General features: G+C 32.4%; 4 protein-coding genes across 6 annotated transcripts in view; 3 read left to right on the top strand and 1 right to left on the bottom strand.

Moving 5' to 3' along the window:
• Positions 1–4839, top strand: part of LOC143044820 (monocarboxylate transporter 9-like) — a 10283-nt gene extending 5444 nt beyond the window's left edge. For both annotated transcript variants that reach the window (XM_076216999.1, XM_076217000.1), the window contains exons 2-3: positions 2539–3929; positions 4297–4839. In XM_076216999.1, the coding sequence (XP_076073114.1) occupies positions 2546–3929; positions 4297–4430 (1518 nt within the window). In that variant the 5' untranslated portion in view covers positions 2539–2545 and the 3' untranslated portion in view covers positions 4431–4839. The remainder of the gene's footprint in view (positions 1–2538; positions 3930–4296) is intronic.
• Positions 4840–9533: 4694 nt separating this feature from the next.
• On the top strand, positions 9534–12601 carry LOC143044819 (monocarboxylate transporter 7-like). Its single transcript, XM_076216997.1, has 2 exons — positions 9534–9597; positions 11341–12601. Exons 1-2 carry the CDS (start codon positions 9581–9583, stop codon positions 12503–12505), a joined length of 1182 nt encoding a protein of 393 aa, XP_076073112.1. The 5' UTR covers positions 9534–9580; the 3' UTR covers positions 12506–12601.
• A 19584-nt stretch (positions 12602–32185) lies between these two features.
• LOC143044818 (monocarboxylate transporter 9-like) lies at positions 32186–58232 on the bottom strand. Of its 2 annotated transcripts, none has more exons than XM_076216995.1 (3): positions 58111–58232; positions 46044–48036; positions 32186–41482 (listed from the first exon to the last, which is right to left on the bottom strand). In XM_076216995.1, exons 2-3 carry the CDS (start codon positions 47839–47841, stop codon positions 41247–41249), a joined length of 2034 nt encoding a protein of 677 aa, XP_076073110.1. In that variant the 5' UTR covers positions 47842–48036; positions 58111–58232; the 3' UTR covers positions 32186–41246. The 2 variants fall into 2 exon arrangements, with proteins under 2 accessions (XP_076073110.1, XP_076073111.1); XM_076216996.1 differs by lacking the exon at positions 58111–58232 and adding an exon at positions 50302–50411.
• Positions 58233–61207: 2975 nt separating this feature from the next.
• LOC143044823 (kelch-like protein 24) lies at positions 61208–66737 on the top strand. Its single transcript, XM_076217003.1, has 2 exons — positions 61208–61415; positions 64402–66737. Exon 2 carries the CDS (start codon positions 64417–64419, stop codon positions 66151–66153), a length of 1737 nt encoding a protein of 578 aa, XP_076073118.1. The 5' UTR covers positions 61208–61415; positions 64402–64416; the 3' UTR covers positions 66154–66737.
• The last annotated feature ends 5352 nt before the right edge of the window (positions 66738–72089 follow it).

Genomic DNA, 72089 nt, shown 5'->3' with positions numbered 1-72089 from the left:
GTTGTTCAATTCCAAAGTTCCTTTTATACTAGTATTTAGAAGTCTAGTATAATATGTGCATTTTCCGTATGTTTACCTTTTATTGATTGATGGTTGCTTTGAGTCCAGTAGCGTGCAGAGAGCCTGACGAGGCATCAGATTTAAGGGTGTCCTTAGGTGAGGTTAAGGATTGTATAAACATTTTTCCCTACAACACTGTGTTTCACCCTATATTACCTTTTTTCATAGAACACATCAATGGTTCATAATAAGGTCAGGGCCGTAACCAGGGGTTGAATTCAGGGGAGGCATGGGTTTGGGGCCGCCGATTGAGGCCCCTTAGATAGGGGGTTGGGGGCACAGCCCCGGCGGATTTTTTTCCACAATAAAATGGCTAAAAATTACCTGTTTTCCTTAAGACTCCTCAGTATTGCTTGAACCTGGGAGCAATTTTTATGCAAAAACAAACTGAGATTGCTGTTAGGGGTTAGCCAAGGCTGTGTCTTGAAAGCCGTACTTTGAACTATAATCATTAACATTAAATATATTGTGACCGCCGATTTTCTCTCTCTCTCAATAAAATGGCTTAAAATTACCCGTTTTCCTTCGATTTCCTTACTTTACGACTCATCAGGAAGACTTGAACATGGAAACAATTTGTTTTGCAAACGATTATTATCTGTTTTTAAAGATATTTTTGTTAAAAATCAAACTGGTAAGTTAAAAAAAATTATATAGGCCTAAAGCAAGATAATCAGTAGAACGCAAGATATTTTTTTTTTATCGAGGACCTTGAATTTCAATATCGTAGAAAGCTGAACAGACATGTATAGAACTACAACGAATGTGAGTGTTTTACTACTAAGGCATTTACCATAATGTTCTCGTACGATCGGGAGACGTAAGTTGTCTGACTAGACACGTTACAAAAATATCCAACAGCTGATTCAGCCGGTAACGAATTTCCGATACCATAAAAGATTCACAATACAAAGGGAACTGCCTCTGCTTAATTGAGCCCCTAAATAAATGTGATTAGTTTTATTTAAAATTGTGGAAAGCCAAGTTTATTATGCGTTCTCGTACAACATAGGAAATATTGAATAACAGATGGAAGGCCACATAACACAAAATACTGAAACAAATACTAAAATGGTTCACCGTTTCGATCAAAAATCCGGAAAATGACAGATACATCACATATCATGATATCACTGTTAACACTGTAAACATGTGTATTCAAGTTCTTCGTGTAGGACTACATATTGTTAATATTTCATTTAATAACATTTTTGGTGTAGAAAATTCAGGGGAGGCAGTTGCCTCGCCTGCCTCATAGGTAGTTACGGCCCTGAAGGTCATTACCAACATATAAGCAGTTGCTAGATTGTTTTACTTTTGAGACCAAAATAATACCAATTCCGAGACAAACTTTTCCCGCCATTTAAAAAATAATCATATATCTTAGAAAGGAGTTCCATATTTTAAAATAAACTATCAATGTGTTTAAGCTCATTTTGTTCCTTCAATATTATTCTTTTCTGACATAGAGTATCAATTTTAGATTATTTTTTTTATTTCATCAAAGTACATCTTTAACCGTCCCAAATCTAACTGGACGTGGCTGATTACTTATACATCCCGCACAGTCAAACGGATGCCCTACTTTAGCACGGGATTTACTGCCGGTCAGAAGAATAACAATGTGACCATATTTTTATTAACAAGTTATCATTAAGGACAAACGCTCGAAATTCAGTTTATAATATATGTTCTTGCAGTACACACAATTTTGTTCATCGTTTAATATGAGACGAGGGACATCTTATTAAACCAAGAGTTCCAAATGGTGAAGTTGAAATTATCCCTTCGTAAATTTTACGGACGCCATCACGAGTTGGTTGACCGTTATGGAATAACCGTTTCACAAATGATATCGGATATGTTCCTTAAATCGTAACTATAATCACCTTGCCTTTCATGAATGTGACCTATCGAATAAGACTATTTACCGGCTTTGTTATAACATAAGCAAAATGACGGGTGCCAATTGTGGAGCAGGATCTGCTCACCCTTCCGGAGCACCTGAGATAACCCCTAGTTTTTGGTGGGGTTCATGTTGCTTATTCTTCAGTTTTCTATGTTGTGTCATGTGTTCTATTGTTTTTCTGTTTGTCTTCTTCCATTTTTAGCCAGGCGTTGTCAGTTTATTTTTGATTTATGAGTTTGACTGTCCCTCCGGTATGTTTCGTCCCTCTTTTGCTACGAGTGACTAATCGTGTATATAAAAAAATCAACTTTATTCATTTTGTTTCGAAAACTTTTTCTGCTGTAACAGATGAATTTGGTGACGGAAATGAATGTTTATTGTACTTATTGTTCTCCGTGAAATTAAATACAAACCTTCAATTCAAACGAACTAGTGACCATGTATAGTTGAACAGAATTTAATCAAACAAATTGATAAAAAAAAAAAGAATCAGTACATCCATGCGACAGCAATTTCCATGCTTAAAATATATTTTAATTTTAAATATATCTTTTTCTGATTATATTTAGATTTTAAATGGGAGAAGAATGCAGCGATGATACAGAATCGGTGACTACATCAATACGGAATGGTAAGGTCAAACCTCCGGACGGCGGATGGGGTTGGGTGATTGTGTTTTCTGCATTTATGATCAACGTGATAACTGACGGATGTTCTTATTCGTTTGGAGTATTGTATGTATTTCTTCTGGACTATTTTCAAGAATCAAGGAGTACAACTGCATGGATCGGATCCGTATTTTGTGCTGTTCCTTTGCTTTGTGGGCCAATTGCAAGTGTCATTACAAACCGACTCGGTTTTAGAAAAGCGACTATAGTTGGTGGACTGATTACTGCCATGGGCTTCATATCAAGTGCCTTTGTCCATTCCGTAAGTGCTATGGCGGTGACATATGGTTGTATAGCCGGTCTGGGTATTTCTATGCCTTATTTGAACTCAATTGTTGTGGTTGCGATGTATTTTGAAAAGAAAAGGACTCTTGCAACAGGAATTTCAGAATGTGGCGCCGGCATTGGAACGTTGATTTTCGCTCCTTTATACGAATATCTCATTATGTCATATAGTTGGCGTGGTGCTGTCCTGATTATTGGTGCTATTTCTTTAAACATTGTAGTCTGTGGTGCTGTCTTTAAACCTCTTGACGGTCCTCAAGAATATAATGAAGTTCAAGATTCAGACTGTGATGATAGAACATTTACTGATCAAGGGGATCATGGTGCTGTTGAATTACTTCCAATCGACGGTGGTTTTGTAGTAACACAATTTCTTAAATCGCAAGATATTTATAAGTCAAATCCTAGTCTCGTTTTGGAGTCTAATTCAGTGTTGGGGGAGTCTGTTGCCACTTCACCGTCTATAGTTAGAGCAGCTGTTAGCTGTCATGATCTCCGTGAAACTACAAAGTCTCCATGCAAACGAATGAACAAACCCTTAATTGACATTTCTATCTTTACAAATGCACGTTTTGTTATGTTTACATTCTCCAGCATTATTCTGTATTTTTGGTATGACGTGCCTTACGTATTCACTGTTGACCGAGCTAAGAATTTTGGCATTACAGAAAAGAGAGCTTCGTATATGGTTGCTGTAATCGGAATCTCACACACTTTGGGAAATCTACTTTATGGTTTCCTTGGTGACAGGAAGCAAATAAATCGACGATATCTATATAGCGGAAGTTTGTTATTGACAGGTATAGTTTTAACTATAGTTCCAATATTTACAACGTTTCTTCCTTGCACAATACTTGCCGGACTTTTTGGACTCTTGTCTGCTTCTGCCGAGGCACTTACTTCCGTGATAATTGTAGACATTTTGGGAATAGATAAACTAACTGATGCCTATGGAGTTGTAATGTTTCTTCAGGGAGTGTCTAATTTAGTCGGGCCACCAGTAGCGGGTAAGTTTTTATAAAATTTTACGCAAGCGTAATTTAATTTCAATTTAATCCTTAGCTAGAGATGGATAACGCACGTATTGTGCGTGTTAAGTTGTTTAAAGGAAAAGGATGTCAACATTGAAAGTGAAACAAAGGTAAATAATTTGATTTACTGATTCGTCCAAAAAAAAAATCATTCTTATACAGGTAAAAACGAAGATTAACATATATTTTTAATCTATTATATGAAATTAAAAAGACCTAGTATAATCCAATTACACGAGTTCACTTTCTATTTAGACCTATAGTTTTGCTTATATCGTTATATAGTTTATATGATCATTTTACCCTTTTACTAGAGTAGTTATTATATATTTATTTATTTTAGGATGGTTATACGACACGTCTGGTAGCTATGACAAAACATTTTATTCCGCAGGCAGCTGTATCGGTATTTCCGGTATCATTGTGTTGCTTACATCTTTTATAAAACAGAAGAAAGAAACACGCCAAAATGATTAAAATATGTACGGAAAACAAGCATGAAATCAGTTGAAATGAGTACAAATTTATGAAAGACAAGAACCAAAGGAATTGAAAAAAAACAACCTAGCCGAAATAATTGAGCAATTTGATAGTACTATATATATGGTAATCAAGCTGCAACATAATTTGAAGTTCATATCCTTCTTAATTTATAAGGAGAGCAGAAAGAGAGAAAGAGAGAGAGCTGATAGTGTCTTCAGTATTTCTATTTTTATTTATTAATAATGAATTATTTTTTTTAATCGTTTAAACATTATGCTGCAATTATATGACAAAAGTTATGCAAATTCAGGAAAATGTATGTTTTTAATGTTTTAAACATTATGTAGCAATTATATGACTAATGTTATGCAAATTCAGTAAAATTTTATTTTTATTAGATGTATCATGATTCTTAGTCTTAATCCTTTCAGTTTCGAGGTGATTTTACTGTCTGGTTTGTAGCTTTTTATGATCAAAATCCAGAGCTAAAATTGAAAATATTTTTTTTCTATATTTTTGATATTTTTCTGATAAATTGACTAAAAAATTTTCAATACATTCTACAGATTCAGTTTCCATTCATCAACAACTTAGTCATGGATTTTCACGAAAATTGATAAGAATGATTTTTAGAACAACAAAAACCCAAGGTTTCCAGTAAAACAGATGCATCAAGATTCACAAATAAATTGAATCACAACAGAAACAATAGTTTTACCATAGTTCTATCGTTTCAAATTAAATTGAATGATTAAATCAAGAAACTGTAAACAATGAAATAGCAGGGAATAATTCTACACCATGCGTCAAACCAAATGAATAGTTTGTGACAATAAGTTATAGCGTGGTTGTGTATTATGTGTATATGTCTAAATAAAGGAAAACGTAGTAAGTCATAAATCGAGTGAGAGAAAAAATCTGGGGTTACAAACTAAAACCGAGGGAAACACATCAACTATAAGAAAACAAATAAACAACAGAAACACTGAAGTGCAACAAAAAACCAAACGACAATTTTACATACACAGAAACGAACTATAAGATAACAACTGCTATTTTCCTGACTTGTTACAGGACATTTAAGGGAAAATGGTGGGTCGAACCTGGTTTTATGGCTAGCCAAACCTCGCACTTTTATGGCAATGTTAAATATAACACTAAAAGGACAACATTGTATGACAGGACTAAAGTACAAATACTATACAATAATACTAAACTACTCATTATTGAATATTTTGTTACTCGCAGTTATCAACACTTCCGGTCACTTCAGCATTTTATCAGACACATTTCTCGACAGGGCAACACTTAAACGCAGGATTGCAGACAGTTCACTAATTTACTCTACATAACAACAGAAAAGTCCAAGCCTAAGTCAAAACACATGGTAAATGTAAATTATATGCAATTCATTCAATCATGCATGGTCAGCTTTACAATATGATTGATAGTACGAAAGTAAGCATCATATTTAGAATAAAACAATGAGTATAGCATTTCAGATAACAGGTACGCAAATTGGCAATCTCATGGATAGCTCTCAGAAACTAAGCATCTTCAGCTATTATAGGAAAGGAATGTCAATTTGACAAATAAAGACAACAGTAGTATACCGCTTTTCATAAATCGATTGAGTGAAAACAAGTTCGGGTTGCACACTAAAATCGAGCGAAACACATCAACTATAAGAGGAAAACAACGAAACAACAGAAACATGGAAGTACAAAAAAAAGCAAAAGACAATGCAACATACATAGAAACGAACTATTAACTTACAACTGCCATATTCCTGATCGACTATGTACAAGACATTTTAAGAAAAATGGTAGTTTGAACCTGGTTTGGTGTTTGCCAAATCTCGCGCTTTATGGCAATGTTAAATATACCACTAAAAGGACATTACATGGCATGACATGCCAGGAATACATAATTGAAGGTGAAAAACGGTTAACCCATTTGTTTGACTGACTCGATCCACTTAATATAAAATCTTATAAATGATGATAAATAAATTTCTTTAACCTTTAATGAGAAATCAAACAGACAGAGAAAAATCCAATTGCACGTATTCGTTATGTTTTTATATCTGATTCTTTGTTGTCGGCAGACTTCAGAGGTCATCTTGATGCTAATTAGATGACATGAAATGCAGATACATATTATCTGGTGCATGCATTGTAAATGTTAACAGTTTAAACATACATTTGAGTAAGTTAATGTAAGGATTTGAGTCAAATCGGTGCACATGAATTTGACAAAAAATGCCCCTGCCATTCAAGCATATTGAATATCTTCAAACATGGTTGACTTTAATTGCTTATATCTACTTCATTGCGTAAACCCCTGAGGGAAAATATCTTCAAAGCGATTAAAGTTTTTAATAAGTTTTTGTTTTTAACAAAAGTGGTTTGCCGTCTAAAGCTTTTTAGAGCACAAAGCACACAACTTAAAATTACCAATGCTTACTACCCTAAGCGTAACAAAAAATTGCAGAGCAGGTGTAAAGATAATAATAATTATCAATATCAAATTTGAATAAAAAACATCTATTTTACAGGTTCATGTATTGCATTTCTTGAACACAAATAATCATTAATTGATTACATTTCTTCACATTTGTATTTAAACTTTAGCCTAAAAACTAACTCTTTAAAAAAACAGCACCTTAGAATGGAACATCAAGTGGGTGACTTAGCATGTTGTCTTTCGGGAGAGAGGGGCAAAAATCCTTGGTTGCGGGCAATGATTCCTTTAGCAAGAATATATCTACCCACATTGAACTGTAGTTTCATTAAGTAAACAATCAATGTCAGTTTTTAATTCTTATATGAAAAAAACAATACATCTTTATTAAACAATTGTCTTATATTTAATGCCAATTGAAACAAGTATTTGGGTGTACGATTGCATTTTTTTTTTTTTTAAAGAAAGCAACTTGTTTGAACGTTGGTGGATAGTTGTGTCATCGATAATCAAGTAGCAACTTTACCTGACCATATAGGAAAATAGGTATTTAGTCGGATCTTAACACGTACTTGTGATTTGGTTAAAACCGGTCTTGTTCAAAATATACGAAGAAATGTCGAAATGTTCAGGACTTAATTAAATCCGTATTTCGGTAGGATGGTGCAAGCATACGATTTTTTATGCGTCTTACACTTTGAGAAGCGAATAATCTTCAACTACTTTATTCAAATATTGTGTAAAAACGTTAATTTTGAGCTATGAAAGTCAAGTGGCTCGAGTATTTTTCTGAGGAAGTTTTAAAAAATTGCAAAGAAATATTTTTACATTGGGTTAGCTTTCATTAGTCTTAACTATCTATAGATTAACAACTTTTGGTTATATTTATAATTTAGAATCATCATTGAAGGTGGGGGACGATTTCGCAGATAATTAATTATATTGATGTACCATTTGTATGCAAGAGTGACATTTCATTGTATTATGTGCCAATTCGAAAAAGTTATGCGAGTATTCTCTCCCCTTAACAGGTTCATTATTTTATAATTAAGTTTAGGTTTCTGATATAATTTTGAATAATTACAAAATGTATCATTTCAATATATTTCAGTTTTTGTTATTGGTGTATCAAAAACATTGATGTACGAATATAATTTCATAAATTTGAAACGTTTAAAATGATTACATACCAATATAAAGAACAGTTCATCATTTTTGAAAAAGACTATGAACGAAAATCGATTTATTCATTCACCACGTCTCAGTCATTACAGCTGAACGGACGTGCTGGGCCAGCTCTACTTTACCCGCTATCTTCGATGAGGGTTTACAGTTAGATATCAACGACTTACTACTTAAGATGACAGAAACCAATCCATGCCGTACAGATAGACGTAGCGGTTGGCGTACCCGCGTTAACATGCACTCCAAAACCATTGTATCATGGGGAGTGTTATGCCGATTAACGTCCGAGGGCTGTATCCTAGGCTGTTGGGTGATACGACCTTCATTTCACTGCCTCACGGCTTTGGTCCTGATAACGCTTCCTGTCATCTTTTGAACTACGTCCGAGATCATCTACCAGTACTCCATCATCGAGGCTAGCGGGCTGCCAAGCTGACCAAACTGGCCCTGAAAGCAGCCGTTAGTGAAGAAAAAACAACAAAATAGTCAAAAACCAAAAACAACTCACCAAAACCAAGATGGCGGCCTCCATATTGCGACCTCCACTACTTGTTCCTGACCCATGGCTCCAGAATATTTAAAGCTCACCAAACGCCTTCGGGCACCGAGCCGACCGTGCGAGGGCTGAAAGGCCAGTCAAGGTCGTTAAACACCACCACATATATCGATTTATTTACCTTCCCTTGGTGACAGATTGATTGGGAAATGAACCAGCGTAATATAATGGTAATCACAGAGAGGGACCAGCAAGCAATTTTTAATTGTAGCTTATTCAACGTTAAAACAATTTTCCACTATAAACGAATGTTACTTTATACAAATACAAGGACTTTGTTAGCTAAATCTACAAATTTTATTAGATATTATGATTTTTTATTGCAATAGATTAATATGCTAAATCAAGCATAGTTCATATTCTTTTATATGTTTTTTTTTTTTTTTTTAAATTTGATATACAATACAATATTAACAGATCAATTTATAAAAGAGCCATTCTTAAAGGTGTTATGAGAGACTGTACAAACACATATTAAAATACATTTATATTACATCTATAACATATATCTATATATCTTAGCATAAAACACCATACTATTAAAAATAATTATACAAATGAAAACAAACAAAATTATATACACTTATTACGAGTATAAAATACACTTTCTCTATAAAGTACTTCATGGCAGATTTTGGCTGTAAAATAGCAAACTCTATCATCATGAAACATAAATAAAAACTTTTCCTCATTACTTAAATTACTATTATATAACAACACAATTGAATTGAAATGTTATTTTAAAATGACACACATTTTTTAAGAACGATTAAATTATTTATCATATGATTTGACAGCATATATTGTATTACCATTTACATTTTTTTTATATGACAATACACTTTTCAATTAATTTGCTAAGTCATGTGACTTTAGGTCTTTTTTTAGCTTTGTAGTAACCATATTGAACCGTCATTTTGATCCAATACTTTTTACGGAAATGCATCAACCATTGGAGTAAGTTCCTTATATTTTGGTGTGTTTTTTTATTCAAGCTAAAACATTACAAATTTCACATAGAAGTAATAGTTAATAACTCCTAATACAGAATAACTTGTCTATTTATATTAAGAAAAACATATTTCCAATTCAAAAGTCTAAATATGTAATCAGGAAGTTTATATAATCCCTAGCAATATCTTCCTTGATTTTATAAAATCCCCAATTATTTCAAAAAATAATCATTTTTATAAAATCTCCAATTATTTCAAGGCTTTCTCAAAATCATTGAAATTTTGCGGTAACATATACATCCCTTTAGCAACATATTACATTAAAAATGACAAAGAAATGACCCTTCAAATATATTTGTGTTGTAACGTCAGTTTTGGCTAAAATTTTCAATAATTCATTACAGTTTTTAACATAATTTTCTTTGGTCACTACCCCTGATCCAGAAAGGCTTCATGACTAGGGATTCTATATCATCATTGACAATTTTTGGCTTCAGAATATTTTGGATCCAAAGGTTACGGACTATATGGTTTACTCAAGCTTTCAGGTCTGAAATAATTAACGAAATCATCATTGTTTTTGACAATATATCAAATATTTGAAAATATCACGACTAGAATATACTCTAACGAAGCGATTTGTTCAACCTAGTATTAAAGCAACTAAATAATTGCTATTTTGAAATATTATGAGAAAGTTAAATTCAAGGTTACAACCAGTGGCTTAAGGATCACATACCTTTTTTACCTCAGGAATAGATTACCTTAGCTGTATTTGGCAAAACTTATAGGAATTTTTGGTCTTCAATCTTCTTCAATTTCGTAATTTATTCGGCCTTTTAAATATTTTCTATTTGAGCGTCACTGATGAGTCTTTAGTAGACGAAACGCGCTTTTGGCTTAAGTGTAAAATTTTAGTCCTGGTATCTATGATGAGTTTATTTATACCAATTAGCTGATATTATTTTCAAATGATTACGAGGAAAACACAACAAACATCTTTCCTGAACTGTTCACTGACCATTTCTAAAATCATAGTATTCCTTAAACTATTATATTTCTTGAATACAGAATAATTATATACACACCTTTTCAACTTTTTTATCTTATGATTTGTTGATTAATCTCATCAAATTTAGAAATTTTGTATACCCATCAAATTGTAAAAACCCTATGTTTACTTTCATATAACTGGGAGTTCGATTGATTAATTATTGTTTGCTTAACATCCAGTGGCAAATATTAAATGTATGCTCAAGACGAGAACAAATTAACTATAAATAACCTTAGTGGTTGCACATCCCACACAGCAGAACTGACGCCCTACTCTTGCAAGGGGTCGGAAGCAGACAAAGTCACCATACTTCTATTCCAGTGATCTATGGCAACAAAATCTCGATATACACTTTATAATGTAATTATGTTCCTGTTGTACACCATGTACACCTTGTTACTGTCGACACAGAATTTTATTCATCAATTACACAGGTGGTGGCAGGGGACATTTTGCTAAGACAAACAAATCATATCAATCTACTTTATTCGTATTACATGTTTTTCAAAATCAAGTGAAATATAACCACTCTTTCTGTAGTAACGTAACTGCAATTGTAACGCATTTATTGTACACGTATAATAAATATGTAGTATACGGAACAAGTAAAGAAGACAAAATAAACCAATACATCCATTTCACACCCTAAATATGTTTCATTAATAAACCTATGATTTCTGTTTATACAAATAGATTTGAAATGACAGAAGAATGCAGCGATAAACCAGTCCCAGTATCAAAATCAATACGGCGTGGTAAGGTAGAAGCACCGGACGGCGGATGGGGTTGGGTTGTTGTATTTTCTGCTTTGATTATCAACGTGATTACACTTGGTTGCTCTTATTCGCTTGGGGAATTGCATGTCAGTCTATTGGATTATTTTCAAGAATCAAGGAGTAAAACTGCAAGGATCGGATCGATATTTGTTGCCGTTCCATTGTTATGTGGACCAATTGCAAGCTTTGTAACAAACCGAATTGGTTTTAGGAAAGCGACTATAATTGGTGGACTGATTACTGCCATAGGCTTGATATCAAGTACTTTTGTCAATTCCGTAGAGGCTATGGCGGTAACATATGGTTTTATAGCCGGTCTGGGTATTTCGATGCCTTATTTGAACTCGATTGTTGTGGTTGCGATGTATTTTGAAAAGAAAAGGACCCTAGCTACAGGAATTTCACGTTGTCGCGCCGTAATTGTAACTCAGATATTCGTTCCTTTATATCAATATCTCATTATGTCATATAGTTGGCGTGGTGCTGTCATGATTTTAGGTGCTATTTCTTTGAATATTGTAGTCTGTGGCGCTGCCTTCAAACCTCTTGAAGGTGCCAAAGAATATATAAAAGTTCAAGATTCAGACTGTGATGATAAAATATTTACTGAACAAGATCACGTGGACCATGCGATTGAATTAACTCCTATTGACGAGGATTTCCTAGTTTCAAAGTCTCTTAAATCGAAAGACAATTATAAGTCCAATCCTGTTAGCTGTCATGATTTCCGTGAAACTACGAAGACTCCATGTAAACAAATGAACAAACCGTTGTTTGACATTTCAATTTTCACAAATGTACGTTATGTTATGTTTGCACTCTCTGGCTTTATTCTGTATATTGGATATGACGTACCCTACTTATTATATGTAAACCGAGCTACAAGTATTGACAATACACAAGAAAGAGCTATGTTTATGGTTGACTTAATGATATATTTGCATACCTTTGGAATCTTGCTGTATGGTTTCCTTGGTGATAGAAAGCAGATAAATCGACGATATCTATATAGTGGAAGTTTGTTATTGACAGGTGCAGTTGTAGCTATAGTTCCGTTATTTACCACTTTTCTTCCATTATAATACTTGCTGGACTGTTTGGACTCTTTTCAGCTTCCACCGAAGTACTCACTTCTTTAATAATTGTAGATATTCTTGGGATAGATAAACTTTCTGATGCTTATGGAGTTGTAATGTTTCTTCAAGGAGTATCTTCTTTAGTCGGACCACCAGTAGTGGGTAAGCTTTAAAAAAAAATTGCTTCAAGCGTAATTTAATTTATTTCACTATTGTCTATATGACGCCGGTCTTCTTTTTTTCCTCGTGAGGAAATAATGTTTTTGGGAACAGAACAAGTTTCATGAGCCCTCCCTCTCTTTTCCAAAATCCGTTATCTCTTGGGTTTCATTTAATGTGAATTAATTTCACGTTTTTCTGTATAATGTCAACATCAATATACTAGAAATAACTTGTATCTGCTACTTATTATCAATTAAAAGTGGTCACTGATAATTAATATATCGAATGTAAACTTGGAATGGATAGTAAATAGCAAATTATAAGTTATTTCTATTTATGTTTACAAAATACAGAATAAAGTGTAAATAATTGCATATAATTGAAATAAATAGTAAACAAAATAATAACGAATAATAAGAAATTGTTGTCCCCCGGTACAGTCCCGTATCTATGGAAAAAAGATTACAACTGGCAATTAAAAAAAAAAGATACAGGTCAAAGACAAGACCAGACCAAAGTCAAATGGCTGGAATAAATATTTTTAGACAAACAGTAGTTCATAAAACACAAGATAGAATATCAAATATGAAATATGGCCCAACATTTATTTATATATATATATATATATATATATATATATATATATATATATATATATATATATATATATAATGTGAATAAGAGAGCCCAGGTGGTCGTGTGGTCTAGCGGGACGGCTGCAGTGCAGGCGATTTGGTGTCACGATATCTCAGTAGCATGGGTTCGAATCCCGGCGAGGGAAGAACCAAAAATTTGCGAAAGCAAATTTACAGATCTAACATTGTTGGGTTGATGTTTAGACGAGTTGTATATATATATATACATGAATTTGGTGAACTGATATGAACCGAAAGGGTAAACAGTTTGGACTGCATTAATCATAATTACCATCGGGTTCAATTTTTAGACGAATCAATATAGAAGTGTCAAGTTAGCTAGGTTGGGATTTTAAATGTAGACAACATACATATCCTGACTCTGTTGTGATCCTGATGAATTCATGACAATTCGCTGCACTGTCCAATCGCCAAACTTTTAAAAAAATCACCCAACTCTTCACTGCCGATTCGCCCCACTTATGAAAAAGGCCAAAATCCCGTTGAATATAGGTCTACCAACTCTCCCCACTTAGGACAAGGTTAAATACCGTGGAATATAGGTCTGCAAATTCACACCACTTATAAAAAGGTTAAAGAACTAAAATGTCCTGTCAAACAGTTTAGTTACCTTTTTTTAAAAGTGTGCTTACAACATACATGAACATGATTGAAAAATTGTTCCGTCTTCTGTTATGTATATAACATTGTGAGGGAAAACCACACCAATGAGGTCATTCGTCCAAGCCGTCCCATTTTTCAGAACCTACCATATTTCTTATGTTTCGACTTTGAATTGTTGTCATCTTGATTTGCATATTTGAACGTTTTTTACCAGTCTAAGTTCTCCAACTAAATAAAAATACCAAACAACGTAAAAGCGAATTCCATAAAACATGATTCATGCTGATTTATAACGAGTTTTAATTGATTGATTGATGATTCATTAACGCCGCAGCTGACAAGTTTCAAAACCTACAACTGCATGTGCATTCACTAATAAATAAATTTGGTGTATTTACTTTCTTCTGATTGGCAAAAAGTATTAGTTTCAATGTTGTCAATTTTTATGGCGACACGCCCACTCTGACGCGTTGTTTATTCATACGCCAACATGTGTGTACGTTGTTATTGTTAATATAAATAATATAAAAAGTTCTTTGAGCCTTAGTTTTGATAGAAATTTATTTATAATGCATGTCAATAATTTATTTTGAATTTATTGAACTATATAATTATTTTTTGACTCTTCACATTTTACACAATCCGCTTCGCGGATTATTCAATGTGAAGAGTCAAAAATTAATTTTATGGTTAAAAAAATTCAAAATAAATAATAGCCATTCATTAAATAATTTGATTGTAAATGTGTTGATCTGTTTTTCCTTAAATATTCTTTTTTGAAGTCACGAGGTGTTTTGCATATACACATTTATATATTATATTTATTTATTTTAGGATGGTTATACGACAGCTATAGCTATGACAAAACATTTTATTCCGCAGGCTGCTGTATCTGTATTTCCGGTATCATTGTGTTCCTTACATCTCTCAAAAGAACAAGAAAAAACGCTCCAAAATGATTAAAATGTATAAACGGAATTCGGAAAATAAGCATGCAATCAGTTTAAATGAGTAAAAACTCCTCAGATACCATAACCCAAGGGATTGCAGAAAACTGGAAACAATTGTGCCAAAATAATTGAATAATTGGATAGTACTATGTAAACAAATCAAGCTGCAGCTTATTTTCATGCTCAAATCCTTATTAATGTATAATAAGGGCAGAGAGAGCGCTTATATTGTGTATTTAGTATTTCTATTTGTTATTTAATGAATTATTTTTTTAATCTTTTAAACATTATATTGAAATTCCATGACACAGTTATGCAAAATTCAGGAACATTTATGTTTTTAATGTTTTAAACATTATGTTGCAATTATATGACAAATGATATGTGTGGAGACTTAAATGCAAGGACTGGGTCAGAATTAGATTTTATAGAGAATGATACATATGATCCATTTGCAATGGATGATGAAGAATATGAATATAATATTGGGTTACAGAAAAGGAAGAGTTGTGATAATAAAGTTGATGCTAGAGGCAAGCAATTACTTCAATTATGTATTACTTTTAAACTCAGAATACTGAATGACCGTATGTTGGGTGATTCAAATGGTAATTTTACTTGTTTTCAACCTAATGGCACAAGTGTGGTAGATTGTATTATTATGTCAGAAGATATGATTAAACATACTTTGAATTGTAAAGTATCAAATTTTATTCCCTGTTTTTCAGATTGCCATTGTAAGGTATCATGTATGCTGCTTGCCTCATATTGTCCTGTTTTTATAAATAAGAATGAAAATACTCAAAAGTTTCCAGATAAATTTAAATGGACCGACTGCTCAAAGGAAAAATTTCAGGATGCTCCATGACACCCATCTGGTAAACTTTATATTAATGCTTTTCTAACTAACAATTATCAAGATAAATCAAACATAAACTGTGCTGCTACTGACCTGCAGAATATTATTATTAAAGCAGCAAAAATGTCACTCAAATTCAAATCTAATAAATATAAAAAGAAAATTATTAATAAGAAAAAATGGTATGATCAAGAGATCTTTACAATAAAAAGAGAGAATTAAATATTAAGGCTAAGCATATGTCTGAAAATCCATATAATATTAATGTTAGAAATAACGATTTTAAACATTATAGAGAATTCAAAAAGTTAAAAAAAATATAAAAAAGGGAGTTTAAATCAAAAATTGTTAAACAACTTGATAATCTGCTAACTAAGAATCCAAAGGAATACTGGAACCTTGTAAATAAACTAAAGGGGAAACAGAAGAAGCTAGGGATGCCCCAGAAATTTCTATAAATAGCACCACATGGACAAAATACTTCCAAGATTTAAATTCTCGATCTGATACTAATAAATCAAAAATAAATCTATTAAATAACATGCTTGTTGATTAAGAAAAATAGAACATGTCAAATGTATAAGTTATAAAGTGACTAATCAGGAAATATTTAAATTACCAATTTAAAACCTGGAGAGGCATGTGGTCTAGACCTGATACTAAATGACATGCTTAAAGCTGGACAAACAGCCCTTATAGGCTGCATTAATAAACTGTTTAATTTAATATTTGCTCATAGTACTTATCCAAAGCTATGGCGTGAAGAATACTGTATACCTATACATAAATCAGAAGATATTATAAATAACCCTGAAAATTACAGAGGTATAGCTATAAATTCTTGTATTGGAAAGTTATTTAATGTTGTGTTAAATACAAGACTTTTAAACATTTAGATGAGAGAAATATTTTGACTTATTGCCAAGCTGGCTTCAGAAATAAATCAAGGACAACAGATCACATGTTTATCCTCAAATGCTTAATTGATAACTATACTTATTGTAAGGGAAGTAAATTTTATGCTTGTTTTACAGGTTTTATTGACTTTAAAAGAGCTTTTGATACTGTGATACACCCAGGTATCCTTATCAAAATGCTCAAGTCAGACATTTAGGGAAAATTTTACCAGTTAATTAAACACATGTATAAACTTTTAAAATAATCTAAGAGTAAAAGTGTGAAGCTCTTCAACAATTTTCGGTACTTATACATCTTCGGATTTCAAATGTTTGGCTTTGAGCGTTCCTGATGAAGGTAAATCCAGAAAAGCGCTTCGGACGCAATAAATTATAAAACGTGTTGTTTTCCATTTTTACATCACTGGGTCGATACCTCTGCTGGTGGACTATCAGTCCCCGAGGGTATCATCAGCTCAGTAGTCAGTGCTTCGGTACTGACATGATTTAACAAACTTTACTAAAATTGTCTGTTTATAAATTTTGAAATTATTATGAAACTAAGGTTTCAACTCCCTCAGGCAAAGTTGGCTTTAGATGAATTTGGCTATTTATTTTAGGTTTTTTTGACATAAGCTCTTCAACGATTTTCGGTACTTATACATCTTCGGATTTCAAATGTTTGGCTTTGAGCGTTCCTGATGAAGGTAAATCCAGAAAAGCGCTTCGGACGCAATAAATTATAAAACGTGTTGTTTTCCATTTTTGATAACAAACTAGGTCCATGTTTTAACTTTTATATTGGGGGATAGACAAGGGGATATTTTAAGCCCTGCCCTTTTCAATCTATTCATAAATGATCTACCTAACTGTTTACTTAATTGTCCTGATAGTGTAAAACTCAGCACTAGTCGCATATACTGTCTTATGTATGCAGATGATGTCATTGTATTTTCTGATTCTGCTGGTGGACTTCAAAAGCTCTTGAAGGCATTGGAATCATACTGTGATACCTGGTGCTTAAATGTAAACTTTAAAAAAAATAAAGTTTTAATTTTTAATAAAAGTGGACGCCACATAAAAGAACCATTCTATTCTAAAAATGAATTAATTGAAACTGTTTTCAAATATAAATACCTTTGACTTATATTCCAGTTAAGTGGCCTATTTAATTATGCAAAAGAAGACTTATTTAGTAAATCTTTTAAAGCTTCATATAAACTTAATAGATGTTATCTGGCTCAGATGCTAGTATTAAAACAAATTTTCATCTGTTTGACCATACCATTCAACCTATTTTGTATGATCAGAGATATGGGGAATGTTTAAAACCAACTCGGTTTCTTGTAAAAAAGATGCTACAAATGTACTTGAAAAAATATACCAGAATAATGTTGCTGATAAAATGAACTAAAGTTCTGTCAGCTTTTTTTAGGCTTAAATAATAAAAGTACAAATGTTGCTGTAGAATCAGAATTAGGTAGATTTCCTATATATTTTAATATTGTTGTATCTATGATAAGCTATCTGCATAGATTACATCATTGTAACTCAAATTTATTGAAAGAAGCGTTTTTATGTAACAAAGATATGCATGAAAATAACACTATGACATGGTATTCCTCTGTTAAATTTGTTTTACATAAGCTTGAATTGAAAGAAACATATTGTATTGATTATTCAATTAATAGATTGAAACAACGTATTATGAAAAAGTTAAAGACATTATTTTTAAAAGCATGGTTCAATGATAAAGATAATGTTAATGGAAAGCTAGATATATATTTTTCTCATAAAAGTAATTTCCAAATGGAAAAATATCTTGATATTCAAAGTTTTCAATCAAGACAAATTTTATGTAAATTTCTCATAAGTGCCCACCACTTGTGAGTAGAAAAAGAGCGACATAAGAACAAACCTATAGAAAGGTAACAGAGGACTTGTAATTTGTGTTCTCATAATGATATTGAAAATGAGTTTCATTTTTTGATAAACTGTCCATTGTATAATAAATGTCGGGGATCATTGTTTGCGCAAGCTCATGAGCACTGTCAAAATTTTAATAACTTAGACTGCAAATCAAAATTTTTATGGTTAATGACCACTGAAGATAAACATACTTAAAAAGTTAAGTATTTTTCTTATCCAGAGTTTTGAATTGAGATCCACAAATTCTGTTAATGGATAAATCTCTTTTAGTTTATCCATATATATATTTTAAATTCAAAAATTAAATTTAAATACACATTTCTCTATGTATGTGTATGCATATTTCATCTATTAATATGTAAATGCTTATATATGCATTAATAAACTGCAGTCAAATCTCTAAGGTGCTTATCATATTCTTGCAATTGTGAAAGAAATATAATTATGTACATAACTATCTAGTAATTGGTTGCTGTGTGTACATGGGAGAAAAACACCCTTATATCTAATCAGTTTGGGCTGCATTTCATTTTTATGCAGCTCAAGACACCGTATCTGTTAAAAAGGGAATAATCCTTACAGAAATTACTTTCTCATCCATGTGCATGCAATAACTGTTCAGTGTTCTATTGTCATGTATTTCATTTTATTATTTCATTGTTATAACACAAATCATTGTAATCATTGTATGAAATTTAAAAACCCGCAAGGGTCCATAATTGGATTAATAAAGTATTCTTATTCTTATTCTTATGCAAATTCAGTAAAAAACAATTTATTAGATGCTTTTAGATTCTCAGTTTTAATCCATTCAGTTTCACGGCTCTATTATGGTTTGGTTTATAGCATTTTATGATCATAATACAGAGTTAAAATTGAAATTAATTTTTCAATAATTTTGATATTTTTCTGATAAATTGACTGAAATTTTTCCAATACATTCTTCTTGATAGTCTTAGATGCATGATTTTTTTTTATTAGTTGTAAGTGGCTTTGAACTAGCTGTCAGTTAACTGCGAGTACTCTAAGATCTGTTCAGTGTCTTTTTGTTGTTGGTATGTACAACTACCCGGCCACCTCAACTTGTATTTTTAACTCACCTGACCTAAAGAGCCAAGTGAGTTTTTCTCATCACTTGGCGTCCGTCGTCCGTCGTCGTTAACTTTTACAAAAATATTCTTCTCTGAAACTACTGGGCCAAATTTAACCATACTTAGCCACAATCATCATTTGGGTATCTCGTTTAAAAATGTGTCCGATGACTCGGCCATCCAACCAAGATGGCCGCTATGGCTAAAAATAAAACATAGGGGTTAAAAGGTATATTTTGCCTTATAACCAAAGCATTTAGAGCAAATCTGACATGGGGTAAAAAATTTTATGAAGTGAAGATCTATCTGCCCTAAAATTTTCAGATGAATCGGACAATCTATTGTTGGGTTGCTTCCCCTGAATAGGTAATTTTTTGGAAATTTTTCCGTTTTCGGTTATTATCTTGAGTATTATTATAGGTAGGGAGAAACTTCAAACAGCAATAATGTTCAGCAAAGTAAGATCTACAAATAAGTCAACATGACCAAAATGGTCAGTTGACTCCTTAAGGAGTTATAGTCCTTTATAGTAAATTTTTAACAGTTTTCATTAAATGGTAAATTTTTACAAAACATGTTCCTCTGTATCTAAAGGGCCAAGTCTATATAGATAGAGAAAATTGTAAGTAGCAAGAATGTTCAGTATAGTAAGATCTACAAACACGTCACTTCACCAAAACACAATTTTGTCATGAATCCATCTGTGTTCTTTGTTTAGTATGCACATAGACCAAAATGAGCAACACAGCTTCTTGTTGTTCATCTGATGAGTTAAGCCTTTTTCAACTGGTTTCTTATAGTTTGTTCTTATGTTGTACTGTTATATCACTGTCCTATGTTAAATGGAGGGTTGGAATCCCGCTAACATGTTTAACCCCGCCACATTATGTATGTATGTGCCTGTCCCAAGTCAGGAGCCGTAATTCAGTGGTTTTCGTTTGTTATGTGTTACATATTTGTTTTTCGTTCATTTTTTTAAAATAAATTAGGCCGTTAGTTTTCTCGTTTGAATTGATTTACATTGTCATTTTGGGGCTTTTATAGCTGACCACGCGGTATTGGTTTTGCTCATTTTTGAAGGCCTTACGGTGACCGATAGTTGTAAATTTCTGTGCCATTTTGGTCTCTTGTGGAGGGTTGTTTCATTTGCAATCATTGCACATCTTCTTTTTTATATTTAGATCCTGTTTCCATTCATCAACAACTTAGTCATGGAGTTTCACGAAAATTGAACAGAATGATTTTTGAAACAAAAAAAAAAACAAAGTATCCAGTGAAACAAATGCATCAAGATTTACGAATAAATTGAATCACAACAGATACAATTGTTCTACTATAGTTCTATCGTTTCAAATGATATTGAATGATTAAATCGTGGCCCTGAAACTAACAAATATCAGGAAATAATTCTACGCAATGCGTCAAGCCTAGCACATGGGATGACAAATGAATTATTTGTAACGATAAGTTATAGCGTGGTAGTGTATTATGTGTGAATTTCTAAATAAAGGAAAACGTAGTATACCGCTGTTCGAAAGTCATCAATCGATTGAGAGAAAACAAATCCGGGTTACAAAAAAGCGGAAAAGAGGGTGGCTTGAACCTGGTTTTGTGGCATGCCAAATCTCCCGCTTTAATGGAATTGTTGACCAGGTGCTCTGCAGGGCGCAGCTTTATATGATAGGTCAAATCATGAACAGTTGGGGCAAGTATGGACACAACATCCAAGCTTGATACAGCTCTGAATTTGGATTGTGATCCAATTTTTGACATAATATGAGCTTCTGACACAAAACGAATGTCAAGATCTTACAAATCTATGATGCAATATTGTGCAATTAAAGATTTCTTATTCAAACTTTTCAAAAGTTTGTTGGAATTTGAGAAACTTGGAAAAAAACATTTTTTGCAATAAGTCCAAAACCTGACATTTCTGTATGCATTATTTACAAGTAGTGTAAGGGATGTAAATCCGAACATACCAAACATTGTATGTTAACTGTTTTTTAATTACCATCCTTACACTGCTTTTTAATTGTCTTAATTGTCCATTGACCAGAAAAACCTTGTTTCCCTCCTTTTTTTGCCCCTAATTCCAAAACATTTTGAGCATTAACCCACCAAAGTCATAACTAGCCATCCCTTTATGGTATGGAAACTTGCGGTATAATTTCCGAGAGATTCATACACTTAAACATAAGTCATTATTTTAAAACTACAAAAAGGCTTATTTTGGGCCCTTTTTTGGCCGCTGATTCCTAAACTATTGAGACCATAACCCCCAAAACTAATCCCAACCTTCCTTTAGTGGTATTAAACTTTCTGGTACAAATTTATAGATTTCCATTCACTAAATCTAAAGTTATTGTCCGGAAACTAAATGCGTCTTCGGACGACGCAGACGACGACATGATACCATTATACGATGCAAAAATTTTTTGCGGTCGCATAAAAACATTACAATGACAACATTACATGACAGTACTACAATACAAATAAATGAGAGAAAATATAGGATAGAGAGAAAAAAAAGAAGAATAACCAACAAAAGGTACCAGGTTTAAAATTGAATACGCCAGACGTGCGCTTCGTCCACACAAGACTAACCAGTAACGCTCAGATGTACAAACTTTAAAATGTTGATCTCTTTTTCCTTTGATAGTATTTTGAAGTCACGGTGTGTTTTGCATATATAAATTTATATATTATATTTATTTCCTTTAGGATGGTTATATGACATGACTGGCAGCTATGACAAAATGTTTTACTTCTCAGGCTGCTGTATTTGTATTTCCGGTATCATTGTGTTTCTCACATCTCTCATAAAACAGAAGAAAAAACCACGCCAAAATGATTAAAATATATACGGAATATGGAGAATAAGCATGCTTGTATGTTTCATGCTCAATCCCTTGTTAATAATGTATAATAAAGGCAGAGAAGCGCTTATGGTGTGTTTAGTAATTCTCTTATTTATTTTAATGAATTATTTCTTTAATTTTCTATTGCAATTCTATGACAAAGTTATGCAAATTTATGAAAATCAATGTCTTTTTTATGTTTTAGAGACTGTTGCTTTTATATGAAATATTATGTAAAATAAGGAAAATTTATGTTTTTAATGTTTAAAACAATGTTGAGGTTATATATGTTATGTACATTCAGTAAAATTATTTATTTCAAATGTAACAAATCTTAATCGATTTAGTTTCACTGTGCTATTCAAGTCTGGCCTATGTCTTATAATAGAAACTAAAAAATCTGATCATGAAATACATGTAAAATCACCTGGACGGATTCATGATCAAGAAATAGAATTTAAAAAGAAGTAATAAAAACCTTAAAAGAAAAACAGAATATATATAATATACAACAAAGAAAAATTACAGACGGAACAACACGAACCACACCAAATATCTGGGTGATCCTTTTTTCTCCGGTGGTTAATGTAGATCCTGCTCCAAATGTGGCCCGTCGTGTTGCTCTTCTAAGTACATATCTGGTTATAAGTCTAATTCTGTAAGTCACATGCACAGAAAGAAGGACGGCAGTGAGGTTACGACAATTGGAACATAGACGCCGTCATTTGTGAAACATAAACATTCCAAATCATTTAACCAACTCATAATGGCGTCTGTAAAGGGGAATGCTATCGAAACACTGCGCTTTGCTACATGGCAAATATCAATCTGTTGATAACTTGATTGGCATGCGCATTAAGTAGTATTTTGCAGTTATACGCGATTACGTGAGAGTATCCTGTTATACGACACTTCAATCAGTATGAGTAGAATAATATGAATAAATCAGAGTGAGTGGAGGATTGTGAATAAATCAGTATGAGTGGAATAATTTGAATAGATCAGTATGAGTGGGAGATTGTGAATAAATCAGTATGAGTGGAATAATTTGAATAAATCAGTATGAGTGGGAGATTGTGAATAAATCAGTATGAGTGGGAGATTGTGAATAAATCAGTATGAGTGGAATAATTTGAATAAGTCAGTATGAGTGGGAGATTGTGAATAAATCAGTACGAGTGCAATAATTTGAATAAGTCAGTATGAGTGGGAGATTGTGAATAAATCAGTATGAGTGGGCGATTGTGAATAAATCAGTATGAGTGGAATAATTTGAATAGATCAGTATGAGTGGGAGATTGTGAATAAATCAGTATGAGTGGAATAATTTGAATAAATCAGTATGAGTGGGAGATTGTGAATAAATCAGTATGAGTGGAATAATTTGAATAAATCAGTATGAGTGGGAGATTGTGAATAAATCAGTATGAGTGGGAGATTGTGAATAAATCAGTATGAGTGGAATAATTTGAATAAGTCAGTATGAGTGGGAGATTGTGAATAAATCAGTACGAGTGCAATAATTTGAATAAGTCAGTATGAGTGGGAGATTGTGAATAAATCAGTATGAGTGGGCGATTGTGAATAAATCAGTATGAGTGGAATAATTTGAATAGATCAGTATGAGTGGGAGATTGTGAATAAATCAGTATGAGTGGAATAATTTGAATAAATCAGTATGAGTGGGAGATTGTGAATAAATCAGTATGAGTGGGAGATTGTGAATAAATCAGTATGAGTGGAATAATTTGAATAAGTCAGTATGAGTGGGAGATTGTGAATAAATCAGTACGAGTGCAATAATTTGAATAAGTCAGTATGAGTGGGAGATTGTGAATAAATCAGTATGAGTGGGCGATTGTGAATAAATCAGTATGAGTGGAATAATTTGAATACATCAGTATGAGTGGGAGATTGAGAATAAATCAGTATGAGTGGAATAATTTGAATAAATCAGTATGAGTTGGAGATTGTGAATAAATCAGTATGAGTGGGAGATTGTGAATAAATCAGTATGAGTGGAATAATTTGAATAAGTCAGTATGAGTGGGAGATTGTGAATAAATCAGTACGAGTGCAATAATTTGAATAAGTCAGTATGAGTGGGAGATTGTGAATAAATCAGTATGAGTGGGCGATTGTGAATAAATAAGTATGAGTGGAATAATTTGAATAGATCAGTATGAGTGGGAGATTGTGAATAAATCAGTATGAGTGGAATAATTTGAATAAATCAGTATGAGTGGGAGATTGTGAATAAATCAGTATGAGTGGGAGATTGTGAATAAATCAGTATGAGTGGAATAATTTGAATAAGTCAGTATGAGTGGGAGATTGTGAATAAATCAGTACGAGTGCAATAATTTGAATAAGTCAGTATGAGTGGGAGATTGTGAATAAATCAGTATGAGTGGGCGATTGTGAATAAATCAGTATGAGTGGAATAATTTGAATACATCAGTATGAGTGGGAGATTGAGAATAAATCAGTATGAGTGGAATAATTTGAATAAATCAGTATGAGTGGGAGATTGTGAATAAATCAGTATGAGTGGGAGATTGTGAATAAATCAGTATGAGTAGAAGATTGTGAAGAAATCATTATGTTTAGCAAAATGTGAGAAAAACCAAGAATAATATATCCAGAACAAATTTACCAACATACTGAATTGTCGTGGGCTAACTCAAGTTTTAATAAAACAAAAAAGATTCACAAAAAAAACGAACTCTCAAGGTAAATTCAAAAGACAAAAGTTCATAAGAAATGACAAAATAAGGTGAGTGACCCAAACAGACATAATTGATTAGTATGACAATAATTGAAATCCAGCAAATAAAACTATTTGATTATAAAATTGAGAATGGAAATGGGGAATGTGTCAAAGAGACAACAACCCGACCAAATAAAAAACAACAGCAGAGGGTCACCAACAGGTCTTCAATGTAGCGAGAAATTCCCGCACCCGGAGGCGTCCTTCAGCTGGCCCCTAAACAAATATATACTAGTCCAGTGATAATGAACGCCATACTAATTTCCAAATTGTACACAAGAAACTAAAATTAAAATAATACAAGACTAACAAAGGCCAGAGGCTCCTGACTTGGGACAGGCGCAAAAATGCGGCGGGGTTAAACATGTTTGTGAGATCTCAACCCTCCCCCTATACCTCTAACCAATGTAGTAAAGTAAACGCATAACAATACGCACATTAAAATTCAGTTCAAGAGAAATCCGAGTCTGATGTCAGAAGATGTAACCAAAGAAAATAAACAAAATGACAATAATACATAAAAAACAACAGACTACTAGCAGTTAACTGACATGCCAGCTCCAGACTTAAATTAAACTGACTGAAAGGTTATGATTTCATCATATGAACATCAGGCACAATCCTTCCCGTTAGGGGTTTAGTATCATACCATCATAACATATGTAGGACTCGGAGGTGCGATGGGGACGCTGAAGTGCGATGGTCACGCTGAAGTGCGATGGTCCACGCCGAAGTACGATGGTCCTTTCGCTGAAGTGCGATGGTTTTGTGTATCATATGACGTTTGAATAATGTGACGTTTTCAAAATACAACATGGATTCGCAGGCAGGAGAATAGGGTTTTGTAGATGAAGGTTTCATGTTAACAAAGAAAAGTAAGGAAATAAGAAAGAAACAAACAATTCAAGTCCCGAACAGTTTTAAGCATTACATGTTGAGGTTATAAAAAAATATGTTAAACCATTTTAGGCAGCAAAGCGACTGAAAAATGAACTTTGTCACCAAATGGGCTAACCAGTACTCTGAATTATGCCGCAGACTTTTTGTGCGATAAATACAGTATACTAATCTAAATATTAATCTTAATTTACCTTACGGTAAGCGTCACATGATTTTATGTTGGCAATTTAAAAATAAAAAAAATTATGATAGTATTAGCAATGTTTCAATGATTTTGCTATATCAAGTTCATATAATGTTGTTTTATACCCGAGATATTTTTATTTTGTTTTGAAAGAACACCGTCGCTCTAGGTTTTTTTTTATGGTTTTAGTCTAAAACATGTCAGACAGAAATTAACCCTGATTAAATCCTACGTGTACTTCCCAATTTATCATCCTCATTTTTGATTTTCGTGAAATAAAAGTTTCGCTATTAGTAAAGCATAAATTTACTTGTCTTTATTTTTACTTCGTGGATACTGTTCAGACATTCAAGGTACAACATGTAAATATAAATTGAAGAAGAATGTGAGCAATTACTAAGTTTTATCATAATATTTAAGTATATGAGATGGACACTTCTTAGTTCTATTATAAAGACCTACACGCTGAATCTTTTTATTTAATTTCTCCTTTGAACACCTTATTCCATACTCTTGCGTGCTTAAAGAATAATTGAAGACTTGGAAAATTAGATTAAACAAAAACAAAAATTAAAGTCTTTGGTTTGATCTAAACAGAAGTTAAAACATCTTCCAAATAAGAGGCTATCAGCCAAATATTAATGGCGTTATTTTATTACAAAAGCCCATGTGCATTTTGCTTTTACTTAAAGTCTTCAGTTGGCCATCGCACTACAGCGTAACCACCATCGCACTTCAGCGTAAATATCAACAAGTTAACGTCACAATGTTACCATCGCACTTCAGCGTGTTAACCATCGCACTTTAGCGTAGACCATCGCACTTCAGCGTGACCATCGCGGTTCGGAGTACCATCGCGGTTCCGAGTCCTACATATATATGAGAAGAACATAACCCGTGTCATGCCAACAACTGTTTTTAGAATAAATGTGTTTAGTTCCGATGCAAAGACCTTATCAGTGACTCAATATTAACGCCAAAATATGCAATCTTTAATGACTTGACAACAGTATCGTAATTATATCCCTTCTTAATAAGTCTATTCAAAGGTTTTGTAAGTTTCTGAGGTGAATACTGACACTTTTGTGCTTTATAAAGAATATTACCATAAAAAATTGGATGTGAAATACCTGAACGTATTAGAAGTCTGCATGTTGAGCTATATTTACGAATGATGTCTTTATACCGATGATAAAATTTAGTAAATGTTTTGACTAGTTTGTGATATCGAAAACCCTGGTGTAATAATTTTTCAGTAATACATAAATTTCTCTCGTTAAAATAGAAAACATTGTTACATACACGAGCGAATCGTACATGTTGAGATATATAAACACCGTAAGATGGTGACAAGGGAACGTCACCATCTAAAAACGGATAATTAACGATAGGAAATGAAAAATCATCCCTTTTATCATAAATTTTAGTATTCAGCTTTCCATTAGTGATATAGATATCAAGATCGAGAAAAGGGCAGTGGTCATTGTTAGTATTAGCTTTATTTAAAGTAAGTTCAACAGGATAAATTTCATTAATATACATACTGAAGTCGTCATTATTGAGAGCCAAAATATCATCCAAATATCTAAAAGTATTATTAAATTTGTTTATCAGATGTTGTTTCGATGGGTCTTTGCTTATTTTTGTCATAAATTGTAACTCATAACAATACAAAAACAGGTCCGCAATAAGTGGTGCACAGTTAGTCCCCATTGGAATTCCGATAATCTGACGATATACGGAATCTCCAAAGCGAACAAAAATGTTATCTAGTAAAAATTCAAGGGCATATATAGTATCAAAGCATGTCCAATTAACATAGTTTTTTTGTTTATTGCTACTAAAAAATGACCTAAAAGAGTTTGAACATATATATTCACATTCTGATTTTTTGAATGCCCATTTAATTAGGTGTGTGAATTTTTTCTTAATGAGAATGTGAGGCAATGTGGTATACAGGGTAGAAAAATCAAAACTTTGAACAGATTCAAAATCACCAATATAAGCATGCAATTTATCAAGTACTTCCAACGAGTTCTTGACACTCCAAAAGTAATTTATTCCACTATTTTCGAAGGCCTTATTTGAACAATTTATTATCAGGTTTTTAATTGTACCAAGTGTGCTGGTAAGAAGAATAGACAATTTAGTAGTTGAACAATGGCTTGAAGACGAAATAAATCTATATTTGTAAGGGGTTTTGTGTAGCTTCGGAAGCCAATACATAGTTGGGACTTTCATTGTATTTGGCTCTGTTTGTAAAGCGGTGGCTAAAAGTTTATGTTTGTTACAGATTTCGTTTTCTGAAAATGGAGTCAGTTGGAATGTTGGTGAATTGGTGATTTCCTTTTTCAGAACCTCAATGTAAAATTTACGTCAAACAATAATAATATTATTAGCAGCTTTATCTGCCGGAACAAAAACAAATTCCTTGGCTAGTTCTTTTAGTTTATGTTTGATACGAGAAATAGGTTTATTGTGGTTATTGTTTATAGTAAAATGTTCTTTAAAATGTTGAATACGTATATCAACTATCTTCATTACTGAATTAAAAAAAGAGTCCAAAGATTTTTTGTCAGCTTTTTCCCGTTTTATCCATTTCATACAGTAAGTATGGAGTGAGTCGTGGATGATATTACGACACTCATTCCAATTAATAATTGACGGGGGACGATATTTAGGTCCTTTACTGAGGAATGATTTTAACTCTCGGTCTTGAACGATGTTAAGATCTCCTGTTATAACATGGGAAATGGGTCCATAAATATATTCGGAATTACTGCAATTACATGAAGTAGGTGTATTTTCACTGATATTAACATCTTTACACAATTGACTATAATTAAACACAAATTTCCGGGTAGATTTCTTGTAAATATAACAAATAAGAGGTAGCTCAGTATTGTCAAAATATCCAGGAATTTGTTCTTTAACAGCATGGTCGTTAAATATACCGGCAATATTTACAAAATCAAAGCCTTTATTGACATACTTAATTTTAATAAAATGTTTTTTATGATCTTCAGGGCGATCAATTTTGGGAAATAATTTAGAATAACAATATGCCATAATAATTTGAACAATTTCATACTTAGGACTGCTATATGAAATTGTGTTGCAATCCTCCAAAATTTTATTTAACTTATTAACCGGTAACGAACAGAGTTTTGTTAACAGATAATGTCTGCCGTTGTTTTTTGAAATAGAAATTAGGTCCGAAATATTGGTATGATTGGCCCGAAATTTTCTTTGATTGCGATTTGTTCTACGACCGTGAGAACGTTTTTTAAGAACAGTTTTAGAAACTATATCCAAAATGTTAACGGAATTGGTTCTAGATATTACCAATTCCCATGATTTAGACCGTCTAGATATAGACTAAAAATTCAAATAAATATACAACTGAATATGACCAAGACGTCAACAAAAAGGTGTTTGTGGTTAATATTAAATGCAGTACTAAAAGTAAATAAACACATATGTCGTAATAGTCTACACCTTCGCTATAAAGTTTTAAATAAGTAAAATATAAATACAAGTATAAAACAAATGTTAACAATAATAAAAATCTGTTGATTCCTGATCGCCCCTGTGGACCTACGCGTTCTTGGAACTCCCAAAGCCAAAAAACGTGATAGATAATATCGTGTAACAAGAGGACCAAACACATCAGACTTAATTCTTGCGAATCATCTTGATCTTTTAAGAGCAGAATAGAGACAAAAGATACCAAAGGAACATTCAAACTCACAAGCCATGGTTAAAAAAGAAAAATACAATATAGAAAATTATAGACTTATCAGCACGAACCCCACAAAAAGAGGGTGATCTCATCGAGTTGATTATAGAAGTTTAAACCCGGTGATAAGTATAATGTGGTCGGTCACTGTCGGTGAAGAAGGTTGGGATTGTAGTTTCGACAATTTGAACATATCAGTTGTCATCTCATATGTGGTACAGATACTCAATAACGGGCAGACAACTCGTGATGGTGTCTTTAAAATTTACGAGTTGGAACTCTTGGTTTAATAGCTTTTTTGTGAAATGTCTGACCACAACCATGTCTATACTGAATTTAACAGTAATCACATAATTCACATCATTCACTTTATGTTTATAAACCTCAATGGCATAGTATGAGACAATCTTCTAAATTTCAATCCACATCCAAAAATACTTTACAAAATAATTTGCCTCTGTTAATGACCTGTTGATCCTATTTAAAATACTTTTTTAAGATAGAATTAAAGTTATACGAAGGCTGAAAGAGTTTAGATATTAGTGAATTACAACAGACAAACCAAATCAAGAGATCGAATAAAGCACACTGAAGAACAAATCTGAAGAGAACAAAAATGTTACTACAATAAAAAAAATTATGAAGAGCTTATACCACTAGAAAGGATCTAAAGTTATATGCAACACAACGAAATGGAAAGAATCGTCCTACTCATGAAACACTAATGAACACCTTTTAACTCTACTCAATAGTCTTTATAGATAGTCATGAATTTTTCCAGACGCTGCCGACTACCAAAATAAATAAATCACAGGTTTTGAATTAATTCTTCGCTGTGTAAATATGTATAACACCTAATTGTTTTAATGAACATGTGTAAGAATTTTTAACACTTTTTTGACACCTCTACAGGTGGGATTTTAGTTCCCGAGCTTATCACCATCCCAGTAGCCAGTACGTCAGGGCTGACATGACTAAACATATCATTTTTGAACCATTTTGAATTAAAGAATAATATGTATGATCTATAACATCTCCCTAATGCACAGCTCTGATTACTTGTTTGGATTTCACTATAATTTAGGTCATTTATTGTTTGATCAGCTTTATATCGGATATGTTCCTTATGTCCTTATTACAATCCACTTCCCTTTTCACCACAAATGATACCTACCGACTATTTATCGGGTTTGTAATAACATGAGCAACACGATAGATGCCACATGTGAAGCACCTGATATCATCCCCAGTTGTTGGTGGGGTTCGTGTTACTTAGTCTTTAGTTTTCTATGCCGTGTCTTGTGTACATTAATTTGTCCGTTTGTCTTTTTATTTTTTAGCCATGGCGTTGTCAGTTTATTTTCGATCTAGGAGTTTGACTTTCCCTGTGGTATCCTTTCACGTTTTCGTACGTTGTTTTTTTAAATTTTCAAATAGTTTAGTCACGAGCATCACTGAAGACATGCATTGTCGAAATGCCCATTGTGTGCAGTAAAAATTGGTACCGTTTAATGTACATGTTAAATTCATTTTTAGATGGTGGTCTATTGCTATTTGGACATAATACCAGATTGTTATACTGGAAGTTTGTTATTTGCATTATCTAAACTTGTTTTAGTTGGATAGTTTGGACAGACCATTTGTTGTGGTTTTTTATTAACCTATAATAACATAAGATGGATGTTTCATTATAATACGTTATTCTGATTAGCTACACTGCAATCTCGCGTTATTCCTTAATCAACTTCATTACACAATAAAACTTATCATTCATGATGACACGAGGTCCCACAATAAAGTGCACAGGTAAATCAAATAAAAACTTGATAAAATCGTGTATTCATGATTCTCGATAAAAAATGTAATTATAAGCATTGAATGCTTCTTTTAGTAACTTCATTGGGTTGTAAAAGCGTTTACCGTGCGCCCGCGTTTCATACAAAATATACTTTGGTCAACGCTTTAACACCTCAATGAAGTTACAAAAAGAAGCATTCAATTCTTGATTAAGACGTTACTGAGTGCAAATGTTTTGCAGTGTATTGTATTGTTGTTGATAACAGTCGGGAGAGAGGAAAGAGGAGAGTCGGTGATTCAAGGGACTTTATTTTCAGTCACATAATAACAAGAACAATATAGTACAACAAAATAGGTAATAAAAAGTATATATCTTCAATTATAAATATGCAAAATAAATACAAGCTTAAAATCTTGATTCCAGGTAAAAGACAATATGTTGTTAGTAGAATTAACACATGTGTACTGTACAATATTAATTATCTCTCCTTACAAGATAAATGTTTAACTTCCCTTTTTCAGTTTCTGGATATCATATATCATAAACATTCGGAAAAAATGTGAAATGAGGTAAACATCAAATCTAAAAATAATACATATCATACGTATACACAACAGATCAAATGGTGCTTCAAGTCTTCGATTAACTGGGACCAAACTTTGCTTTCCACTTAAAAAAAATATTTATATTTCCCTCATATTCAATTGAGGTATTCAATACTTTTTTTTAATAGCTTTCTTCAAACTCTTTGTTGGCAGATATTTTAGACCACTCTTTATGATTGCAAAGATACAAAAACAACCGTTTGTCAGAATCTCCATGTTTGCATTATTTTGAATATTCAAATTTCGTAGTGACTAAGGAAGGTATCCGTTGTTACTGTAACTGGCAACAAAATAATATTTTGAACTTGAAAATTCAATATTAAAAGCTTTTGAATTTGCTATTTTGATCATAAACTTTATTGTCAGGAATTTGTTAGTCTCTTTTACAGAACATTACTATTCTTGATTAATTTTTCGTGATTGTGACCCTAAAACTTATGTGTAAATAAAGGCAACAGTAGTATACCACTGTTCAAAACTCATAAATCCATGGACAAAAAACTAAATCGGGATAACAAACTAAAACCGAGGGAAACGCATTAAATGGTGTTATTAAAAGCTCTTCAGAGCTTATGTTTGTAGTTGTATTGCTTATTCTGACAATTAATAAAGCTTTATGTCATTTTGTCGTTGTGTCATCATTATGTTGATTGTAGTCATTCTTTCTCATAACTGTGTTGAAGCACTTAATATACTGAGGGTCCTACTCTGTAAATATTTAGGAATCACCAAATTTTATTTAAAAAAATTCTATCGTACATTTTTTTAATATAAAAATGCTGAAAGATGATAGGATGACCGAGTATAAATTTGTGGCAATGGCATTTCATGTGACCTTCAAAGTCAATCGGATATCTTCAAAACTAATCTTAAATGTAAGTAAACTGCCAAAATATATTTCTTTTCATAATGATGGTAGCTACCTTTAACAAATTAAAGAGATCTATACAATTGTATTATGTGACACTCATGTTATTGTCTTATGATTTTGTTATTAGCCACCTTGAACAATTAAACTTTCTCATGAGCTTACAAATGTGAGACCTTATTTAGTTAACATAAACAGATAATTCATTAATACACAGGACATTAAGCAACCAACAATCAATCAATCAATCATTAAAGATATCATTAAAACAGCCATATGTCAAGACTCCAAGATGTCTGAAAGAGTTGAACGGTTTAAACACATTTAAAGAAACTTTTAACACAGACATATGTTTAGACTGTGTTACATGTAGTAACACACTTTCACATTTGCTGATGCCTGCATGAAACTGTAATCCTAGGATCTGCCTGCCGTCCCTTTCATTATTGTGGCTACCAACATATATTTGTGAAATATAAGAGGCTTACAAATTTAAATCAAATGTGATTTAGGTATCAAGTAGGAATACATTATCACAAATCAAGATCAAATGCACCCCATATATTCAATATGTGCTCCTATAACTTGTAATAGATTTTCACTGGATACAAATACTTTTATATAATTATATGTTTAAAATAAATGCACCAATTCCTTCCAAACAACATATTTTATCACATAATAAATTGACATTGAAGAAAACAATTAAATTGCCATGGAAACATATAAATGTATGTAGGAATCCTATAAATAAAGATTGAATGACTTTAGACAAGGTAATATACTTAAAATAATAAGGTAAATAAAGATTTATATACATTTTCTGATTACTGCAGAATAAATACAAAAATAATATAAAACAATAACAGGTAAATAATATGTACAATAATTGAGACCATACGAAACTAACAAATGAGACCTTCTATAAGTAACAATGGGATAACATCACAGACATCAACTTTCAACATATCTATCTTATTCTGTATATGGTATTCCCTGTCTACTACTTGTTTGTAAACTAACAAAGGGAGAAAAATGAAAATCGCATTTGAATGTTTTGTGTTATAGTGTTAAATAGTACAACAAATGTACACACTAAAAGAGTAATTTGAAAGTTTTGTGCTATGGCGAACAAAGGAAAAATCATATTTGAAAGTTTTGAGTTATAGTGAGCAATTCTTTTAAAACCAATATCGACTTCTCAAAAATGAAAATTTTGAAAGTCATTAGACTTCCATTGCTAGCTGATGAACAGAATAACTTAATAATGCTGTATTACTCAGTTATCTCCCTTGCTAGTTACAAACATTATATAAGTATAATATCAATACTATAAATGCAACATTACTGCCTCTCTCAAGTAAAATTTGTCCGTGGGTACATAGATTACATACTGGACAAAGATCAATTCCTTCCACATAAGTTTTTTCTATGATATTAAAGAAAATTTAAAACAAAGAGGGCTTGATACACATGTTTTCTGCATATAGAAAATTCAGGAGGTTTAGTCATGTTTTGCCTACAGAAATAGTTTTAAGAAAACAAACGGAAAATTTAGGTTTTAATCAGAAGTCAGTAAAATGGACCTGTAGAATACTTTCCACCATTTTCTACATAAGAAAATACCTATACAAATTCAATAATATGACAGTTGTTATCCATTCCTTTGATGTGTTTGAGCTTTTGCTTTTGCCACTTTCTGTTTTGAATTTTTCTCGGAGTTCGGTATGTTTGTGATTTTACTTTTCATTAGGTAATTCTATGTTTTATAAACATATCTTTAAACATTACTGTTAAAAGTCCCATAACTCTGGGACCTCAGACCAGAAATAATTTCAATATCAATTGAGCTTAAATAAATCAATTACAATAAGACCAATTTGTTTTAGTAAATCAGTGTAAGTAGTAAGTGCTTGATTTGTGAAAAATTGTCTTGATTATGACAGTGATAGTATGGTTGCCCTGGAAAGACAAATAAAGATATAAGGGAGTGTTCATCCATCAATCCAAATGGTTGTGTTGAAATTGTATGAGATTTGTTAAATGCAAATTTTAGTTATGGTACCAAGAATTGACATAAACAGTTAAGGTGGTATGGGAGTCTAAAATAAAAATGATAGAATTTGTTCATACTTTGCCAAAACATAGTATCTATTGATATCTGTTGAAAAATATAATAAAAATGATAGGTCACCGTGCATTTTCTCAAGCTACAGGACGTGACAAAATGACACATTTTGTATGGATTATACCGGAAAAAACACCATTTTGTGATTAGAAACTAAACAAAATGATAAAATTGTTAAATACTTAAGGAAACGATAGCTTTCAGACAATGCTTTGAGAATATCAAAAGAAAAGATAGGGTCACCGTACGTTTTTTCCGGCTAAAATAGGAAAATTCTATGTAAAATCCTTCAGAAAATGCAGTTTTAGAGTTACCTCCCCTTAAAATGCCAATTTAAAAAAAATTCAAAACAACCAAAAATAACAACATTTGCAAAAATATAAATATTTATAAGTTATATTCTTATGATTTGGTTCTTTAAAAAGACAATTCACATTAAATATCTGCATTCCTGCATCAAATTTTGCTAACTTGATAGAAAATCTGGACCTTTGGTTCTCTGTTTTTTACAATCCAAGATGGAGGAAGACACCCATACCACCTTAATACATCAAAAGAAACCATTAAAACAGCCATATGTTCAGACTGTGTTACATAGTCAAAAACTTTTACATTTGCTGATGCCTATAGGAAACTCTAATCCTAGGACCTGCCTTCTACCCCTTTTATCATTGCAACACAAACATTTAATTAAAAAAATTAAAGAATCTAAAATTTAAAAAATTTAAGAAATTTAATTAAAAAAGATTGCCATCTTGATCAGTTTGCTGCCTTTGATTGGATTTCAGAAACACAATTTTTCTTTAAAAGAAATATTCCTGATTATTGCCACAGCTAAGCACTGCTAAAAGGCTGTGCCATCCATTGGCATTCATTATGATTCATAAAAATTAAGAAAAAACATTGTTTTAAAAGCTTTAACAATCAAGCAGTTTTTCATAGTGGCAGGCATTTTTGCTTGTGCTAGCTGTTAATATATCAATTCAAACATTTAAGCATCTAAAGACTGCAAACTATTTACAGAAATGATATTATGGGTCATTCAATTTACTATTTCAGAGTCTTAAGAATTATGGGTAGTTTAATTGTTCAAATCCCCAAAAATAAAAATTATGTCATTGGTTGAATTTCCATTGTTTATGAAGTTTTTAACCAATCACAATGTTTTGGTGAACACTTTTGAGAATATCACCCAGTATGCACTAGATTCTGAGGCAGCTGATTAATGAGTATACACAGCTCAGACAAATTATGAATGAAACACCAATACAAGAGCAAATAAAGTATACTTGTATATGTATACTTATTAATAGTAGCAACCAGTCACGATTTAAATTATGCTCTTATTGTCAAAAAGTATCCACTAGCTAGTACAGGATTTTTTAAGTGGCTTTTTAATGTACCGTCAAATTCAACCTTTTTTTCCCTAGCAGTGGATACTTTTCAGTGTCATCCAGGATAAAATCTTAATCAAAAATGTATAAACATACAAAAACTACATGAATATTCTCCGACAGATTATGGAATTTTCATTTTTCTCAAGGAAATTGTTATTATACTTTGCAGAACAGTTCATAGCCAAAGCTGCATATATGCAAAACAAAAATTAGCCAGCACTAGTAATAAATTTCATACACAATTAATTTGCAAGTTATAATTAAACATAAACATACAAGTTTGAATCACTTTCCCTCTTACTGAAATATTGAAAGAGGGGAAGTAACTCACTTGTTAAACAATCACTCATAATTTAATTTCAAAACAAAACAAAAAACAGTAATAAATAATATGGAATGATACAGACAACAATGCAACCATGTGAGGCCATCATGTATATGGTTATTTAAAATCAAGTTACAATGAATGGGCTATGTCACAGATTAATGAGGGGGAGGACAGGGGTAAGGGAGACAGGGAGAAGGGGGGTAGGAGAAAGGAGAAAGGGGATGGGAGAAAGGAGAAAGGAGAGGAAGGCTGGGAGAAAGGAGAAAAAGTTGGAGAAAGGAGAAAAAATGAAATATCTCTCCTTTTAAACATTTTTCTAATATTTCAAGAAAAAATATCTCAAAAGGAGATGTTTTATTCTAATGGGAGAAAGGAGAACGGGGGTAGGAGAAAGGAGAAGAGGGGTGGGAGAAGGGAGAAGGGTACCCCCTTGTCCTCCCCCTCATTAATGTACCATTTGGCATGCATCTTTGGCTCATTGAACAATATACTAATGATTATGTAACATCATTAAAACAGCATATAGTTTTTTAAGAAAAATATATGGAGAAGAAATTTGAGCTATTAATGATTTTAAGACAAAATATAGAATGTTTTTCAATTATTATTTGTGCTTTCTATACAAATGTTCACCTATTTTGTTAGAACTCAATCAATAAAAGAGATACATGCATTATGTTTTTTAATTTTCAGTAATAGATCAACCAGCCGAAGTTGTAAGCAAAATTATACCAAAATATGTGACATAGCCCATTTACCGTTAAACAGATATTCATATTAGATTGATTGATGAGTGATAACACCTTTTCAGCACTATTGTGTCATTTTACAATGGTCGGTTTTAATTGGTGGGAACAAACCAACTTTGGGAAGAATATTTAACAATCCTTGTAAATAAAGAATGGAGTCTAGCACAACTGTCACATGCAGTATTGTATACATCTAACAAATATCAAAACCCAAATATTATAAAAATACAAAAATACCTCAACCAAAAAAAAGTCAACATAAAGTATTTAACCAATAACTAAAAAAACATGCAACACATAAGTATTAAAAGGACAACTAATAAATTAAAGGGTGAGAATCAATTTTGATTTCCTGAATCGCTTAATGGTCCAATATCTCAATACACACGTTAGTTTCCAATTCTAGAATTTTGGTAGACAAATTGTGTCAGCGTGAACATAATGGAAAGAATATGTTTTGATTCTACACACATATTTCTCAAATTGCTTTGCTGCATAGTCAGGGACCACAATTAGTCCTCTTTCAGGATTAAATATTTTCATATGATAAATATTCTAAAATTGTAATTAAAGTGGGAATTTTGACAAATAAAAAAACTAATATAGTATAAAAACCAATAAAATATAACTTAAGGACCTTCATAGCATAATTGAGATCAGTGATAGTTATATTTAACTATGAATAATAAACACATGAACAAGTAAAACTATCATGAGAAAATGACAACAAGTATCAAAGGTTGACATTAAAATATAACTGGTCTCATTAACATTTTCAAAATATGTTTTCTTTTGATGGTCTGGATGGGCCAGGATCATCATGTTCATTTATGTATTTCCTTAAATGTAAAGGCCATTTGTCTCTATTCTTTATTCAGTTTGCCCATTATTCTCTATTCTTCATATTTTAACACATATTTCTTTTTTCTATTCTTCATTTTATTTTTGCATATATTTCTGTAACCGTGGTTCAATTTTTATCTATTCTGTAAACCCCATCCATACCCTCTCATATGACTGAAGTACTGAGCATGCTTTACTTCCTTTTTTATCATGTGGTTATTTTTTTCTCATGAATAGTCCAAAGTGCAGTTATACATAATAATAAACATAACCTTGTCTTTGATTTAGATCAATATTTAAATGGAGTCAAAAGTTCACAAATGTTTGATTTATAAACAATAAAACATTTAAACAATTCATTACTTTTGAATACACAATGTTATAACGTCAGCTTATAAAACATTAACAAAATAGTACACTCTGAATACACAACATTAATGTAAGCTTTTAAATATCAACAAATGTCATATTTTACATTTCATCTTCAACTTTTAAAATATATGAAAAATAACAAAGTTTGTACAGTTAACAACTAAACCTCATATTGTAAATATAATTATGAAATTGTTAATGACTGGTCACAAAACTATGAGATTAGTTTCCAATACTGTTTCAAGAAAATGAAAATATGCATACAGATATATGTACTATGGATTCAATAATATTCATTGAATGCCAATTTTTTGGATTTCGTCAGTGCAGTCTAACCACAATTTATGCAAATGTTCAACGAATTACAAATTTTCCATTGGCTCATATGCAGACTTTGGCAAAACCACAATATTAAATATCCATCAAAAATTCAGTTTTTTTCAAACCACAAAAATTGGTATCCACGAATATAATTAAATCCACAGTATCAATTTTAGAATGTGAGTTCAAATTATTGAGATTCTTACCCAGCCGCATTATAAGCATAAATAAAAACTTTGCAATAATTTCTGAATTTACAGTACATCATTGAGGGAGGGTAGGAGGGGGTACTGATCCCGAAATCCCGGGCTTAAAAATGCAAAAATCCCGAAATCCCCGGCTTAAAAACATGAAATCCCGAGGTCCCCAGATTGAAAAAAAAGAATTCCTGGATCCCAAAAGGGTCAATCCCGAAATCCCGAGCTTAAAAAACCCCGATCCTGAAGTCCCGATAAATGTCCTATCCCCCCTCATCATTTATACATATCATTTATACATGTATGGAAGTTAAAGTTGAGATGCAATGTAATATGCATGATATCAGACAAACTCTAAAGCTACCCAACAGCATATACATACTAAAATGCAAAGTATCAAAATCTATTTGATGAAATTAAGTGTACTTCATAAAATTGAATAAAGGTAAATATGGGGTATTTGTTAATATGACAGCAACTCAAATTTAAATCAGTTAATTATACATAACTATAGTTAAACATCTTAAATTAGCTCTAAAGACTTGGCTGACCTTTAAAAAATATAAAATGACAGATGAAAATGATATAAAGACTCCCGGCCAGCCGGCCATTATATTATATCATATATTTGTTAAGTCATTATATGACTGAAATTGAAGTATCAATAAAACATGTTTTGACACACAATAAATTTATAATTCATTAACTTTATCCTTAAATCATAACGTTTGAACACAGAATTTTTCAAAAGAAAATAGTTCTATAATCTTTTGTACTGGCCGAAAAAAAACTATAAATGCAATACAAACTTTCATAACACTTAATTGGTGTTTACTTAACATCTAGGAGTTGATATTTTATTTGAGCTGCATCAAATAAAAATCGACCTTATGCAAATGAATATCATTACATCTGTTAGCCTATTATTGGTTTAGAAAATCTCTCCGAAAAGTCTGAAATTGTTTAACAATTAAATTGGTTTGTTATAAGAACCCTACAAAACAGAACAAAAACTTATCTATACTTTTTCTTCCTGATTGATTGTTCCAAAATCAATTAAAGTCTTATACATGTACATGTATACATGCACTTGCATAAGGTAGATTTCTATGTGAAGCAGCTCATATCATGTTCATTAGCACTCACACCTCATATTCTTATATCTATCAGGATATAAACAAATTTTTTTTTAGGTAGCATAAAATCAAAAATGGAAATGGGGAATTTGTCAAAGAGACAACAACCCAACCAAATAGCAGAAAACAACCAGAGCCCACCAATGGGTCTTTAATGTATAACTTTACAGTAGATGGCCCTATAATTCTCTATACTATAGTACAACACACAATTATACAAAAGTAAAAAAAGCTGAATTTTTCTATCACTGATTGCTATTATCTTTTCACAAAATGATGGATCTTTTGACATACCAATATAACTTAGCATCTTAGGTCAATTTATTACACATTGATTACTATTCCTTTTGCCAAATGACTGGTCTTTGGACATACCAATGTAACTAAGCATCTTATGTCAATTTCTTACACACTGATTTCTATGTTTTTAGGTAGAAACTGGACTCTTGTCATGTCATGATCTGCAATATCCTCTGGAGATCCCCTCCTACGTTTGTCAGGTGACATGCCATGTGACACTAGATGTCGTTTAAGAAATTTGGTTATTGGAACAGTTGTCAACATGAAGCCAGCTAGAATGATGAACATACTGCTGAAGTAGAAAGTATTATTGTAGCTGCCTGATGTGTCGTACAGAAGACCTGAAAAAATGAAGTGAACAAATTTAAATGGGGGAAGGCAGAAATCCTAAGAAAATGAAATGAACAATTTACAGTGTCTCATATCTAATTAACAGATTAGGGGTATCTTTTGAATACTTTCAGTAAATGAGAGTATCCTTGTAACAATGTCTATGTTTTTCTTGTCTATTATATATATTATGATATATTTTGTACCCTTATTATAGAGTTCATTTATTAATAAATTTTCATTATGAGTAAGAACATGAGGTTTGATTGCCAATGAAACAACTTTTTACCAAAGACCAAAAGAGGTAGATAGAGATAGAGATTGGAAACACCCTCCCCCCCATTTTTTTAGACAATCAATGTATTTGAATAAGGACATATGGTTGGGACTTGGAACCTTCACTTTAACACTTAGTTTTGCCCTTGAAAGTTCATAGACATTTGTTGATTATTTAAGACCATATATTGTTCTCTTGATATATTTTATTTATGTTTTCTGTCCTTGTTTTGATGACATATTTGCATATCCTACATTTTTTTATGTCTAATTTTGAAAATATTTTAAAAAATGAAATAGTTAAACATGTTGGCAAAATGTGGGCACATTATCATTGACTCCTTGTTATTTTTAAAGTTGAACATTAAAAAAACTATAAAATAATTAAATCAACGTTTATTATTAGAATGTATGTAAATTTATTGATAACCTTGTAACCTAAAGGTCAAGGACCACCTGATCATTAATCTCATAAAAATGAAAAATTATGTATTAAAAGTAAAAGAAGACAGAAAAAGAAAAAAAAAGAAAATAAAATCTTTTTCATCATGGAAATCTTAAAATATAATTTTGCAGATTTTAACATATATAAATATATTTTTGTCAGGAAGCAGAGATTTGTGAAAAGTAAATCTATGCTTGACTACAAGCGTGTGTGCATAACTGATCAAGTGTGAATTATGGCTTTTAAAGTTTTATAATACCGGAGACCGGGACATATACTGTATATATAATGTCAAGCATGAAAGCTTACACTAAACAAGTCTAAGGTGATCTCTACACATGCATGCAATATAACTGTACTCCATCCCAAAAACTAAATGGATGTCGTTTACCTACATTTGAAGATCATTCTTTTCCCTCAAAGTTTGATATCAAACAAATACTTAGGATACCAGACTAACATGTAAAAAATCTCAACCAAACATTTCATGTATTATTTAGCTACAACATAATTTCATTACAGCAAAATGTATTAAGTGTGTATGTAAAGGTAATATATTTTACTAGATTGCTTGCTAGCTGAACCTTGAAGTCATTATTAGGTTAAGTATACTACCCTCCTTTCAGAGTTGACTAGTGAGTCCCACAGATAACCAATCTATCTTTCTGTAGGACTAGACTACTCGGAAAGGAGTATAGAATACCTTGAATAATGACTTCACAGTTCAGCTAGCAAGCAAGCTAGTCAAAGATATTACCTTTACCATGTTTACCTATGCACTTAATGCATTTTGCTGTAATGCTTTCCTCTGATCAAACAAGAGTCCATGAGAACAACCACAATTCTGACAAAGAGTTTTAGTCTCTAATAACTCTTAGCTGATGGTTCTATAGGCCCCTAAAATAGCATCAATTAAAGAATGATTGTGGTTGGTTGACCTAATACAACAATTACCAAAGTTCAAGCAAATGACTAGTGAAATTCAGGTTTGGAAAAACTTGTCAATGTGACAACTCTCCATCGGAGACCAAATGACATAGAAGTTTACAACTATAGGTCATGGTATGGCCTTCAACAATGAGCAAAACCCTTACCACATAGTCATCTATAAAAAGCCCCTAAATGACAAATGTAAAACAATTCAAAGAGAAACAAATATGATATATTAAATCATATGACAACCACTGAACCACAGGGTCTTGAATTTGACAATAAAATTATATCCTGATTAAAATCACATATTACTTGCTGCATTATACAATTACATGGAAAGAAAATTGAAGCAATTATTTTCAGGTGTAATTCCCATAGGATTTAAGTTTGATAAAGAATTAAAGACCCTCTACAAAATGTTACACATATCAAGAATGCCAGGTTACTAAGATTGTACAAACAATTACTACGGTACTCAGGAAATAATTTGTCAATTTTTTTCAATACAATTATTTCACAAAGCCACTTGCATTACATAATTTCAGAGATAACCGTCGTGACCTATAAATGGCTCATAACCTCATGAATGTAGAGATAGAGAACATTAGGAGATTTGAAATCCTTAAAAGGAGATCATGGTCCACATTTAAAAGATGTATTGCTTACCACACCGTACAAAGTCAAATGTTTATTTATAATATTGATAAACATAGACATGATAGAGCTAAAGAACTTCACTGAAACAGAGAGTTGCATTTATAAACAGCAGGGGGCACCACTACCTTTTATTTACCTACCACTATTTGGTGTTGAAATATAACCTGAAACAATCACACAAATAAAAATAATACATTTGCACATATATCTCAGAAAATTTTCATATATATATATATATGTGTGTCAGACCACCAATTAAAAGTCCCTATCTGTTCAACCAAATTTTGCAATTTTCATAGCTTTCTAAATTTTTTATTTTAAGTTTAACCTCTTACAAACCAGGTATGTCCTGAATTGTACAGGTATCACCTTTCTTCATGCCAATTTTCAGCATACCTTTAAAGCCATATAAGAAAGAAGAGACCTTCCGAATGGATGTACCACTAAAAATAACCCCTGGTTTTCTTGAAATCTTAAATTAGTATACTTTGGAGCGCATTAATCCTCAATTTTTAATGTCAACTCATAGACAAGTAAATTTGGGCTCAAAATGGTCTTAATATATTTCTCTTTCACCAAAAGTTTCATTTCTGCAAATTTGTTGAGTGGTTTAAGTAAACAATGACATCAAATGCACTATTTTTTGTCCGAGTAGGCCTACTTTCACATACGTTCTAAATTTGAGGGAGTAATTGGTGGTGTGACACCTATATATATATATATATGGAGGCCAAACCCAATATGAATTTTATTGACCGGATAAATTCGGTACACACTGTCATGACTGTGTAATGAATGTATCCTTATTTTGTTTATTTATTATATTACAAATTATTATATTCAAATTCAATCATAAGAACAATACCATGTTAATACACTGTATCAACCAAATTTATTTAGATAGTCTAAGATATTTAATCTAAAACTGAAAAATGAAAAATATTAGGACTTATAATAAAGCAACTAGAACAAAATTAAATGGTATAAAGGAGATGCATGTAATTCCAACTGATGAAATAAAATGTTCTGAAATTTATTAGGAAACTATCAATCAGCCAATCAAATTGCAAGGAAATGACTCTAGATCAGGATAATGTGCATTCTGCTTATATACATGTATTTTAGACCTAATATTTTAACATGCAACGCAGTATCATATACCTATTACACTTCATGTAAAAGGCTCAACTCAGTGGCTGGACTTGTTTTCATCTATAGGAGATTCTACATACTATCATCATGATCATATGTAATTCAATTTAAATCTAAAACTCTAGATTAAAAACATGCAAATGTCAAACATACATTTTTGTACATACATCTTTGTACACAAAAATGAGAAATTTGATATGATTGCCAATGAGACAACTATCCACCAAAGATCAAATGATGTAGCTGTTTCATTAGCAACTATAGGTCACAGTACCACCTTCAACAATGAGAAATTTTCTCAAAGATCATACTCATGCATCAATCTAAAAACAGATTGTATTACAGTGCATGCAATGAATCTGAATATATGAATTTTTAATTTACCAAACATGCTTTATCCATGCAACTAATATGATTGCTGAATTATCTCCCCTTTATGTTTTTTTGTTGTAAGTTTTAAAACTATTTTCAATAACGGGAAATGCAATGTCAATCACACATTATGTCTCACATGTGCATTTTCTAAATACCCCTTTAGCATGTTTTAGTTTCTAAAAAGTTTAAAATACTTATACATGGAAAAATTCATTGTTAAATAACTAAAGCAATGTTCAGCTTTGTTAATTAATAAAACAAACTGTTTTAAAGTTCCCAAACTATTTGTTCAAATAAAGGAATTATTTAAAAGCCTTTTAGACATTTTCACTAATTTTTGCTACTGAAGATGAATTTACAAATATTACATGTACTGTCAAAGGGAGATAATTCTATAATCTTTGTGCACATTTATCCCAGTAAGATTTCTGACCACTACATGTATTGTTATTAATATAAAAAAAAAAACAATAGATAATTATTAGCATGATTAGTAAGATATACATTACATTGTGTTATTTAATTTATTTTTTCTATCTCATCTCTAGAACTTAAAAGGGAAATAATTTTGATTAAAAAATATAGCATTAAAACTGAGGGGGAGTTTCCCCTTTTAATTTTTTCTCATTTTATCACCAATGGTCTTCACTTTAATAGCTTACAACAAAATGAAGTTGTGTGTAGGGTTTCTCATCAAACAAAATATGTGTTCTATAAATTACATATACATTTACCTGCAACTGGTGGCCCTATCATATTGGCTATCCCTTGTATCAGCATGGTCAGTCCATAGGCATTGGTCAACTTGTCCATACCCAGAAATTCCACCAAAATTAATGTTGAAAGAACATAGTTAGCACTGATGAAGAAGCCAAATACTCCACTTATAACGGCCAATACTGAAAAGCTTGTGAACATAGGATAGAACATAAGTGAAAGTCCTGACAGACTAATCGATAGGCCATACAGTAATGGAAGATTAATATTCTTGTCACCAATATAGCCATACATAATTTGTCCGATAGTATTAACCCCTCCAATAACAGAGAGTAAATATGACGCCTCTTTATCTGAAATTCCAACTTTTTTAGCCTGATCCACTGAAAACACATAAGGTACATCGTACCAGAAGTACAATATAAAATTGGACAATGCAAACAATATGAAAAGTGGACTTTTGATAATTTTTGGATCAAATATGGTTCGCAAAAACTTTTTCAAGTGTTTTGAAAATCTGAGTAGTTTGGGTATTCCTGGACACCATTCATCTTCATCATCTGAACTATCATCGTCAAATGAACCGTGATATAACTCTGGACAACTGGTTGATCGATAACGGAGGTGAGAGATCTTCATGATATTTCCACGATAAAACAAATCTTTACGACACATTGGAAAATATTGTGACAATTTTGCCCTTTGCACTGCTTTTTGCTTGTTGCGAAATTTCTGTCTCTTAATGGGATCTTCTTTAACAATAACGATTTTGTCGTTACTGGTCACTGTCAACATTTCTTCTATGGGATTGGTTATAATGTTAACATCTGAGGAACCTCTTGTGCGGAAATAATTCTTCAATATGTCAAGAGCTTCGTCAGTGTTTGAGCACATTTCCTCAAAAACCTCTTTTGGTATTTTATTCTTCTTTTCTGCGAGAAATGTTGGTAGTATGACTTGTGAATGACTTAACTGCTCACATCCGATATAATTCTCCTCATCTGAATCACTGCTAGAGCTGTCGGATTCACTTACTTTTCTACTACGTCTACCATGATCAGGAAGACTGGCTTTCGACACTGACCTTGACATTTTTTCGAAGGCTTCTAGATTCCTCTGCCATTCTTGTTCCGGAGTGAATTCCAAAGGTCGTAACAAGGCACCACAAACAACTAAATTTAATGTAATTCCACTAAGAATTATAAACGATCCTCTCCATGTATATTCTTCAATCAAGTACTCAAGATATGGGGCAAATAAAAAAGTTCCAATTCCTGATCCACAGACAGCAAGCCCTGTAGCAAAGGCTCGTTTCTTATGGAAATAAAAAGCCACCATGACAAGTGATGTCACATATCCCATTGACATGCCAGTTCCTGCTACTATTCCAAACGAGAAACACAACATGCCAATAGAATCAGCAAATGCACTGGCAAATATTCCAACACTTGTCAATATTCCGCCGAAAATCAAAACTTTTCGACATCCAAATTTTGTAGCAAGTCCACCAGCTAAGGGACCAGCTATCAAGGGCATTCCAAAAAATAAAGATGCAATCCATGAAGTTGTACTTTTACTTGCATCAAAAACGTCCAATAATTCAGAATACATAACACCGAAAGAAAAGGCGATTCCATCGCAAATCATATTAGTCAAAAAGGCACTCAATACAATAATCCAGCCATAGCCTCCATCTGGCGCTGGCGGCATAGATATGGTCGACGATTCGATGGAAAGACTTCCATCTGAGCTGGACGATGACACACTTTTTGAGATTTGTTTGTTCTTGCCATTTTGACCACATGCTTCGGCCATTGTATATCACAGAACTTTGTCTTAATAAATTGTTGATTTAAGTTATTACTGGAGAAGAATTCAGCTAAGTATATAGAGAATATATCCGATAAACACAGCTTAGTCATTGGCCTACACAAATGTAATTTACTTGTTACACTGAGATGTAAGTGCCAGTGAGGTCCAGCGTTGAACTTCATCAGTAGTGGGAATATTCTGAAAGTAGAAAAAAAAACATAAAGAATATAAAAACCTGCCTTAATAACAATACACACAGAGGGGACATATTATAAGTAGTGGCCATGGGAATATTCTGAAAGTAGAAAAAAAAACATTAAGAATATAAAAACCTGCCTTAATAACAATACACACAGAGGGGACATATTATCAGTAGTGGCCATGGGAATATTCTGAAAGTAGAAAAAAAACATTAAGAATATAAAAACCTGCCTTACAATACACACCAAGAGGACATATTCATGATATTATCATACTCCCAACAATGGTTCTGATGTAACACAGTGTCACACTATAACCCCCTCCCCCTCCCCTTTGAAATTATAGGGTTGCTCCTTTACAAAGAAAAATACCTGTAAAAATGGAGGAGATATCTTCCCATTCATGCTGACTACTCCCTCTCTTCCCCAGTCAACAATAGTCAATAGCTATAATAAGCTAAATGACTAAAATGTTATAGAGTTGCCTTATTGACAACCATACCACATCTTTCATATTTATTATAAAAACTACAAACAAGAAACCTATTTTCATAAAGATGTTCGATATCTTGGCATGATAAATTGTACATAAAATTTAAAATATATTAGGATACTGTGGTTTTAACAAAAATCTATTGGAAATATTTAATACATAGCTAATTAATATGAAGGGCGTGGACTTCAATTGAAGGATAGAGATTTGTCTTTTGTAAGCACATGTTAATTAATAATGTGCTTTATCTTCGTTTGTACATCTCTCACATCTGTGTTTCATTGGAATTTGCCATCAACATCAAAGAAAACATTATTGAAGTACATATGAACTGTAATTTAATTTATTTTATTACATTGGTTGCAATGAAATACATTGATTTCCCAGTGAAATAAAAACCGATAATGTCACATGTGAAATAAACAAGGTTATTTCACTCTCTGACGTCATACAACAATAGGCGTTGTCAAGACGTTATTGATAACGTCGGATTAAAACAAAATGAAAACGCGTAGAAAAAGATATAGTTCCTTACATTTTTTCTTTAATTTACTTAAAAAAGCCTTTTGCCAATGTAATAAAAAGACTAACTAATCAAAGAATTCAAATATCGAAAAATATTTAACTCCTGGCCGAACAACACTTATAATTAACTCAGCGCATTCATGAATTAGTGTGTTGTTCGGTCACTCGTTGAATATTTTTCTCTATTTTAATTCTTCAATTAGTTATTCTATAATTATTTTTCGAACTTTTTATCTAGCATTGTCTAGGATACATATGTAGTAAACCCATCAACAAATGTGTAACGATATTTCTCCACTCTACAGTCAAATTACATGTACAAAACAAGAATATCTCCAAAGTACACGGATGCACCACTCACACTATCATTTTCCGTGTTCAATGGACCGTGAAATCGAGTAAAAAATAATTTGGCATTAAAAATTAGAAAGATCATCATAGTGAACATGTGTATTAGTTTCAAGTTGATTGAACTTCAACTTCATCAAAAACTACCTTGACCAAAAACTTTAACCTGAAACTTGCACTTTCATTTTCTATGTTCAGTGGACTGTGAAATGGTGGTCAAAAGTCTAATTTGCCTTTAAAATGAGAAAGATCATATTATAAGGAACATGTGTACTAAGTTTCAAGTTGATTGAACTTCAACTTCATCAAAAACTTACTTGACCAAAAACTTTAACCTGAAGCGGGACAGACGAACAAACGAACGAACTAACGGATGCACAGACCAGAAAACATAATGCCCCTATATTTTCGTAAGTGGGGCATAAAAAAACTAAATCAAAGAAACAGTGCTTTTATTGCTGTTCTTCATATTCATGAAATTAAATACAAAGTGAGGTCGTCAAAATGCAGCATAAACTGTATGCTATTAAAGTCTGTAATAAGACAGAATATCTGTCCCTATTTAACATAAATCTTTTTCAAGTGGCAGTCCAGACTTCCCATGAGCCTTCATTCCTTGCAAATCCTATCTATTGAAAGTAATTGCTAATTTTTTAGATTGTCCCACATATCAATGAAACATAACAAATTACCACAAGCAAAAATAATTCAATAAATCAACCAAATGTATGCAGATTTATGGAAAAGCTGGCTACAAGAAAGTTGAAGTTAGTTTTTAGATAATGACATAGGAAAAACAAATTTTTTACAAAAAACTTATATTCAGCTCCGTTACCCCTTACTACAATTTCTTGTCACCTTAAAAAAATAATTATATTAATTGCGTCTTGTACTCACGGTTTATTGAAATCTGGTTGCACTTCACATACTTTACAAATCATACATGTACAAAATGTACGCAAAAAAACAAATCATTAAAAAAACTTCAAATTTCGACTTCCTTGTTATACTTATAGATATATGCATGACAATTTGTACTTTGTGACCTAGATTTAGATTTAGTATCTATTTAAAAAAAAAAGAATACAGGATACTGCAAAATGTCCATTTCAGCAATATTTATCTTATGGTTATAAATATATACATTTTAATGAAAGATCATATCCTTAAACTTTTCACATGGTTGAATGCATCATAAAAGTCATATTAAATATGACCATTCACCCAATAAAGTTAATATAAATAAATCAGATCTGTGTAATATAACCGTACATGCTGTACTATAACCATGACCCATAATTTAGGGGGATAAAGATATAAACAGACACTCATTTAAAAATTTAAACTAAGTCAAGTTTTACCTTACATGTATACTATAATATTTACAATTACAATTGCAGTTAGATTAATCATTGCAACCAAGATTTACACTATACTCAGTCTGGTAATTTGCCAAAATAAAGTGAATTTGCCATTATGCTGATTTTAATGTGTCAAGTTTTAATACAAACTTCAGTTTGATTAAAACCAGCCCCAAAGTTGCATTTGCAAGTGGAAATGGCTGCTGAATTTAATCAGACTGTACAAACTATAATGCCTGATTTCATTGTCTGCTATAATATACAGGAGATATAAAGAGTTGAACTCAATGAAACGGCAACACAACACCAAATGTCAAAAAACATTCTTCAACAATAGGAAAATGTTTATATAAATAAAATAAGGATATCATTTCAATTTGCAACCTAATAGACAATTTGAAAACTTCACATAATCAAAATTCAAAATCCAAAAGTCCAGAAAATTTGTCTAAAACAATTTTAAAAATAAAATAAGTCATTTACACTACTACTTCACACCAACATGATATATATATTTAATGTTACAAACTCTTAAAATCATTTTCCTTTTTTTTTTGCAGAAAAAGTTAGCAGGAATCCAAATTAAAATTGGCATGATGACAAAATTAAGAAAACTGTCAGTACAAAATCAAAATAACTGTTAGAAACATACCCTGATATTTGTAGTACATCTTTTAAAGTTAAACTATATCATAATACACACAAATGATTTTAAATCCATAAAATACAAAAACGTAAACATATCAATTGATTTTATTTTACATGCCTGAGTATACTTACATGTTTAAGTTATTTAAAAAACATCCAATTTTAAACAGATTACATATATTACATGTACTACCAACTTATAAAAATTAGAAAAGATGGTAACATTTTAAAAGAGCTTAACAAATAAAATTGAGAATGGAAATGGGGAATGTGTCAAAGAGACTAACAACCTGACCATAGAACAGACAACAGCAGAAGGTCACAAATAGGTCTTCAATGCAGCGAGAAACTCCCCCACACACAGGCGTCTTACAGCTGGCTCCTAAACAAATAAATGTCCACTCAAAGACTTTTGGATCGAACAACTACTGGTTACTGAATGGCCTTCAACAATAAAACAAAACTCATGCCAGTTATATAATGTACAAAAAGTAAACTTAAAATTAAGTTTATTTGATTGATTGCTTGGTGTTCTACACCACTTTCATCACAGTTGGCAATTTTCTGGTATCCAATTTTTACTAGTCCAGGAAGCCTAATTTTGCGGAGAGGATCACAGCTAGACATTTGGTAAGAAAACTGACAATCCTAGTCAATCAGTTTTTACAGTGAAAAATTGAAAAGAAGGGAGGTAAATCTAATCATTGCTAATGGTAAGGGGTTAATAAATGTTCTTTATAAAACAGTTTCTCTAAGAAAATAACAGCCTGTTTGAAAACAAATGCTCTAATAATATAGAGTTATTGCATGAATATTGGGGAATATTGTCCCGAGTAGAATTTTATATTGCACAAGCTTGCGAGTGCAATATATGTTCTACAAGGGACAATATTCCCCAATATTCATGCAATAACCCTTTTATTGTATAGCAATATAATATTTGAAAGTAAAAATTGGTTTAAACTAAGATTTTGTTGTTGATGACGTCATGAATTTTCAAGATATATTGCACTAGTGCAATATTGGAATTTATTGCACGCTAACTTTTGGTTACTTTCTGTGGGAAATATTATATTGCTATGCAATAAATAATGTTCATTTATTTATGATATTTTTTTCATAATAGACATAAGAAGATGCGGTATGAGTGATATTTTCATTTTGCCAACTTTTAACTCTGATGTTAATATTTTTTCGACAGATCACCTAACCTGTGGTAGGCCAATGCTGGTACTCACATATAAAGAGTAGCATAAAGAAGTAAATTCAAGCTTTCAATCAATAAATCTGGGGTGAAAGTAAAAAGTACCAGGATGTCCAACCACAGAGTAGACAACATATTCAACAAGAGTTGCAAAATGACAGTAAACCGGATTCTTTAACATTTATTTGTGTTCTGGCATTTATCAATATTACAAGGACCAAAACTCCTAATAGGTAAAATTTATGATTATCAATATCAAACTTGACTTCCATGTTGTCAACAATAACAACATATAAACTAGATAGAAAATGACCCTCTAGCAGGACAAACTGTGTGCCCTTAATGCATAAAGTAAGAAAAAATTACTAAGTCCACCTACCTAGGATTTTGAAAATATCTAAAAAGGTTTGGTTGAACGGTTCATGAGTAAATGCACGGACACAACATTTATTAAACTTTCAAGAACCGTAACTCCTGAACGGTAAAAGTCAAAATCGTCATTATTGAACTTGACCTCCATTTTGTTGTCAGTAACAACATATTAAAATTTTAAAAGGTTTGGTTGACTGGTTCATGAGTAAATGCACGGACACAACATTTTTTAAACTTTCAAGAACCGTAACTCCTGAACGGTAAAAGTCAAAATCGTCATTATTGAACTTGACCTCCATTTTGTTGTCAGTAACAACATATTAAAATTTTAAAAGGTTTGGTTGAACGCTTCATGAGTAAATGCACGGACAACATTTGGTTGCCGCCCGCCGTTCATCCCCAAATCAATAACCGACATTTTTGACACAAAAATCCGGTTAAAAATGAATACTCCGTAGTCAGTAACTATCAGTCAGTTTCTAGATGGAAAACCATCTCAACTTCCATGACTTCAAAATCTGCAGATTGGAAGGAAAATCCATCTAAAGAAAAATGGTAATCCCATCCACTGACAAATTGGAGTATGAAAATAGTCTATTAATGTTCTGGCCTTTAGGTACCTTTAGTTTCATTGATGAATGTATTTTGCACCCTATTTCTCATACTATTCATAATTTCATAATCTTGTTCTATAACATTAAGTTGGTATTGATTTCAATTTTAATACATTGATTTATCAATATATATTGAATACATGTATCTCATTTTTTTGTCAGATATTTGATAGCAAATATCGATTCATATCTGAATGAACGGGAAGATTTAAAAGCTTTAAAACCTTTATTCCAAATACATGTATCAGATAAGATAATCATGATAATGGTTTGTTTTATCAATGAGACATTTTATACCCGACAAGAAACAGTGCCTTATTTCATTGTATTTTCCACCTATGCTTTTAGAAAAAATTGAGTACTCTTCTTTTTTGACACTAGTAAATTCCTGTCAGGTGTACATAAAATTAGAATGATAAAAAGTCTTTGATGAGCTTGATGCACTTTTTTTTCAGTTTTTAAGGGTACTGTTTGTATTTCTCTTAAAAAGTCCTGTACCAAGTCAGGGAAATGGCCATTGTTATATTATAGTTTGTTTCTGTGTGTGTTACATTTTAGTGTTGTGTTTCTGTTGTGTCGTAGTTCTCCTCTAATGTTTGATGCGTTTCCCTAAGTTTTAGTTTGTAACCTGGATTTGTTTTTTCTCAATCGATTTATGAATTTCGAACAGCGGTATACTACTGTTGCCTCTATCTATGTACCTTATAAGTAGTCAAGTTGACAAATTATTATTTAAATACTGGTTAAAAAAATCACTGCCACTGGACAAACAACATAATTGGAAATGGTAACCAAAAATTCCAAAACTGTTGATTGTACATTTCTCTCCAGTATTATATTTAATAAAATTGAGAATAGAAATAGGGACAGTGTCAAAGAGACAACAACCTGACCAAAGAACTGGGCAAAGGCCACAAATGGGTCTTCAACACAGCAAGAAAATCATACACCTGATTTTCAAAATTTAAAGAAATATTTGTAACTACATGTATGTATGGTTGCCTATAATTCTTAACATCCACTTCATTTAAACTTTTGTGGATAGTTATCTCATTGGCAATCATTCCACATCTCCTAATTTTTATATTCTATTAAGCCCCAGTCCCACTAGACCACGATCGCACCACGCTCACCGCGATCTAAAATAAATTTAGATCGTGGTGAGGTCGCGGTATGAGCGGCATGAAAATGTAAATTTTCGTTGCTTTCACGATGCTACTACGTCCTCTCTACGCTTCTACAAAGATCCCGCTACGATTATACCACATTCGCACCGCGCTTATTCTGCGACCTCAATACGCTTATTAAGATCTTTCTACGCTCTTCACGTTCTCACTACGACCATACCACGAGTTATCCGATTGCAACACGATCTTACTGCGATTATAACACGTTCTTACCACGATTATACTACGTTCATAGCGCGATCTTACTACGTTCTCAGCACTGAATAACGTCAACATCGTGTTCCATATCAATACAGTTAAATTCCTTCTATTTCTGATTAAAATCGTAGGTAGAGTCATACAGTCATGCCACCAAAATCTACCAGAACACGTGGGCATGGTGGTAGGAGTTGATGTAGAGGCAGAGTAACGAATCCTGATCAAGCAGAGATGTCGGACCGACCAATCCAACCTAAATTACAACCTATTGCTGGTCCATAAAGCTCAATGACGATATTTTAGTGCACTATAGCAGAGATGACATCTATATATATAGATGTATCAATATATATAGGAAGATGTGGTATGAGTGCCAATGAGACAACTCTCCATCCAAGTAACAATTTATAAAGTAAACCATTATAGGCCAAGGTACGGCCTTCAACACGGAGCCTTGGCTCACATCAATCAGCACGCTATAAAGGACCCAAAATATTACTAGTGCTAAACCATTTAAACGGGAAAACAAACGGTCTAACCTATATAAAAAACGAGAAGCATGGTTGAGCCGTTAGAGCAAATGGATAATTACATTCAAACAAACAAAATCTAGGGAGCTTTTTCATATATTTTATGTGAAAATGACAATGAGAATGATGGTCGTAGTGTGAACGTAGTTAGGTCGTAAGAAGAGCGTGATGAGGACGGCAAGGGCGTGCTAGAATCGTACTATGGTCGGGAACAGCGTGGTATAGTCGTAGTGGAAGCGTAGTTGGGTCGCAGTGAGAACGTGATGGTCGTAGTGAGGTCGTGATAACGTCGCTGTGCGATCGTAGCGCAGTCTCTCCGAATAGAATCACGTTTTCGCTACGCTCTCGCTACGATTGTACAACGACCTTTGCGATCTTACTACGATCTTAGCGCGCTCTCACTACGCTTCTACTACGACCTGATTTTGCCACGACCGCACCACGATTGTTTTGAACATGTTCAAAGTTGGCCACGCTCTTCACGATCTTGAAGACCTCACCACGACTGTTATACGACCTTACTGCGATCTACACGATCGAACTACGATCATCAAAATTTGCATTTTTTTCACAGATCGTAGTGCGATCGTGGCCTAGTGGGACTAGGGTATTAAATAATAACATCAGAGTTAAATTGACATAACTAATTCTACATGTATTAAAAATCATTGGAGAAAAAATCCTGTTTACATCAAAACTATCAAATATCTATTGGGGACAAAAAATGTTTCACATCAAAGATTTTGTTTATAAAATCTCTCTTAAATTTTCACACATTATTGAGAATAACTGATTCATGTGACAAAATGTATTTTACGTTTATAATTATTTACAGAATCAGATACCGGTAAGTGTGAAATAACGAGGATATAGAACTTTTTTAAACAAGAAATGTGTCCATTTCATATCATTTATTACCTTTTCTAGTTCAATAATAAAAAAAAAAGAAGATGTGATATGATCAAATGATGATTGCCAAAGATACAACTCTCCACATAAGACGATTCATTCACAGGTATTTTATTTCAATTCAATTCGATATTTTATTGGAAAGAGCACAATAGAGGCGTGATCCAAATACAGACAATTATAATATTAAAACAACATATAAATGAAATAAAGATGCATGTAACAAGTCATGAGCCAATTCTATGTATACCATTACATTATAAACTGATATTGATACCATAAACTTATACATCAGTATTATTCTAGATTTTCATAAATTTACTTAAAACACACAATATAAGATATATATATGTATATGTACGAACTACTGAAAAAGATTATTACCTGATAAAACAGTATGGTGGTCTCTCAAATCAAGAGCTCCTTCAATATGTATACGTCAAATAGATTTTAGTTCTTTTTCAGACATAGGATTTAACATTTTGGTAAAATTTTCATCCAAATTATTTGAATTAATATCATTAATTTTATATTTAGATCTAATTTTGTTATATTGCGGACATTCAATGAAGAAATGTATCTCATTTTCAATTTTTCCTGTGCAAAATTTACAAAATCTCTCATTAGAGGGTATTTTTGGTCTTGCATACCTACCAGTTTCTATTGCTAATGAGTGTGCACTTATTCTTAATTTAGTGAGTTTTTTTCTAAGGTATTTAGGAATATTAAAGTTTAAATATTCTTGTTGTTTAAATATAGTATAAATTTTACTAAAAAATAAAAGTTTACCACAGTTTCCATCTTTTATCTTAGATAAAAATATGATTTTATTTTTGAAGAAATCTTCTAGTTTCTTTTAAAAGGTTTTTACATTTGTCATTTCGGGGCCTTTTAAAGCTGACTATGTGGTATTGGCTTTGCTCATTGTTGAAGGGCATACAGTGACCTACAGTTGTTAATTTCTGTTTCAAGAATTGATGTGTTCACTTATTATTGCAACTTTTAAAGAATGGACATGAAAGATTTTGTATACAATGCACGGTGCAGGGTTGGAAATTAGCAGGGAAACACTCGGCAATGGCTGCTAAAATTTGGTGTGGGCTGCTTCAACTCCTTCCTTTTTTGGTGTAGAACTATGTATACATATTGGCTACAAAATTTAAGATGTGGGCTACCATGCCAAAATGTTAACTTCAATCCATTGCAGATGTATGTATCTGATTATCTGCATGCAAGTTTTAATTATTCTAATACTCATTATCTGCATGAATAAAATGTAAAGTCATATTTGCAGAAAAATTGAAAACCTTGAAATTTGTGAATAGCTTTCTACATATTTGTTTCTTTGGGAGGTACTAAGGGGTAGGACCTGTCAAGATTATGAAGATACAAAAGAGAATGAAAGGGGGAGCATCATAATTACAACAGTCTCAGAAAAGAAAATAAATAAATAAAATATCATATGACATGCAGGTAAAAGAGGTAGTGTCAGATCTCTGTACAGCTTTTTCAGATTAATTAGCAGTTTTGATCAGCTGTTATAGTGACAATGTCATTTAATGAATCGACCAGAAAATGTAAACAATGTCGATCATCGATCAGCTGTTCATCAAACCACAAAACCGATAAACATGTGTTTTTGGAGTTGACATACAGTTCGCACAATTTTTTCTTATAGCTTACCCCATATCACGGAATATAAACGATTACATTCAACTAAGGTATTTATTGCATGTCTTTTTCAGCAGTATTTTGCTATTTACTGTTCCTGTTGAGGATGCTGACCTTGGTGACCTTGTTATATAGACTTATCTCCCTTGCAACAGCGTATGAGTACTATAACTTTTCCCGCGTTAAAATTAATCTACCAACTTCTTTATTTTATTTAAAAGATGTTTTACAACTTTCTATTATTGGGTATACGGGGATGTGCCAAAAATATGGGTCATAATTTTGCGAGATTTTATATAAAATTTTTTTAATGACATCCTATATTAAAATGCTGCCATTTACGTTTGATAAGTAACTGTATATTGATTTGGGGTATGATCTACATATCATATATAAATATGCTGTTGAGAATCTTACATTATTAATGGTCAATTATCATATTAATAAATTAAATCAATTCATTTGAAAGTTCAACTTTCAAATAAGTTCCCAAATGAACCCCGGAAATTTGTCTCCTGATTTGATCTTCAACGTTTTGAATATTTTAAATATTGTTTATAAGTATAGGTCATTCTTTCTTGAATATAACTATAGGTACTGAATTTCAGTGAATGTTATATTAAAATGGGTACGTTTTTTGAGGCAAAAATGGAACACCCCTACCAAAAAAATTTCGAAGTTACCCCCCCCCCCCCTCCCCCCGTGGTTTGAACCCTCTGTTTTGAATGGGGACATACACACTCTGAAACAGCGGTAACATCCTCTTTGCTACTCTACGTTGACTTTAACTTTCTGCTGAAAAGAGACTAGAGAATCTCTTCACCATATTGACCAACTTGTCACGTCTTTTCTTCTCAGTTTTCACTGACTATATGATAATTTTTTGGGGGATTACAGAAAAATATAGGAATTTAAACAATTAAAGATAAAACAAGCCCTGTGCAACCTTCATAGGGTCTTCATAATGTGTTGAGAAGAGTTCTATGATCATGATACAAAAATTATAGTTAAACTTCGATTGTAATTTCAAAGTGTTTAACTGACACAAGTGCCTATAGTTCCATTCCTCTTGATACTATCTTTTGATTGTAAAAAGCTTCAGAGTTCTGTCCAAGTTTGGTAAAAATCCAGGATAGTTTACGAACCCGGTAATAAATGTTTTAAAAACTTTAACTGCAGCCTTTCCTTCTTGATACTAGCTTTTGATCATAAACAATCTTCTGTGCAAGTTTGGTACAAATCCAGGATAGTTAAAGAAAGTTATTAAAATTTAGAAAAAACTTTAACCACAGAGTGAATGTTGTGTTTCCTGGCAGAAAAAGTCCATTTATAAGTAAAATACGGAAAAAATAGGATTATTTTTTTTTACAAAATTTACTTCTGCATACTTTCTTATGATCAGAAACAAGCTTCTGTCCATGTTAGGTAGAAATCCAGGATAGTTTAAAAAAAGGTAACAAAATTTTAAAAACTTCAACCACAGAGTGAATATTTGTGGACGCCGCCGACGCCGAAGACGGAATGTAGGATTGCTACGTCTCGATTTTGTGACAAAAGTCGAAGGCTCGACAAAAATTAAAGGTATCATTTTTGCGAAACAAACCCCATCTAATTGCGTCAATTTTATGAATTTATCTATTATGACTTGTATATATATATATCAACCAATTATTTGTTTTCCCTTCTCCTTAATTTATCCATGCATGCTCAGGACCAGCCATTTGCCGCCTAGCAGAGTTAAAGCAAGGAATATTATATTATACACTTCCTTGGCTTAAGCCTAAAGTCACTTTATTCCAAAAAAATATGCTGAGTCGTCTTCATTTGCTTAAACATCAAGATTTTTTTTTGAAATTTCGAATTTGATTGAGCTAAATAAAATTCCTTCTTTCTCTGTACGTGGATTGACGATCATATTTCAAATCTTTCTTTTCTTTCTTTTCTCTTGAAATGTTCTTTGTGCTTTTTATAGCTGACTATGCGGTATTGGTTTGCTCATTGTTGAAGGCCGTACGATGACCTATATTATAGATGTTAACTTCTGTGTCATTTGGTCTCTTATAGAGAGTTGTCTCATTAATTGGAAATAATACGCATATTCGTTTTTATATTTGTCAATTTTTAAGACTCTATGAAAATCGTATTTTAAATAATCTGTTTTATTACTATGTTGTTTTTAAAAAAATGCTGGCTTGCTGCGGCTAAGTTAAAATCATAAAACTAAATTAATTATATTTGTATTTATATGATCGTCAAAATGACTTGTTTCTCTCAATGATAAAAGTCATAATAATAGATAACTTTGCTCATAATGGGCCATTTAATTGGAATAAAAGTAAAACTGTCTTTCAATTGTGTTATATATAACGAAAGCTTTTTTTATATAAATGTTTCAATCTTTAATTGTTAAAATTTTAATGTCAAATTTCTATTATATAGATATAGGAAGATGTGGTGTGAGTGCCAATGAGACAACTCTCCATCCAAATAACAATTTAAAAAAAGTAAACCATTATAGGTCAATGTACGGCCTTCAACACGGAGCCTTGGCTCACACCGAACAACAAGCTATAAAGGGTCCCAAAATTACTAGTGTAAAATCATTCAAACGGGAAAACTAACGGTCTAATTTATATAAAAAAGCGAGAAACGAGAAACACGTATAAATTACATAAACAAACGACAACTACTGTACATCAGATTCCTGATTATGTCCTTTTAAAATTGGGAAACTTGAGATTACTTTGTGCAAGGAATTGTATATTTACTATACAATCCCTTGCTTTGTGTTATAACATGCAAGTAAAATGAATATTATAATTTCATGGATGTATAGTAATCTCATGGAGGACATACTAGGAAATAAAACCTTTCCTTCCTCTTCTTTTATCCCTTTCCGTATAACTTATCAGCCTACACAATCAACATTGATTGTTGTCAATAAATTTATCAATGAAATCAATTTTTAGCTGATTTGATCATATCAATATTATTGATTATCGACCCCCCGACAGGTTTTTATTCGTAATCAAATAAGTATACAATACAATGACATAACCTTATGTAATCACTATTGAGCGGTCATTATTAAGATGTGTGATAGCGATCTGGACATGTATGTACACGGATAGATTTGACCAGTACGTAGTAATCGGAAAGCGTGGCATATTCGTTAACGAATGCAGATCAATTACGTGTAAAATTGTGTAACATATTGTATCATATCTATATTAGTGAAGCATATGGTTATCTGTGAAACATCTTGTGTAAAAATTCTGCACGCATTTGAAGGAAATTATAACATTTAAAGCTTAAAGGTATGTTAATGTTCACAAATATTTTCAAACACAATGGAATCTTGACAAAGATTAAATAGTTTACTACAAACAGGATTTAAGAAATTATTATGAATATATATATACATGTATTTGTCCTCATTATTTTGTTTCAAACTAAAATAATGTGAAAAACTTAGACTAATTAAGCCCAATGATTGGTCCCGATAAAAAAAATAGAACTTATGATAAAATTGTAGGTTCGTATGGCAATTCCAGTTCATAATTATTTGAAACTATTCTTTCTCCTTATCCCTTATTTGTCTGAAGGTGACTTATACTTAACAACGTTGAACTTATCGAGCGAAGAGGAAATCCTATTCATGATTTTTGATACATAGAAACCTCAGTCACTATCAACAAAGGTTGAATTAAAACGCAGAAATAACAAAAACATTTTAAACTGATGACATCTTAGAGCTTATGTAAATAAAGGTAGTCAGACTGACAAATTTAAGCTTTGAAAGTTATAATTGTTAAAGACCCTATGATGACCTTTGATTGTTTCTGCGCTTTGGTCAGGTTTTTGTCTCTTTGCAACATTCCCCATTTCCATTCTCAATTTTATTACATCAATTTCTAACGGAAGCTTCTTCATTTTACCATATTATTTTACAGCCTATTTTCAATGAGGTCAGCACTATAGCTGCATCTTAAAACTAACCTGTTAGGGGCGGATCCAGCCATGCTTAAAAGGGGGTTTCCAATCCAGGAGAAAAGGAGAGGAGTGTGTTCCAACTATATGCCCCCATTTGAATCGTGATCGTCCAAAAAAGGGGGTTCCATCCAACGACCCCCCCCCCTAATATCCGCCACTACCTTTTCTAGTTTATTTTGTGGGAGCTTTTAATTGTAATGCGATACACACTGACTGTTGTAAATTTTACAACATGTATACATGTAACATGCATTAGCAAGGAATTGTATATTTAAATATACAATTCCTTGGCATTATTTAGCAAATACATAGACCCCTGACATAAACTGGAAGTTATGTATAACATATTTTTAAAATACTTCCGTTTATTGTATCATTTTGCTTAGGGAAAGATGAACCGGTTCTTAGCAATATTGTATAAACATGATATAAAGCTATCTCCCGGCTTAAAATGAAGATTAGAAATGCATGATTACGCCGCTGGCTTTAGAATAGTGATGTCGAAGGACTCTTTGAGATGTCTAGTCGAGTACTCTGTATGACTTGTACTATATACGAAAAGGTTAACAACCTATATCATTTGCGGAAAATTTAGAGAGGATCAAAATTTAATCCCCTTATAATATAGGGATACAATCTAATTTGAAAGCTGTAGGAGTTATAGCCGGACAAACTATACTTGTATATTATCTACCTTGTATGTGTTATATACCAATATTGATATGACAAAGTTCAGCAACCCCATTATTTGTGGTAAATTTGAAAATCAAAATCCTGACCATAAGTAAATTCTATAGGTGATATATATATCATATACAATATACAAGTTTTGCTTGTAAATTGTATAAGAAGAGGAGCTAATCGGACACACCATATACCCTATTTGGGATCCGGGCGCTCGGGTAAAATAAGCCATACATTTTGTCGCGGGAGACAAACCAAAAATTATTTCTATACATGCATGTATAATTATATATTATATAGTAATTAGCGAATAAATCGTTGCTCGGTTTTAAGTGGTGCGAAGTGGGTCATGCAATCAAAGATTCAAAAATTGGTATTTGCTAATACTCCGATAAGCAGTTATATATAGCCTGAATAAAAATTGTCGGTAAGTGATGAAACAGGATGACATGTCTTTCTTTGGACTGTCATCTTGTGAAATTTGAATGTTAAAAATATACGGCTCAGTGTGTCGATCTAGTGCAAAGAAGAGTTCACTTCATATTCATATCACATTTAAAAAAGAGAGGCGAATTTAAGATACCAAACTGATATTCAATTCATAAGTCGAAACCAAACTGACAATGCCATGGCATAACAACAACAATAAAAGAAAAACACGAAAAGAAAAACAGCAGTTTACAAGACACAACATATGAAATTTAAGACTGAGCAACACGAACCCAACCAAACGTCATTATAGATTGCATATTTTGGCGTTAATATTGATTCACTTATATAGGGTCTTTGCATCGGAACTAAAAACATTTATTTAAAAACCAGTTGTTGGCATGACACGGGTTATGTTCTTCTCATATATGTTATGATGGTATGATACTAAACCCCTAACGGGAAGGATTGGGCCTGATATTCATATGATGAAGACATAATTTTTCAATCAGTTTAATTGAAGTCTGGAGCTGGTATGTCAGGTAACTGCTAGTAGTCTGATGTTATTTATGTTTTATTGTCATTGTGTTTATTTTTTTTGGTTACATCTTCTGACATCAGACTCGGACTTCTCTTGAACTGAATTTTAATGTGCGTATTGTTATGCGTTTACTTTTCTGCATTGGCTAAGGGTATAAGGGGAGCGTTGCGATCACACAAACATGTTTAACCCCGCCGCATTTTTGCCTGTCCCAAGTCAGGAGCCTCTGGCCTTTGTTACTCTTGTATTATTTTAACTTTTAGTTTCTCGTGTACAATTTGTTTAGTATGAGTTTAGTATGGTGTTCATTATCACTGAACTAGTATATAATGTATATTTGTTTAGGGGCCGGCTGAAGGACGCCTCCAGGTGTGGGAATTTCTCGCTGCATTGAAGACCTGTTTGTGACCTTCTGCTGTTGTCTGCTCTATGGTCCGGTTGTTGTCTCTTTAACATATTCCCCATTTCCATTCTCAATTTTATTGTAAGATATCTCCTGTGCCGACCCCCATGTATGCATCACACTTCTTGTGAATTCAAAGCGTCCTGATATAAACTCAAAATATTTGCCACTGGACGTTAATCACAAACATATATATCATCTTCATCTTCTTGCATAAAGGCAAAATATTAAATCTGAAATGTTTTATTTTCAGAATAGAACAATCGCCATGGAAACAGAACCTGTAATTTATCTGGACATTTTCAGTCGAATAAGAACGTTATATGAAGAGCAACGCTTCACAGATATTACCATTATGGTAGAAAACCAGTCGTTTCCATGTCACAGGATAATACTCTCTGCTGCCTCCAGATATTTTGATGCCATGTTTTCATCAAACATGAAAGAGTCCGAAATGGACGAAATTTATTTGCACGATATAAAGGCAAACACTTTTAAAGATGTTCTTGCATTCGTATACTGCAATAAGGATATAATTACACAAGAAACAGCCGAAGACATCATCAGAACGGCGTCAATGTTACAAATCGACAGCCTTCAGAAACAATGTGAACGCTTCATGGCGGGAAATATTAACAATGAAAATTGTGTAGGACTTTGGGCGCTCGCACGACATTTGAATTACCAGAAATTAAAAGAAAAGAGCTATCCTTGTATTTTGAGTAATTTTGTGGAAGTCTGCGAGAATGAAGAATTTCTTCTTCTTGAAAAAAATGACTTGATTGAAATTATCAAAGATGACGGATTAAAAGTTATAGACGAGGACGTCGTGTGTGAGGCAGTGTTTAAGTGGATAAGATTTGACGAATGTAGCCGAAAACATGATCTTCCAGAAATATTCCAGCATCTGAGATTAACACAAGTCAGTATAGATTATGTTCTGGACGAGTTAGACACAAATCCATTGGTTACCGAATTTAAAAGCTGTGTAAATGCAGTGAAAAATGCTATAAAGTATCATGCCATGCCAGCAAGAAGACAGACACTAACGAATGTCAAGGACGAATTCAGATGTGTTTCCAATAAAACTCATCTGATCACCGTACTTGGTCGGCGTTATAGAAAAGGTGGCGAAACATCATTGGAGTTCATTGGTTACAATATAAAGAAAAAGAAATGGGTATCTTTGCACAACCACGCTCTTCCATATGACATAGGCGAAGATTTCGCCGTATGTTCATTTGGTGATGACATATTCGTTACTGGTGGAACGAAAACCATGGAAACATGTCTTAGGTATTCGTCAAAATTTTCACAATGGAGAGAAAGGTCAAAACTATGCAAAGGTCGGTACCGCCATGCTATGGTGGCGGTGAAGAACTCGCTGTACGTAATTGGCGGATACAACTTTGGAACTATGAGCTGTATCGAAGAATATGATATGGGAATCGAAACCTGGAAGAAAGTAGGCGAACTACAACACGGAGTTGATGCCACATCAGCAGCGGCTATTGGTGACAACTTATATGTTTTTGGTGGCTGGCTAGGATTTGCACAAGAAACTGCAGCAATCCAGTGTTTTGAAACAAAAACAAAAACCAGCTACCAAATAGGAACTCTTCCACATCCCTGTAAATATACGAGAGCAATATCCGTGAATAATCGTATTCAAATTATCAGTCCACAGGGAGAACTTATTTCATTCAGTCCTAACGACGGTTCAAAAATCATAAGTACCGTAAAAGACTTTTCCAGGAGGAATTTCGGGGTTTTCGTAAATTCTGATGGAGTGCACATTTTTGGTGGCGAGAAAGAAACCTCAACTGATAGTGCTGAAGGCGACATTTGTGACGATGTTATACTTGTGACGGAAACACAGAGTGAGAAGCTTAAATCAATGAAACTTCCTATTCCTATGGAGGTCTACGGCTGTATACGAACAGTTGTTGACAAGAAATATTCTTTAGTAGACTTTCAAAAGACTCTTTTAGAGTTTGATATATAAACTAAACTGTGTCTTACTTTGGAAAGACTCTTTTGGAGTTTGATGTATAACCTAAGCTGTCTCCTACTTTGCAGACTCTCCTTTTGAAGTTTTGATACATATAAACGAAACTGTCTCTAACTATGCAGAGACTCTTCTCTTGGAGTTTTATATATAACCTAAGCTCTTACTTAACAAAGACTCTTTTTGGGGTCTGATGTTCAAACTTAACTGTCTCATGTTGGCTTAGAAAAAAAATGGAAGCATTGACAAGATTATAGGGTATTTAAAAGCCAAACAATATACATGTACAAAGCTTTTAGGAGTGAGAGCAGTAAAATAGAGACTTTCAGGTGAAAGGAAATGTCAAAGAGAACGAGAGTGATGAGAGAGAGACAAACAGAGACTGCAAGTGCAATTTGAAAAAAACTATTACTAGTACTTCAAAGTTGTAAGATGTTTGATGTTTATTGCTTGTTACTGGATTGTCCATATCAATATTTTTATATATTTATTTATTAATTTATTTAATTTATTTTATAATCGGGCAAGAAATTATTTATAAAAAATAATATATTAAAAATAAAATATTTGATAACGTTGTATACTAAGTCTCTCAATGTTCATATATTGTGAAGTAGGCATGAAACGTTTTTTGGATTCCCTCTTTGGGGATTTAATCCACATCAAAGATGGAGATGACTGAGGCAATATATCAATGCGGGTACCATCAAAACAATACAACGTAAGAGTGCACACACTGAAATGTATCGCCTTCTTTACTAACCATTGGTTTTTTGTTGATAGTCTACAATATATAGCTTTACTACAAGTATCACATAAACTTAACATGATCCAAGAAAATAAGGTCACGGTCAGATAAACAAAAACGAGAAATACATGTACAGTCACCTTACAACCATTCAACACACCACATATAGTTGACCCATTGTTTATAAAATTGAGAATGGAAATGGGGAATGTGTCAAAGAGACAACAACCCGACCAAAATAAAAAAAACACAACAGCAGAAGGTCACCAACAGGTCTTCAATGTAGCGAGAAATTCCCGCACCCGGAGGCGTCCTTCAGCTGGCCCCTAAACAAATATATACTAGTTCAGTGATAATGAACGCCATACTAATTTCCAAATTGTACACAAGAAACTAAAATTTAAATAATACAAGACTAACAAAGGCCAGAGGCTCCTGACTTGGGACAGGCGCAAAAAATGCGGCGGGGTTAAACATGTTTGTGAGATCTCAACCCTCCCCCTATACCTCTAACCAGTGTAGGAAAGTAAAAGCATATAGTTTTTTTAGAAACTGACTTGATCACCAAAACTTAACCTTGTTCACTGACCCATGAAATGATTAAGAGGTCAAATGAAAACTGTCTGGTGGACATGAGAACCTTGCATGGTACGCACATACTAAATATAGTTATCCTATTACTCATAATAAAAAAGAAATTAACATATAACAAACAAATCTGAACTTTTTTCAAGTGGTCACTGTACCATGAAAATGAGGTCAAGGACAATGGACTTATGAGAGACCAAAACTTCGTAACATAAGGCATCTATATACAGAGTACTAAGTATGAAGCATCCAGGATAGCATAAGGCATCTATATACTGTTTACAAAGTACTAAGTATGAAGCATCCAGGTCTTTCACCTTCAAATAAAAGAGGGGCAAAAGATATTAGAGGGACAGCCAAACTCGTAGTTCGAAAATAAACAGACAAATAATAGTACAAAAGACACAACATACAAAACTAAAGACCAAGCAACACGAACCCCACAAAAAACTAGGATTAATCTTAGGTGCTCCAGAAGGGTAAGCAGATCCTGCTCCACATGTGGATAAGCTTTTAAGAATTGAACTTACGCCGCCGCCAGATCACTATCTCTACTATGTTGAGCAAAAACTGATGGTCATCGTAAGGGCTTGAAGAACGAGTACAAACCTTTCAGTATAGTAAAACTATACACGACTCCTGGATTACAAAATGAATCTTAATTCGTTGAGTATATAGATAAGTTCTATGTTCTATGTATATTTTAATACCAGAAACAACTAACATTTGACTGACTGTATATTATAGGATATAAATAAGTGGCACTTGTTATTCCGGACTTCAGACAAGCATATGAAAAAATTGCGGGGTTACACTGGATTCTAATTTGTTGTCATACCACAACATCTCATCTGTCATTGAAAACAAAATCGTGCTTAAAATAATGCAAACAAAAAGAGACAGAGGGATATACAACTGTCTGACATTTCATTGTGGCTGGCTGTAGTCAGACTGTATATAAAATCATATAACACTGTTATGGGAAAATTCTAAAAAGTCTACGTTAAGAGGGTAAATAATTCAAATGATTAAAGCAAAATTAATTGTCCCCGACTTTTAGTTTCTGCCACTAAAAGTGTGAACACATAGCCTATTGTTCAGTAGTCAAAATCACAAATAAATACAGAATTTAAGTTTGATTAATTTTTGGTGTTTAAACACTACCTTTAATCACCACTTTTGGGATATTTCATGGCGGTCAATTTTTGTTGGTGGAGGCAACTGCAGTGCCTAGAGAAAACCATTGATCTTCCATAGTAAAATTGACAATCCTTGTCACTTGATATGGGAGTCGAGTGCACCAATACAGAATTAGGAAGAATAATAAATTATTATTGCTTTATATTTAAAGGGAGAATATAAAACACAATTATTATGAACAAAAGAATAGAAATACATGTAGTATAATGAGAACAGTGGCATTACACAGTTTGTTGTGTCAAAATATTTAAAGCAACAACTTTGAAAGGATAACTTGTCTAGCTCAATAGATGTACATGTATGTCTAATGGGAAATATTACAGACAAATGATATACATGTATATATACTCTTTTAGGTCATTTTTTAATAGCAATAAACAAAAAAACTATGTCAATTGGACATGCTTTGATACTATATATGCTCTTGAATTTTTACTAGATAACATTTTTGTTCGCTTTGGAGATTCCGTATATCGTCAGGTTATTGGAATTCCAATGGGGACTAACTGTGCACCACTTATTGCGGACCTGTTTTTGTATTGCTATGAGTTACAATTTATGACAAAAATCAGCAAAGACCCAGCGAAACAACATCTGATACACAAATTTAATAATACTTTTAGATATTTGGATGATATTTTAGCTCTCAATAATGACGACTTCAGTATGTATACTAAAGAAATTTATCCTGTTGAACTTACTTTAAATAAAGCTAATACTAACAATGACCACTGCCCTTTCCTCGATCGATCTTGATATATATATCATTAACGGAAATCTTAATACTAAAATTTATGATAAAAGAGATGATTTCTCATTTCCTATAGTTAATTATCCATTTTTAGATGGTGACGTTTCCTTGTCACCATCTTACGGTGTTTATATATCTCAACTTGTACGATTCGCTCGTGTATGTAACAATGTTTAAGATTTTAACGAGAGAAATTTATGTATTACTGAAAAATTATTACACCAGGGTTTTCGATATCACAAACTAGTCAAAACATTTACTAAATTTTATCATCGGTATAAGGACATCATTCGTAAATATAGCTCAACATGCAGACTTCTTATACGTTCAGGTATTTCACATCCAATATTTTATGGAAATATTCTTTATAAAGCACAAAAATGTCAGTATTCACCTCAGAAGCTAACAAAACCTTTAAATAGACTTATTAAGAAGGGATATAGTTACGATACTGTTGTCGGGTCATTAAAGATTGCATATTTTGGCGTTAATATTGATTTATTTATAGGGTCTTTGCATCGGAACTAAACACATTTATTATTAATAAACCAGTTGTTGGCATGACACGGGTTATGTTCTTCTCATATATGTTATGATGGTATGATACTAAACCCCTCACGGGGAGGATTGTGCCTGATATTCATATGATGAAGACACAATTTTTCAATCAGTTTAAATGAAGTCCGGAGCTGGCTTGTCAGTTAACTGCAAGTAGTCTGATGTTATTTATGTATTATTGTCATTTTGTTTATTTTCTTTGGTTACATCTTCTGACATCAGACTCGGACTTCTCTTGAACTGAATTTGAATGTGCGTATTGTTATGCGTTTACTTTTCTGCATTGGCTAGAGGTATAGGGGAGGGTTGAGATCTCACAAACATGTTTAACCCCGCTGCAATTTTGCACCTGTCCCAAGTCAGGAGCCTCTGGCCTTTGTTAGTCTTGTATTATTTTAACTTTTAGTTTCTTGTGTACAATTTGGAGTTTAGTATGGTGTTCATTATCACTGAACCAGTATATATTTGTTTAAGGGCCAGCTGAGGGACGCCTCCGGGTGCGAGAATTTATCGTTGCATTGAAGACCTGTTGGTGACCTTCTGCTGTTGTCTGCTCTGTGGTCGGGTTGTTGTCTCTTTGGCACATTCCCCATTTCCATTCTCAGTTTTATTTTATATATATATATATATATATATATATATGAGAACAACACTGTTAGAGTCTTGAGGTTGAAAACCTATAGTCAACTACAGAGATAATGAGAGCTTTGGATGTTCATGCCTAATACCAGTGGCTAATATTACAGATAGAGAGCAAAAGTAAAGGCAATATAGATGTTTATAGCAGAATGTAAATCATTATGGACATCATATGTCTAAATGCTGCTTACTTGGCTTAGAAGTAGCAATAACAAATTTCAAGTCTTTGGTTTGATTTGACTGGGAATGAAACAAAAATTATCCAGAATGAGGGGACCTTCAAGGTTATATGCCATCAATGTTATTACATCATAGATAAAAGTTCCTTATACAATAAAGGAATGACTGAAACATTTTTTCTGTTTATGAAGAAATAACATAAAAAATGTGGTGCACACTGAATAACCTGTGTAGCGGGTTATTTAAAGTGTGCACCACATTTTTTATGTTATTTCGAAAAGGCAGAAAAAATATTACAGTCATTTCTTATAATTTAATTCTTAATTCCAATTTAAACCGGACTAGTCAAGAAAAAAAACGTTGATTACGTTGTGGTCACATGACAAAATTATGTCTATGGGCTGATAAACAAAACGAGGTCAGCCAATCAAAAGACGTGTTATATCCAAAATTAAATTATTTAAATATAAACACAATAATTCATAACTTTTAAGGTGGTACCTAACACTACAGGGAGATAACTCTGTAAAGTCAGCTTAACGTTTTAATTACGTTGTGTTGTACAAGGAATATGAAGCTTCTCAATGATCAAAATTGGTGTTTGTCAAATTGCTATATAACCAGTGTATTTTTTCTGATAAAACGATTGGTTCAAATTTTTTAAAATTTTTATATTTTTGTTTAAGTGTCAAAGTAAATACTTTGACCAAATTTTATGAAAATTAAACGAGCCAAATTTATTTTAGTGAAAGTGTTGGGTACCACCTTAATAATTTATCAAACATAATATTACAGTATAATGCAATTTAAAAACATTTGAATAAAATAACTACCAACAATCACAAATATCAATGTGGTCAAGTTTAGAGTAATTGTTTGTCTTAACTTCAATTAAGATCTCAAGATGCAAATGTACTCATAAATGTCATGGTCATATGGAAATAAAACTAAAGTTTATATCAAAGTAAAATACTGACATGTCAAGCTTAAGACTGTAATTACAATAAAAAGTATAAAATATTATTCATCTATATTCACAACAGAACATAGAAACAAAGGAGTATAAGCTTCGATAAGGTTCTAAAATGGCCCCTTTTTTTTTTAGCTTAAATTTCAAATTACCGGTAGGATTTATTGACCAATATTACAATAAATCATAACTAATACAGTGACTAGATATGAAATTAGTCTTTTTGTTGCAAATTTACTTTCCTTCATTTTAAGCATGACGTCACAAATAGTACTCATTTTGATTTTCCATGAAAAAAT

The sequence above is a fragment of the Mytilus galloprovincialis genome, chromosome 9 (assembly GCF_965363235.1).
Source record: "Mytilus galloprovincialis chromosome 9, xbMytGall1.hap1.1, whole genome shotgun sequence".
NCBI lineage: Eukaryota > Metazoa > Mollusca > Bivalvia > Mytilida > Mytilidae > Mytilus > Mytilus galloprovincialis.
This window is presented reverse-complemented; position numbering and strand designations above follow the sequence as displayed.

What these genes read in the sequence shown, in the direction of transcription:
- LOC143044823 (XM_076217003.1), top strand. Translation starts at nt 64,417, where the DNA reads ATGGAAACAGAACCTGTAATTTATCTGGACATTTTCAGTCGAATAAGA.
- LOC143044818 (XM_076216995.1), bottom strand. Translation starts at nt 47,841, where the DNA reads ATGGCCGAAGCATGTGGTCAAAATGGCAAGAACAAACAAATCTCAAAA. An exon ending in GATAGGGCCACCAGTTGCAG is followed by an intron (nt 41,483 to 46,043) that starts GTAAATGTATAT and finishes TCATTTTTTCAG; the next exon opens with GTCTTCTGTACGACACATCA.